Consider the following 63292-nt stretch of genomic DNA (forward strand, 5'->3'; position numbering starts at 1 on the left):
AACGGCCCCCAAAGGTTGGGGAATTTGGGTTCTACCAAAATGATCAAAACACCTCTATTTTAAAGATAATTTTTTTTTGAAGGAAAACTAAGCAAGCTGCGGCGTCTATCAGAAAACAGATCTAAAATCTAATATAGATATCAAATCCTAGCCCTAAAATCTAATATACATATCAGATCAATTTTTTGATGGCTGGCTAATCACCTTTCATCAGCTGGAATTTCCTCCAATGTTGTATTGTATTGGCTAGGTGGAAAGAGTCCCTTCAACGTTACGTAGCGACTGGTGAGAGATTTAGGGTGGTGACATTTAGACCATGTCCGGCTGCAAGGAATTTTTTTTTCATGATAAATGAGTGTCTCCAGAGATGAAAGAGGGGTCGACGGTGGGAGAAAGAGAAAGATTTGAGAGGACCAATTGAGATGAGGGAGAAAAGTTGCTAAAATCAGGAAAAAGTCGATTAGATTTTGAGTATAGTTTTTTTTACTGAATTTTAGCCCCTTCTCACTACTTGGAGACGCTAGTTTCTTGTATTTTTTTTCATTTCACCCACCCAACTCCTCTCTCACCACTTGGAGGCACCCGTTTATCATGAAAAGAAATTCATGGTAGCCAAACGTGCCCTTATTTGAAAAATTTTCACCCTTGGTAATGGGTATTATTAGTCATTTACTCTTTCAGTTAAAGTAAATGCAAGAGAGTATCCCCATTTCGAGTTAAACCATTTCATAGGAAAAATGCTTCCTCTGCATTGCTCCAATGAATAGGGTAAACTAAGAGGGATATTTGAATTCCAGTGTTACAATGACCATATGTTTTAGGGGTAAATGCACTTTACATCAAGTAGATCAGTGGGCTAGGATAATTTTCTTGAGAAGATTTTTTGGCCACTGTCTATCTACGTTGAGGCCCACTAAATGAATAGTTTAGATCATAAAAATAAGGAAGCACCATTACATGATCCATTGCTAAGCACAATATTGAGAGAGAGAGAGAGAGAGAGAGAGAGAGAGAGCCACTTACCTCATTTCCAATCTCCATCTCCAATGTGTGTTTGGTTGCACTAAAGCCAGGATAGTTTAGGGGGTTTGCTTTGCATTTGGGTGCCATGTCAGCACAATATCTTGTTTGGATGCCATTGTAGCATCAAAATCCCTAGAGACTGCCAAACAAGTTTAATAGGTAATTATAGCATATCTGGTGACGTGGCATCCATATCCTCTCCTTATACCTTCCAAGCCAAATTTCTCAAAAAAGGTTGAATTTAGCTTCGAGAATGATTTTTCTCCCTCCACCCCTCTCTCCCTCTCCTCTTTCTGTATTGGTAATGACACCCCTTCCCACTACTCTACGAGGTTGGCAACCAAACACTATTTTTTACTGTCTTTTTTGGAAGGTTACTACTACTAATCACTGTTCTACTAGGTAAATTTTGGTAAATCAAATGTTTGTGTCCTCCCTACTGACTGCGTATACCACTAATCTAAAAGGTAACTACGTGCCAACAGCCAAACAGAGCCAGGTAAATGGATAAGCTGCGTACGTTGTCATGAGGGGAATAAATAAATATTTAACAGACCCATAGCGTGAATTTGGATTGCTAGGATCAGAATCATAATCCGATTCTGATTCTCATGTAAATGGAATGGAAAAAATAAAAAAATAATTCAAAAAATTTCAATGAAAATTCATTCCAGCAGAAAACCATCTACTGAGATGGATAGGGGTGCAACTTGGTTGGGGCTCAACACGATTTTGGCTTGGATTGGGTTGGCATTTTCTCAGGCTGGGTTGGGTTGGGAAAAGCCAACCGATATAATTTTAGGTTGGGTTAGGGTTGAGGCCTTGGCAACTAAACTTGACCCCGTCCTCTTATTTTACTATGATTTTCTCAGGATTATGTTTTTTCTTGTTTTTTTCTATTTGGCCCTAGGTGAATCAGAATCCAAACCCAAACTGACCTGATATGGAAAAAAAAAAACAAGTTAGATGGGCTGGATTACGGTTGCTGATTGGGTTAGGGTTGACCGTCCTCGACCCAAGGCTCGAGTTGGGTCTGGCTATGGTTGAGGGAATGCTATCTCGGGTTTAGTACTAATGTCAATTCCGCACCACGATTAGGAACCGAAAGCTAGAATCAGCGGAATCGGAATAAGATGCCGATTCCAACACAGAGTACCACATCTTGTCGATTATGAGCTAATGATTTTCGCAGTATATAAACTCCCGTTAAAAAAACCCTAACCCTAGAAACGTTCTTTCCTCGCTTTTCATTGCATCGAGAAGTAGCAGAATCTTTAACATCAGCCATGGGTAATCTATTCCTCTCATCCTTCACCTGCAAAAAAAAATCTTCTCCTTTTAATCCCTCTCTCTCCATTTCTACTCTTCTTTCCCTATCTACGATTTACTTAGACATCTTTCTTCTCATCTCGATTTCGTTTCGAATCTGAGTTTTTTTTTATTTTGTGTATTCTTTGTATGGATTTGCAGGAAAGGTGCACGGATCTCTGGCACGTGCGGGGAAGGTGAGAGGACAGACTCCTAAGGTGGCAAAGCAAGACAAAAAGAAGAAGCCTAGGGGAAGGGCTCATAAGAGGATGCAATACAACAGGCGATTCGTCACAGCTGGTAACTCTTTTTTTCTTTTTTTTTCAGTCTTTTTGTTCTTTGAATTCCATCTATATGCTTTGATTTCCTAGTTCAAGTTGAGCTTCATTTTCTAGGTTTTAAATTTCAGTTTCGGTGGAAATTTCGGCTAAAATCTTGTCAAATTTGGTGAAATTTTTCGATGGAAATCTTGTCGAAATTGTGGAATGGGATTTTAACATAAATTTTTGGCTCAATTTTGTAAAAAATTGATTCATTGTGGATTTCATTTCAGTAGAAGACAAGCATTGGTAAATCAAATGTTTGTGTCCTACCTATTGACTACTTATACCACTTGGAGACGCTAGTTTCTTGTATTTTGTCAAACAATCTGTCCTCTCAAAAACTACGGACTTCCCACTTGTGATCAACAACCTTTCTATGAAATCTATAGAGATCAGCTTAGACTCGAGTCGGAATTGGCAGGTCTTGTAAAAGTTTAGTTGGTAACAGTGACACATTCTCCCCTTTTTGACATTGGTAGGTGTCACACTCACGAACATGCTCTTTTACCACTTCCATCATCTCTGGCCAATAGGAAGAGTTCTTGAGTCGGTGGACGGATTTTCTAACCCAGAATATCTAGCTGTGTGGTTGTCGTGGAATTCCTTTAGGAGAACTTCTCATAGAGAAGACGCAGGTCATACTAGAATTCGTCATTTGTAGAAGAAAATCCCTTAGTTTAGTGTATATGTTACTCTCATTTTTCACTTATCTGCAGTAGATAAGGATTAGAAGTGGCCATAATTTTCACCTTCTTCATCCATGTTGGCACCGGTTTAGAGATCACCAAGATGCAACTTTCTTGATGCAACTTTCTTCATCACCTCGCCTAGATCGTCCATTCGGCTTGATTATCTTTTAGTTTTTTGTTACTCCACCCAATAGTTGAAACTGAGCAACTGAGTGAGCCACTTACATCATGCCAAAGTGGTGATGGGGTGGTTCATGACGTGTTTATGACTCCACTGGTCCACATGGATGACAAATTGCCAACCCACTAGGTACCGTCTCCACTTCTGAGTTGCCAATAAAAACACAAGCATCTCCTGACAAGTCTAGACTTCTTCCTGATGTTGGACCGTAAAGGAAAGTAGCAGAAAGGGGAGAAAAAGAGTAGACGAAGAGAAGAAGAAAAATATGAGAAGTGAAGAATTAGAAGTAGAAGAAAAGAGATAAGGGAGAAGTAGAAGATGAAGAATAGAAGAGAAATGACGAATAATTACCCCCAACTCAATAAGTTGGACAACTTTGGGGTCAAACAACCTAAGTCTATGAGGATAGTAACTGGCCAATGACGAATTCATCCAATCATCCTCATTGTTTGTGGTGTTCTGGAACCAATAATGGCTTGCGAGGATCTCTTCGGTCGATCCATCTCTGTGCTTCCCCGATTTCATTTAGCTCATCTACCACCTTAGCAAGTGAAGCTTCCTCTTCCAGCCAAGGGTTGTCCAAGAGAAATAAGCATTGCGTTTTATACTGGTGCCTAGAATGGGACTTCTCATCGCAGTTGTAGCAGATACCCTTCTTCTGCCTCTCTTTTGCTTGGGACGTGTCCTTGCATAGGAGGGAGCATTGGTCCCACAGGGTTTGGTGATAGCCTAAGAACTGCTCGGCTTTGTAAACCCTGACAGAGTGATTGTCCCTGTCAAAAGAAAACCTAATCTAATCGCCCTCCCCTCTATAGTGTTTACACCATTATTCAAGCTTGTATTTTTCGGTCGTAGCCGTTAAGTGTTCTCCGACTTCTCTTCATAGCTGATTACAAAAGTGATTGTACTTGGTGCTCAATTTAGCCAACTGCTGCCTAAGCTCAAGTAGATCTCTCTCCTATATCTCTGTGGCAGCCCTCATCCTCTTGAGCTCAGCTTCATGGTCCTGGGTTCCAAAGTGTTACGACCCACTCTTGTGGATCTCTCCCAACCCAACGAATTTTGACACATCAAGGGAAAACCTTTGGAAAGAGACAAGGCTGGTTCAGTTTGAGGAGAACTAAGACCTAGAACATGATTGTTTGGATAACGTGAAACTTGCCTTCATTATTTCACCACAACTTCAGATAGCCGAACAACTTTTTTAACCGACTACTCTGTTAACATAACATCTAATAGCCCATCCAACTTTTCTAAACACACTCCAACATATCCTACTCTCCAACGACCCCTACTAACAATTATCTATTCAAACTAAGACATAACTTTTGAATAAAAAAAAAAAACTAAGACGTAACTTCAATACATTTGTGGCATGAACTTCAATACCTACGTGGCATGCAACCCATGCAATCACATGCACGGACCCCATCCCAAGCACCAGTGCACCACATCCTATATCAGTTGGCAGAAGGGTTTGAAAACCTTATTTATTTATTTTTATTTTTGGTTACAATCAGTGCTATTTAAGAACCAGAAGCTGCCCGAGTACGTTAGCAGTTATCAAGGGGCTGTGGTTGAAGGCTACTTTCTTTAATTTATTCGGTCTTTAATAAAAAAAATGCATGGTTATAGGGTTCGCAGCATGGCATTAGTCAGGTATCTACCAATCCTGGAAAAAGAAAGGAAACATAATCTGTCTGTTTGCATCTCCCATTTCTGAAACATTTGATTTATTTTCATGTTTTAATTTGTCAAGTTCAAATTGGTTTTGCTTGAGGAATTGATTTGCAAACTTGGTTTTTTTTATTAATCTCCAAAATCTAATATGTCACTTTTGTTTTGTCTCCAGTTGTTGGGTTTGGAAAGAAAAGGGGCCCCAATTCGTCGGAGAAGTAGAAATGGAAGGAGTTTTGTAGGATGTAGGATGGTTTTCTTTTCTGCAATGATATTCTCAGCCTTGTTTCGGACACTTGAATTTGCCATGGCCACTGTTATGCTGTGGCCGAGCTTTGTTGAACTTACCATGCAGTTGCAATATTAGTACAAAAGACTTATCTCAATGTGTGTTTATTTGAGATGTGTTTTGGTTTTGGATGTGCAAATTATGTTTAATCAGACCGTTTAATATTATTCTTGTTTTGATTTATACTTGATTTTATGGTTTCTTATGGAATTGCATTTGCGAACTGCAACTAGTTATTGGGGAAAGGTATTGGCATCTATTAAATGTTTGACTAAATGACCTTATTGAGTTCCAGTTCTGTTATGGAAAGATCAAAGACAGAGACCAACTCATATGAATCTCTCCGAAGAGATGCACTAGCTTTTCTTATGATGTTTGTAGTCTTGTGGTGGTGGGTGTGTTGGGACTGTCCAATTTTTGCAGATAGAAGATATGGTATGTCACTGCAGGTTTTAAAATGGAAAACAAGAGCAAGAGAGAAATTGCAGGTTTTCATTGAATCTCTAGACCAAGGTTTTAAATTTCGACCGAAACCGAAATTGAGCAAACTCGAAACGTGGACGAAATTTCGTTTTCCCCAAAATTCTGGTTCAAAATTTACAGAAAAGATCTGTTGAAAAGTGAGCCTATGTGGCTGCTCTCTCGTGCAACAGCCGGTCCACGAAATGCCTTCTGCGATATAGTACCTAGCCAATCCCAAATAATAATGTCAAGAAACAAAAGTTAAAACTACTCCGGGACAATATACAAAAATAAAAAATAAAAAATAAAAAATCCGGGACAAGCTATCCATGACAACATGCAGTTTGTGATATGGTCTTATTCAAGGTTTATATATCGTGCAATCGAACTGACCTGTTGTTGATCTTGATAGTCCATACGGCGTGCTCTAAGTGGCATCACTTTTATCCCAAATTTGTTCAATTGGACGCTAACAAGGAAATTATAAGCAGAATTTCGACTGTTGAATGAAACTTTTTCTTTACAATCTTCCAATTCTAGGTTCTTAGCTACGAGGATATGAGCTTCCCCTGATTTTATATTTGTATTAGCGGCTTTTACTAGTTTTTTCTTGTGATTCTAAAATCAAATGTCGCCACACCTTGTCTTTTAAAATGTGGGTTATTATTGGGTTAGGCCTAATCTTGCCTGACTCGATTACCTTATACCTTCTCCGAACTTTCTTCTAAGATATGCCTTGTCTAATTAATGAAAACTCCTTTGACTCGCCCAAGTTACTGAAAACTCCATTGACTCGCCTGAGCTGACTCTCTTTTACTGTCACCTTGTTCTCACCGGAGCCCGAATTTTCAAATACTAGATTACACATGGTACTTTTAATTTTAGTGGAAGTGTGAATGGAAATTTATTTGGATTTTTGTGTTTAGAATTATTGACCAAGAATTCGGGACTAGAAGAAACAAGGTGCAAAAAGTTCATCACAAATTTCCAACACCTGCCCAGCGAAGCAATTCAATTTTTTTTGGAAGAAAAAGCATGTCGTTTGTCATGACTATTGTTGACTCTACCACCCAGTTTGGATTGCAAGAAGAACATTTTCTTTCTTTCCACAACTTAGAGGGACATAATATGATTATATTTAATTTAGGGAAATATCATTATAAATTGGTCTTTCTATTTTCTAAATAAAAATTGAATAAGGTGGGTTCAAGTTATCTTCTTTCCTATGTTAAAAAAGAAATAAGAAATTTTAGAAATATTTTCCTTTCCAAAAAGCTCCAGCAATCCAGACATGGCCACATGATTTGATTGCTGGCCCTGTTTGTTTTGGATATTGAGAATCGATTGTGAGCCCAACATCTGACTATTTGTCTCAAAATTAAATGTAAATTTGAGACCAATAATCAGTTTTGGACTCACAAATGGTTCCCAAAATCCTCTTACAAACGGGGGCTTAAAAAAGAATTTTGGATTAAAGCTATATGTCATGTACTATGTACAATGTCAAAACTCCCATGATTTTACGATCTTAATTAAAATTTGAGCTATAGATATACTATTCAATTTCTTCATGAAAATTTTCTAAAGGATTCACTAGCCGACCCCACCCAACTAGTTTGGGACAAAGGCCTGGTTGAGTTGAGTTGATATATACGATTCAATATATATCTATCTATATGTATACATATATGTCATATTCTATGTACAATGTCAAAGCTTCAATGATTTATGATTTTTATTAACATCTAAACTTCTTTTGATATTAGAAGCCCTCTCTTATTTGAACTTTTTGTGAATGGTTATTGATTTTTATTAACATCTAAACTTCTTTTGATATTAGAAGCCCTCTCTTATTTGAACTTTTTGTGAATGGTTATTGATGCTTGGTGGGGAATTGGATGTGAATCGTTAATAATTCTTAGCTGGTGTATCGGGGGAATCAGAAATCCATATTGGTCTCACATTACAATTCTAGTGGTTGTGTAAGCATTGGCATTTAGGTCACGTTTGGATACCAACAAGATTAAAATTTGGATTTAGTTGATATTTTGAACTGGATCAGATCCTTAGGTTTCCAAATCAGCTACAACAGTGCAAAAAATTCCGAATATGCTCTGCGAGACATTATTTGGAAATCAATATTTGTGGCAACTTCCTTCACCATCGCTGCTCCTCAACGTTGCTCTGGCAACAGCGAGACAGCCCTCTCTCTCTTAAAACATGATTATGAAGATAGTTGATGTGTTTTGTATCCAAATTAAAATACAAATGCATGCATGAGGTATCCAAACGGGCCTTTATTGATTCCAATTCTAGTGTTTGTGTAAGCATTGACATTTATTTAGGAATAATCGTGATTCCGATTTTAGCGTTTGATACTGAATGTAATCAAATTTTCAATAAATATTTCATAATATCTTAATCAATCAAATAAGACTTTTTCTTGCTAAAGTCTAAAACTTACTAAGACATTATAAGAAAGGCATTAATGCAATATGGAATTCCCATGTGGTTAAACAACCTCCCGGAAAACACACTTTCCCACCCCTTTTAATGGTGAAGTCTAAATTCCTTGTAGTTGGACCAAAGCTATTTAAAATCAAACTCATACATATATACCCACGAGGAATACTATACAATCTCTGCTAGATTTCTCCACCTACTTTGTTCAGTTAACAAATCCTATTCAACTCACCCCTGAAAACCCTTCCCATTCTCTTGGGCTCTCATCTTTCCACCTTCCTCTCCACTCAAAAATAAAAACTAAAAATAGAAATCCTCTACAAGATCCTAAATCCCATTAAATCCCTCTTCTTAATTAGTTTTTACTTGCACCCAAAGAAGAAATCCTCTGGATTTGAATACCTAGATGCTAAAAAACCAACACTTACTCCTGTTCCTATTTTAAGATGCAATTTATAATTCGTCTATCTGAGGAAAGTGAATCGACCCAAATAAGAAATCATAGATTTCCTGACAAATTTTCGATACAAAATAGCTTATCATCTTATAAAACCCTAGAAAACAGACATACTAGTAGGTAGAAGGCCAATCAATTCTCCCTCTTTAAGATGCAGTCTAGGGTTTCTTCACTAGAAGAAGGCAAGGATGCAACTGCCAGATCTCAATCTAGGGTTTTCCCCTTGACTCTACTCAAGTTCTTTGCCCTATTTCTCTTTCTAGGTTTAGGGTTTTCAGTCATTAGCATGTACATGACTAGGTATTTCACAGTTCACAATGTAGTACCCACTACTCGTACTAGTTTCGAACCGTGCGTACACGAATTGAATAACTTGGATCGATGGATCAAGCCTCCATCTAGTTTGATTCACACGATGAATGACGAAGAGCTATTATGGCGGGCGTCTTTTGTTCCTCGCGTGAAGAACTATCCTTTTAGAAGGGTCCCTAAGGTTGCATTCATGTTCTTGAGCAAAGGACCTTTGCCTTTGTATCCTCTTTGGGAGAGGTTTTTTGAAGGGCATGAAGGCCTTTACTCAATCTACGTTCACTCGTTGCCGTCTTATCGCCCCACGTTTATGCCAACATCGATTTTCTATCAAAGACAGATCCCTAGCCAGGTACCTTTCCTTGTTTATTTGATTGATTTTCATAATTCCTCATGAAAAATGGTAGTTTTCTTTTTTCTTTTTTGTTTGTTTGAGTTAATTACGTAGTCATTTGATTGTTTCACATGTTGGTTATCTAGGTTACTCTGTATGTATGTTTGCATTATCTAGATGTGCTTCTGTGTTTTTTTTTTTTTTTTTTTCAATTGTGCATAAGGGCATTAGTTGTTACTTGTTAGCTATGTTGCATCAGTATGGATACGACTGTCGGAATCCGACATGGGTATTGAGTGTTGGATTCGGCAAACCTCAAAAAGCAAGATTTGTGGATTCGCCTAAATATTTTAATTAATTCTAAAATTCTTTTTTTTTTACATAATAATATGGTTATAAGTTATAACAAGTAATATATTGAATATTTTAATTGGTTACGTAGATATAATATTTTAGCTCCATTTAAGAAACTTAATATTAGGATGGGTAAAACTGAAAACATATGGTAATTGTAAAGTTGTGGCAGTAGTATTAAAAAAAAATGGATAAAAGAGATCCAGAAGTGTCTCGGAGAATCTTCAAGTGATGGAATCCGAGATGTGTCGACACGGATTCTTAGTCCGTTTAGAAGAATCCATGTAACAGTGGTTGTTAGTGTTGCCAATTTAACATTCTTTATTATACGGAAAAGGCTTAGAGATCGTTATTTGTCTACAAATCGAACAATTCTCTCAAGGGATGTTCTTTCCTACTTGCACATACTGAACCATGTAATTACACAAGCTGAGGAAAAAGCATGATTTTCATGTTTATCGGATATGCTATTGCTTTCTTCATCTTTTAGACCAATTTACTGTAAAACTCAAAAAGGTGCATCCCCTCCTATCATAGCCTTAACTAGATCAGTGCCAGCGGGGACCTTGTTCTTGATTAAACTATTGATTTCCATTTTGTTATGTATCAGATGACTCTTTCACTAGTGTTTTCCTGAGAGCCATCACATAATTGGCGGGACAATAACTTGGGAAATATATTCATGTTAATCTCCAATGTCACAATGAGTTCTAAGTTTCTTAAATAAACTTTAGGAGGCTGCCTTGATGCTATTGGCAAGCACATGTTTATGTGTTTAGTCCAAGCTTTTATTTTATTCTATTTTTTTTTTTTTGAATGATTCCAAGCTTTTTTTTATGCTACACCAAAATTGTTCAGATCATCTGAGATTAATGTAAAAATTGCATGACCAAGCTTTGGAGTGAATAATCCTTTTCAGTTTGTCATTTCTCTTTTCTTCTTGTTCCTCTTCTTCTTCTTTTTGATCCAATTATGTAGTTACTAGTTTTCATTTTAGTAATATTCTGGGAAGTGAAAAAAAGAAGCAAATTTTCTGTGGCATTCTTGATTATTTTGTTATTTTTCTTCGGAAGATCTGCATTATAAAATGCCCATTGAACTATATGAACTTACATTTTAAATTTGTCCACCTTTTGTTGTCTATTCTTTTATCTCTGGGAGAAAGTTCACTGGAAATAAAAATAGCGAGAAGTCAACCAAGATATCTAAAGCAAACTGAGCTGCTTCGGTGCTCTACCTATATGGCCTGCTTTTTATTTTCTCTATAGTCGTTCCTTCCATTAAGTGTTATTCTTAGCAGATCACCTCATCTTTTGCTGTAAGATACCAAACCCAAGGGCATATCGTATCATCTCTGTTTCAAGTTATGTGCTCTCCATCTTTGTGGCCCGTGATTGTTGGATCCTGCTTCTAGTAGTCTGTTGCTCACCATTTTTGTTTGATTTGAATGGTTGTAGTTCTCTAGAGATGAAGATAACTTGCTTCTAGAGATGAAGATTTCTCGCTTCAACCATAGGAACGGGGTTTTATTTCTTTGTTCTCAAGGCTTAGACTGATATAATTGTGGAGTGTTAGTGATGCCAAATACAAGATATAAAGAGGGTGGGCTTTTTGGACAATGACTATGAAAGTGGAGACTCGGATTTTGTGTTCAGCAGAGTTACGTCAAGAACTGGGATTTCTCCAAGTGTTTTTCTAATGATATCTCTAAGTGTTTTAAGACAATGAATGTGGTCACCATGGTTCTTCTTAATCATGTCCAGTTTAGGAAGTTTCTATCCATAGCATTCATAGCTTTGAATATCCAACTCGGGCTTCTTGGTGTAGGACAGGCCACAAATTGAGTAATCTTACAACTTTTGACAATAGGAACCTAAGCAGGATAGGTATCAACTATAGGTGGGACCCTAGGCGAATGTAGATGGCTGTAGTCTAAGAACTGTGGGCTCCTAAAGGACAACCAACAGGTGCAGCACTATGAATGTTGCATAAACAACATGCTGAGATCAAAATTAAACTATCATGCAAGCATTTGAATAAAGGGAAAACTACTGCAGTGATGAAGGTTCCTTGAGAGAGTGCAGTCTCCTTTTAGACGTTAAAACAAATTAGGCTTGCTTTCCACAACCTTGAATGAGGCTATGCAGAATTTGACCTTTCAAGGGCTAAATCTAAGAAAACACGTCAATATTTGAAAATTTTGGGGCTTTTGGACTTTAACATCCAATTGAATGTGCCAATAAGCTTGAAATGATGCCAATCATACAGTTCAAAGTTAATTTCAAAATTGGATGTCAATTTAGGATGAAATTGAAAATTTGGTACTGAGGGGTATTTTGGTCATTTTTGGTCGACTGGCTAAATTGGGCTGTTCAGGTAGGTACATGGGACCTGGGGTAGAAGTTTTAAGAAACGGACCAGTCAGCAGAGCAGGGTGGGCTCGCAACAGCCCACCTGAACTAGTTTGGGACAAAGGCTTAGTTGAGTTGAGTTGTGAATAGAGTATTGTAGGGTGCTAGTTAAGGAATTTATTAGAAACCATGAGACAGATGTAGTTATGCTACAGCCTACAAGAATCTTTGTTGAGAGTATAAATGAGGGTGTGTGAGTTTAGATAATTCCCTATGGGCTGGGCACCATTGTGGTTGGTTGTGCCCCTATGGAGGGGCTTGACGGTGGATACTCATTAATAGGTAGAAGTGTTTTCCATATGGAACAAGAAAGGAAGGGGCAGTTCCCTATACTAGTATATAGGCACTGGGCAGAAGACAATATGTGCTTACTGCTTATCATATGGTGGTTGTTGATGGAGGATGTATTGCTTTAAATGCTAGCTGACAAGGATGCGGGGCGTTATAACAAAATAGTCAGTTCTAGAAGATACGGAAGAAATGAAGGCGGCTGTGAGAGAAATAGTGGAAGAAGAAACAATGCATAGCATATTAAGACCGTTGAATCAGTAGAGCAGTGTACACATTGTGTGAGTGGTTTCATAGGGACATGTAGTCCTTGTTGGACACAAGAGGCAGCCACTTATGTAGGCCCCTCATTAGCTCCTTCACGACCACAAGTGTCCAAGGTAGCTCCATCGGTAGCAGCACATGCACATGAAACAGACAGAGGTGGGGTGAGGTTTGCTTTTCTAAATTTTATGAACAACCCACTATGTGTAAGGCCTTGGACTGCTTATACTCATGGTTTTAAATTTCGGCTGCAATATGGAAATTTCGGACTTCGGTTGGGACCAACACCGAAACCACCTAAATCCGAAATTTCGGCCAGAATCCGAAATTTTGGCACAATAATGAAATTTGCTTTTTTTTTTACCAAATTTTGGCTGAAATTTCGGTTTAGGCTATGTCCAAAAATCGAAACCAAAATTTTAACCCTTGCTTATACCTTCATGAGGAGTTGATGCAAAAGCATCATGACATGGGGGAATTGTTTTATAGACTGCTTGGAAAACTTTTTCCTTTTCTATTCTTGACTCCAATCTCGTGATAATCTCGACTATGTCCAGTATATATGGCACCGTGTGGTTCTTGGATTAGACTGTCCATGTGCATCTGAGGTCTGGGTATTAAATTCAGGTGAGTAAGTAGCTGATGCCAAAGTAAGTAGCTAATGCCAAGAGTCATATAAATGATATCAGGGAGATGCTAGATTAGGATGCATCTTTATGTTTCATGGATGAGAAGGAATAAATTAACTTGCATAACTGTCATCGGGGTCACGGGTTGCTCCATTGTGACCTGGTGGTCACGGGTTCGAGTCATGGAAACAGCCTTTCTGCAAAGCAGGGGTAGGGCTGCGTACATCTAGCCCTACCCATACCCCGCAATGGTGGGAGCTGCGTGCACTGGGCTGCCCTTTTTTTACTGTCGTCGATGAGTTATTCATCCCAAGTCTGTGGGTGGGATAGGAACCTTATGTGGCGGACAGTACAACTCCAAAGTTTCAACAACTTTTTTTTGCGTGGGTAGTTCGTAAGAAATTTATTGATGAAGATGGGACATTTTTTTTCTAAACCTATAAAAACCTGTGCAAGTTGTCTAACAAGGGCATAGAGAAAATAGGATATGAGCCTTCTATGGATTATCTACAACTCCAAAGTTGCAGGAAATTTGTTTGTTTTTTGGTAGATAGTTGGAAGAAATTTATTGATGAAGTGGGGGCTCTTGTTTGGACCCCCTGTAAGGACCATTATACGTGTCTGATGCTTGAAGATTTTATAAAAGTGAAAGATGTTTGTGACTAGGTGAAGGATAGATAAAAAAACGAAACTAACACAAATGACTATACAACTACTTGTCACTTCTCAGTTTGACAAGGCAAAATGAAGGGGCGAAGACATTTTTAAGCTAGTTATGTATTATTTTCTAGTATCTTTTATTTATTTATTTAGATCCCATCATGAATCTGAGGCTGGTTGGAAAAGAATGATGACTTACTCCAGAATGACGTCCCAAGCCTAAATAACGTATAAACAAAAAGACATTTCTTAAACTACCCTATCCCTTAACAAATATTATACAAGAATAGTCATCATTAACTAAAGATAGTGAATGCTTCATTAGTCACTCCACGCCGTAGCTATTTATGTTATGATACTTGTGGCTTCTCATTTATTATGCCATTTTGTATCTATTGATGTTGCGCGACCACAGAAATTTGTTGTAAGCTATTTCTTAAATCCAATTTTCAAAGACACTGAGAGCCTCTATAGTCTATAGCGACTAGGAGAAGATAGTGATGGTGTGTATTCGAGCGAATGCATGAACTGCAAGAGTCTACCTATAATATAGAGATGATGGATTTGAGTTAGTGAAATAATTATCATTTTATTTTCAGCATTATTTCAATAATTAAGAATTTTTTTGTTTATTGCCCTTTGTAAGATTGGGGAATTTAGAGATGCTGCTGAGAATTTCAGAGCATAAAGTAATTGTAGTCTGATTTGAACCAGTGATTCATTCCGTTCAGCAGAGTTGTAGACTGTCAATTGGTAATTTATTTATTTTTCAATATTATTTTAGGTTCTTAGAAATTCAAATAATGCAATGTGGTGTCACCTAACAAGAACAGTCTTATAGAGCAGAAAATTGATCATTGTAAATATAATGCATTCCGTTCAGCAGAGTTGTAGACTGTCAATTGGTAATTTTTTTTTTCTATATTATTTTAGTTTCTTAGAAATTCAAATAACGCAATGTGGTTTCACCTAACAAGAACAGTCTTATAGAGCAGAAAATTGACCATTGTAAATATATTGAGCTAGAAATGCTCATTGGTTAGATGTTGTTGAAACTTGAAACTAGATATGTTTGCAACTATCCTTGCGAAGAGCCTGAACTTGGCCCACATCATCAAAGTTTGAAAGCGCATGTCCACTATTTTTTATTGACATAAGGCAAATTTATTAATTAAAAAAGCGAGGGGAGGAGCATTTCCAAAAACAAAACATCAAAACAAGCTTAGAGCACAAACAAAAGTTGATATAGGGAATCAGGTAAGAGCTCGATGCAATTACGTTCACTCCATTTTTTTTAATGAAGGTCCACTCCATTCTCTCCATTTCTTTTGCAAGATCATCAGCGATACTATTTGCTCTACAGAATGGGGATAATGCTCAAATGCAGTCTAGATAGGACCACGGTTCTAAAAGTTGGACAAAGCCGACACGAAATGTCCAACCTGCTTCTGTTTCCATCCTTGCCGAAACCTCTTCAATTCTTTCTTACTCTGGACATGTTCCTGGCATGGGGAAAATTGGTAAGTCTCAGTCTTCAAGTATTTTCATTAGACTCTTTTAAATGAGAATATTCCATGAATGCCATTAGCTGGCTTAGAGGGTCGGCAGTTCCACCATGGAGATTTGCCCAGCTTTTTGACGATATCCAAGATCGGATTGGACAATCCTCAATCATTTTCAATCACGTAAGGCGATCGGCTAACTATGTGGTAGATAGTTTAGCTAGAGGTGGCATAGTTAAGCCGGGGTTGGAGATGTTTGACACCATACTCCCGTGATTGTAAATTGTTTCAATCACGATATCCAAGATCGGATTGGACAATCCTCAATCATTTTCAATCACGTTAGGCGATCGGCTAACAATGTGGTAGATAGTTTAGCTAGAGGTGGCATAGTTAAGCCGGGGTTGGAGATGTTTGACACCCTACTCCCGTGATTGTAAATTGTTTCTAGTTGTTTTCTTTCCCTTGTTTCAGTGGGTTCTTTGTGTCTTAGGGGCTGATTTTCTCGGTCTTGCCCCTTTCTTTTAATGAAATTGCAACTATTCAAAAAAAAAAAAAAAAAACTTTTAAATGAGCATCTTCTGTCTATCGCGTAGTTTCAAAATTTTACCCATCTTCATAATCTGCTCTATCTTGATTCTTTTGATGGATGCTGCTGTTGCCATCATATTTGCTGCTGCCTGCTTCCCTCTAAAGAAGTTGCAGAATATGGAACCAGCAGTTGCTCAAGGTGAAGTGAATCACCATCCACACTCCTACTGCCCGCACCTGCAATCTGCTCTTTCGATCTGGCTTAGCCAGACTTACACCTTTCTAAAATCGATTCTGTAGTTCTTCCTCAGACATGATGCCACAGAATCACAAAAGCCAGAGAACAATGGATCCTTTCATCTACCATTCTTGAAACATTATCAATGGGTTCCCATGGGAAGGGATTTCCTTCTTCCAAGACCTTTCGCCTTTCCTTCGAACGGGACCTACTCTAATAGCCCATATATTGTGATTGAACGCAAGCAATTCTTGCCGTCAGATCCTTCGTCCACATATTAGAAATGGATGGATGCAGATCCTGATTTTTACTAGTTCCTTATTCCATTGTACTTTTACCATTCCTATCTCTCTTTTAGGAATTTTCTAATTCTTTCAATCTCTTCCACGGACTAAGAGGCAATTTCTCCGACATTTGGAGGTAAATGAGACTTTTTACATCGTTTTAGAGCTGTCGGGCATTAGCATCGACAACAGTCTATCATGCTTATCCATACCTCTTTTGTCAAGCTTCTCTCTTCGAGTCAACTCATACTGAGTTGAGGGGAAAGATTGCGTCTTGTCTCGAAAGATCTTTTAGGTGGTACATGGTGCTTTGTTCCTCCTCACAACAGATCCTAACCCAAAGAAGCAGTTTTTGACAATAATCATCTGATGAGAATACAGGAGAAACCTCTGGTTCTGATAAGAAGTTGAGCCTTCTCAAGATTGACAGTGGCGAAACCAAAACAATTGTCTTACACAATACCTTTGATGGATTTTTCGATCAGCCTGAAAGTGTCTTCCTCCCATGCAAGGAAACCGGTAAAGGAGCTGGAGTTCGAATCAAACACCATTTCTGAATCCAAATGAAAGGAGAGGGAAAGGGGTTAGATTGGAGAACCAGATTCGCATCTTCTGTCTGAATCCAAATGAAAGGAGGAGGGAAAAGGGTTAGATTTGAGAACCAGATTCACATCTTCTGTTTCTGGGGAAGGAAGCTGTAGAGGAATTTCTCTAAGTGCACGAATTGCCACTTTTCCCTTGACAAGTCATTGATGCTCAATAAATCTAGCCAGAGCATCAACAGAATCTAATCAATTGTTGATCCTTTTCCGTCACACATCTGGATAAGTTATCTATATGCCTCTCAATAACATGCTCTGACGATGTTAAAGAGTCGGAACTGTTAAGGTCTGGTGAGGGTGTCTCCTGAGTCGATAAAACCTCGCGAAATTGGTTTGTGTACCCTATATGGGGACGGTCCCAACTATGCTATCGCAACCCAAGAGGGGGGTGAATTGGGTTTATCAAAGTCAAATCCTTTGTGAAAACTCAAACCAATTTCAACCCAATTAAAGTAAGAAAATCAATTAACAATAAAGCCACAAAGATAAATCAAAGTGCAAGCACAAAGAAAAGAGATAAGTTAGAGAGAGTGCACCAAGAGATTTATAGTGGTTCGGTTCTCTATCCCAAGAGGCCTACTCCACTCCACCAACAAAATAGGTTGATGGCTTCAGATATTAACTTCGGCGAAGATCATGCCTCTTTACAATCCAGCTTTAAACTTGGTGGTGATCCTCACCACGGAGAGAGGGCTCTGCTTCTACGAACACTCGCCAATTACATTGAATGAAGAAAGAAAACAAAATCCCTTTGCAAGGGTTACAATCTTGTAGAAGAAGATTTATAATTGAAGCCTAGATCCAATCCTTTTATTTTGTAGTCAATTGAGGCACAAGTAAGCTAAATCCACTCTTTGGGTATTCAAATAAGTTTAGAGTGTGTTAAAGAGGTGTTCCAAAGGCTTGGGGACCTTTAAATGGGCAAAGGAACCAAAACTAGCAGTTACAATGGCATTTTGGTAAATTCTGCAAAGTCCCCAAGAACTAGTCGTTATAGCCTTAATGGCTAGTCTTTTACACAGGCTCGGTCGACCGGCCTATCCCAGTGTACGCTAGACCGTTTTTATTTCCACAGCTTTCATCTCACGGTCGACTGGAGTGGGCTCGGTCGACCGGCATTGCCAAATTTTCACCACTTTATCCAATCTTTGTGGTGTTTGGTCCACTACATGTCCCTTATAATTTATCATGTTTTGCGACTCTATTTGATGTTTAACCATGCCTTAAACAACCCTAAAAGCTAAGGATTGGATGTACATTCTAAATGACTTGACATTCACTTGATTCTTCTTTTGAACTTCAACACTTCAAGTCATCTTTGCATCTCGGATCATCTAAGGCCTTTTCACTCCAATGATACTCCAATTTGGCTCCTCCATCATGCGCTTTCTTGATTCCTTGAACAAATGGATTGTAAAAATCAATCTACAACTTACATGGGCAAAGCACATCAGTAACACCAAATCACTTGTGTTGGGAATCATCAAAACAAGATGGGAATTGGCGAAGGTAGAAGCAATGGGCTTACAGTTTGGAACTCAAAAGGACATCATTTGTACTCTGAATAAAGAAAATGAGAATTTTCTTTTGCAAAAACGCCTTTGAAGTTCAACTTCAAACCCCTAGAGCTAGCACGTAGTTACACAATTCCTCTATTGCAAAAAGAATGAAAGACGCATTGAGCTTTTACTGTTTTATTTAAGGAGGAGACCTCATACTACTTATTTTGGGGGATGAGAAAGCATCCATTGAAAAACTTTAGTTGTAAATACCCTTAAAATCTTATTTGAAAAAGCTCCCTTATTGTGTTGTCGTTATCTGACCTGCTAGTTCCAACTAAACCTGATGCACCTGCGAGCTCATTTGTTTGAAATGCTGTTCATAGGTATTTTACCATGTTTCGTCCAGTACAGTTACTGGTCGAGTTCAAACCTGGTCCAAACAGCTGGATCTGTCTGGTTTTATAACGATGTAACAATAGCAAAACCTCAATATATGTTAACAAAAATAAATAAATCGGGCGAGTTTATGTCTTAAACTTTAAATGTGTTTGTAAGGTTTAATTAATATGACCTATCAATTAAAAGATGAAAAATAGAGAAAATCTCTCCTATAGCCTTCTAATTAGGGGGACAATATCAATGATACCCTCCATGTGAAGGATACCTCACTTGAATGCTCTTCTCTCAAGAGTGGTAAGTTTTGACTTTACAAAATTACCACTAGGATAAAATACTCACTGTTTCTCTCTCTCCCTTCTAAGTTAGGAGAGGCATGAGAAGGGGGAATGATGGGAAAATATAAGAGTATTTTATTTCTATGGGTAATTTTGTAAGTAAAAAAATATTACTCTTGAGAGATGGGGGCATCATGGAGGGTATCCTTTACATGGAGGGCATCATTGATGATACTCCCTAAGTAGAAGGCTATAGGAGATAATTTCCCTAAAAATAACAATAATAATCTGAAACACAGGGTATAAATTGGCATTTAATATTGAAGTCCAAACTGCTTGTCAATTTTGTAGGGTTTGGATTCAAACACAAATTAGACAGATAATAGGAAAATAATAGAAGCTCAGGATCATAACCTTTTACCTTGATCACTTGAAACCAAATGCTAATTGCTAAATAGGAAAATAATATAAGAAAGATATCTCACATATATTTGTAATAACATCAAATGGTGGATTGCAGTACTGTTTTTTTTTCCATGTGGCAAGAGAATGGAGCTGACAAAACAATAATTTGAAGGCCTATAAGCTAAAATTTTCAAGGTCTGAAATGTATTAGTTAGCAAATGGAAAGGGGAAGGATATTTTTCTTGGGTCCTCTATCCAAAATGGTGTGCTAATCTAAATATGTATTCAATTTTTATAAAGGTATACTGTATGCAATATATCTAGACACTATTAAATCAACTACCAAATTCTAGAGTCTTCACCATACTGAAAATTTATTTTAATGTGCATTTACTATAAGCCTTTATATGGCCATTTTCCTATACCCTGTAATTCTTAGTTTGCCACTCTACGGCTGTTGTATCTGGGCCATACCCCATGGCTGTACACATAACCTACCAGCATAATTTGAACATCTATATATTTTTACACTGGATAATGTCCTGAAATTCTAATATTTTAGACATGACCTGCAGGTGTCGGAGTGGGGCAGGATGAGTATGTGTGAAGCCGAGAGACGACTCCTTGCAAACGCTTTGCTTGATATCTCAAATGAATGGTTCGTACTCCTGTCCGAGTCCTGCATTCCTCTCTACAACTTCACCATCATATACACGTATTTGATGAAATCCCGCTATAGCTTTGTTGGTGCATTCGATGATCCTGGACCTTACGGAAGAGGCCGATATAATGAAAACATGGCACCCGAGGTCAACATCACGCAGTGGCGTAAAGGGTCTCAGTGGTTTGCTTCAAACAGAAAGGTTGCAGTCAATATAGTTGAAGATGTCAAATACTACCCAAAATTCTTTGAATTTTGCCAACCTCATTGCTATGTGGATGAGCATTATTTTCCTACCATGCTAAGTATTGAAGTACCTCATCTCTTAGCAAACAGAAGCATTACTTGGGTAGACTGGTCGAGAGGTGGGGCCCACCCAGCAACATTTGGGGAGGCTGATATTACAGAGGCTTTTCTAAAAAAGATTCTTGAGGATGGTAGTGACTGTCTGTACAATGACCAGCCCTCTTCCCTCTGTTTTGTTTTTGCTAGAAAGTTCGCTCCTAGTGCTCTGGAGCCTTTATTAGAGTTTGCACCTAAGCTTCTTGGGTTTGGCTGAGGACACCCTTGATGATGGGGGGGAAAATGGCAGTGGAAGAAGTCATGAGAGATTGGGCCTTCCACAGAAAATTTTTGAGATTGTGATTTCTCACAAATAGAAGGGCCTTCTATGGAACGCTCAGTATTTATTTGGTTGAGATCATTTCTGAAACCCACCCTTTTTAGTTGATATAATCACACTGGTATGAGTTTACAAGCCTTGAGAGCATTAATGGGTTTCATCCACAGCATTTTCAGTTGCATACAAAAACTACTGCTCACCTTCCTTTATTGTCAACCCCATTTCTTATATCACAATTATGAATTTTTCAAAGGAAAAATATTTTATGGTTACTAACATGCCCATGCCCTTGTTTGGCAACCATCAAAAATTAATTCCATAGGATAATCCCATGTATAGTCAAATGATAGTCAATTTTTACTAGGGCTGCAACTCGGGTCGGGCGGGTCGGGTTGTGGAGAACCCAACCCTACCCGAGAAATATCTCGGGTCGGGTCGGGTTTTTTTTCGGAAAACCCACGATTCCCAAACCCGGCCCTACCCATGATAAATCTCGGGTCGGGACGGGTTTTTTCACGTTGACGCAAATTTTTAAGGAAAATTCTTGTTTGGCAAGGCAACTCAACTCATAGAAGTAGAAATTACACTCACATTACACTTGAATCAAACAATGATGTAATTACACTTACATCACACTTGAATCAAACAATGCTGTAATCAAACAATGTTGTAATTACAATCAAACAATGCTGAATCAAACACTTGAATCAACTCAACTCATAAAAGCAGAAATTACACTCACATACAGTGGGTTTTCACTTTTAACTTTGGGATAATTACATTTACACCCCCTCTAGTTTTTGACACATCCACTTCTACCCCTATAGTTTAAAACGTGACAAATACACCCCTGTAGTTTCAATTTGTTTAAGGTTTGCCCCTCAACTGAAGGTTTGTCCATAGATTGAAGGGTTAGGATGATCCGATGGAGCTGATTTTTTGGGCACACCATATCTATGTCAGGACCCATCAAATGAACGCTTTGGATCATCCAAATAATGTGGGCCCCTACCCGAATCCAAACACTACCAAAAAATCATCCAAATAATGTGGGCCCACATTGTTTGGATGATCCAAAGCGTCCATTTGATGGGTCCTGACATAGATAGGGTGTGCCCAAAAAATCAGCTCCATCGGATCATCCTAACCCTTCAATGTATGGACGAACCTTCAGCTGAGGGGACCTACCTTAAACAAATTGAAACTACAAGGGTGTATTTGTCACGTTTTAAACTATAGAGGTGGAAGTGGATGTGTCAGAAACTAGAGGGGGTGTAAATGTAATTATCCCTTTAACTTTTAACTAACAATAGAAAAAAATGTACATACTATAACTTATGTAACTCGGGTCGGGTCGGGTCGGGCCCCTTCAAACCCGGCTCGACCCGAGATTCATGCGGGCTTTTGAATGCTGAACCCGGCTCGACCCGAAACCCATGAAACCTGAACCCGACCCAAGCTATTTTCGGGTCGGGTAAAACCCGGCTCGAGTTGCAGCCCTAATTTTTACATAGGATGTTCTCATGCATAGTCAATTTTTCCATAGCTCTCATGTCAATTGCGAAAGACCTTGTTTGTTACAACGCTTCCTAAAAGTTGAAAAAAAAATGCGCCTGTATGAATAGGTTGTGCCCCAAAAATTGTTTCTATAGGATGATTTCAATCCTCCTATCTATGTAGGTTTTCATGACATGCAGTTTCCCTATAGATTGGAGTGCTAGGATCATCATATGGAAATGATTTTTTGAGGCACTAACCATCTGAGTTGTGGCCCATCAAATGGACGGTTTGGATCATCATATAGTCTGGGTTGTACAGGTCCATTTTTAAAAATACTGGATTTGCACCTTATAAAATATCTTTTGTAGAAAAGAAAATAAAGAAATTAAAAACAAAAGAAAAGAAACTAAGGGTAAACACATCTTATGAACTAAATGTTCTAAAAGAAGAAATTGAAGAGATAAAATTAGAAAAAGAAAAACTTTTGGAACATAAGAAATGTACACAAGAAGAAGAAGAAAAAAGAATTAAAGTTTCCTCATCTCTTGAATTAAATAACCTTAAAATGGAAATTAATAATTTACAAATCAAGAATGAGAAACTTATGTTGGAAAATCACAATCTACATGAAAATTCAAAACATACTTGTCATCATATGCGGTCTTGTAGATCATCATGTTCATCCGGTCCATCTACCTATTCATATGCTTCTTTTAATTATTGTGGTAAGATTGGACATTACAAATCTAAATGCCAATTTAGATTTGTAAATAGTTCTAAGTTTGTGTCGGTTAGAAAAGACTCATTACATCACACAAACTTAGCTGGACCCAAGATGGTTTGGGTTCTAAAACCCCCTACTTGAGGCATTTTATATGCTTAGTAGATTTAGGGGTATGTGCTAAATTTTGAATATCATTTGATAATTTTGGTTGTATAGATACCATGTGCTTATTTTTGTTTTGATTCCATGTATTTATACATGCTTGTGCTTAAATGATAAATCTCTTTTTAGAATTCAAAGTCTATGTGCTTAAACTTATTTACAATAAGACTTTGACATGTTATACTTAATTGTAATATCTATTGAAAAAGGTTCCTTAGATTTTTCATTTTGATATCTAGTTTATGTTTGTATTTCAATGTGAAAATCATTTCAAAATATGTTTGCTAGATACTTTGGACTTAGTTTTGATTAAAAACACCATATCTAGCTATTTATGCTAAAGTGTCAAATCTTTTGAAAAATATACTTCTAGATACAATGTATACATCATAATCTATGTTTGTATCTAGTTTGTGCTTCATGATCATATCTTTTTAAAGAAATAATTTATAGATACAATAGGCTTGTATTGTTTGATTCTTATGTATCTATATGTACTACTCTAAGTGCACACATTATGACTTGTATCACTTTGCACTTAGTAGTCATCTACAACTGATAGCCATATAGAAAACTTAAATGTGAAAACCGTAATCGATCTTTCATGAAAATCCACCACACCATGGCCCATGAGTTCAAGTTAAACTAATAAGTGCATATCTTTTAAAATTTGAACTCTTGATTGGACAAATTTGGCATTTGCTAGATTGTTAAGTACTTGAATTGCTATATATGGCATCTCGAGCAAAACTAAGTAGCTAAATGCCATGTCTAAGAAAATTTAATCTATTCTTAGACTTTTTTATATGCTCTAGGAGAGTAAGCATAGTTACATATTGCCTCGCACCTAGTTGTCCTTCATACCCTCTCTCTCCAGACTTTCCTATTATACACTAAATGATTATCATTAAATGTGAAGTCTACGATGGGTTATATGTATGTGTGTTCCAAAGGCCTTAATTGGATATCTTCTCATGACTAAGTTGAACGTTGAATATAATAGGTAATATTATATGTATTTCATTCAAAGAGTCATGAAATTTTCTACATTGGAATACATGTGTCCATGGTGGTTTGTATTACTTGATATTGATATTGATATATATATATATATATATATATATATATATTCTAAAATCCTTAGATCTCTCCCTCAATACATAAAAGAGTATATTATGTAGGGAAGTTAAAAATTTTGTCTAGGTTCAACGTATGAATCAAATTGAAAATATCTTTTGAATCTAAAATCATATTTGGGCATTTATTCACAACATATACATACTTTGTGATGGGAACACTTGTCTCCCACACACTTTGGTTTTCTATGGGCTGATGCACCTTGTGCTTATGCCTTATCTATGTATATGTGGTTTGTGGATATAAGAAATAGATGTTTGGACCATGGACCTTATGTGTCATGTTCGTTTTGTCCAAACATTGTTGACTATCCATGGGAGCTTTGATATTGATCATATATTCCTCATGATTACCCATAGTGGCATATTCTCACTCATGAACCATGGATGTCTCTCTTAAACATGGTACTTTACTGTCCATTCTTCTATGTCTTAGTCCTATGGAATTGATCTTAAATTGGTTTATATGTATACATATATATATATATATATATATATAATATTATATATATATATATATATATATATATATATATATTCGATAGTTATCACCCTTATTTGACTAATATTTACATGTATGAGATGTCAAACCTAAATTGTAAAAGCTATTCAATCGGTATTTATGCCCTCTTGAGGGAACAGTCCTATCATTTTAATTAAAACACTTAATCATATGACCCTAGGCCAACATCTCAAACATGAATAGGTAAATTTGTATGTGTGATCTTCTTACCTAGCTTATATGATAAATACTTAAGGGAAGCAAAATTTGAAATGGTTGAAATTGGTATCACATTTAGGGGGAGCATGAACTTAAATTGTAATTCTTTTATGCTAAGATTGTTTATCATGATGAGCTAGACTATGGCTATATTCTTATGATGATAAACTGACACTTAAAGTGTAAGTGTCATAGTAGCCCAAGGGTTTAGTCTTATTTGGTATCAATAGGAAAATATCCAAAATCCCTTGGAGTCTATGCGTTGACAACCCTTTGAATTCATGCATTGCATGATCCTTTTTCAAAGGGTGAGTTTTAAAGTTAATCTTGTCCTTTATGTCGTATCATATAATTCGAAATGTGTATATCATTCCTCATATGATAAGTACACTCATTTGGAGCGCGGTTGTTCCATATATGTTGTTTTGGGCTTGTCTTGTGTTCTTATTTTGGTATCATTTCCTTTTTGTATAGACAAAAAACCCATATCCTAGACCTTAGTGGTATATCCTTTAGGCCTTTGACTTATCTGGGATGATCATACATGTTATCATATATTCCAAGCATAAGTGTTCCCATTCTAGAGCTCTATGTTGCATAGTCTCTAGAATTTCTTTCAGAGGACCTCTCTTATAGATGATTATCCTATTTCCTATGAAAATATCTCCTTATCATGTGCTTATAATGTGAGTCATTCTATATATCCATGATAAGTTTTATTGGCCATCTATTCACTTTCACATCTTTGGCCTATTGTGTCTGAAATACAAGGTGACAATCCAAGAGAGGGGGGGAGGTGAATTGGCTAATTACAAAATTTAGGGCTTAATTAAGTGGATTATTAAAATCAATTTACCCATTAAGCCTTAACAAGTCTAACCCTTTATCAATCAATAAATATATTGTAGGATAGGGATTAGATATGACTTTATGCTTATATACTCTAACCCTTGTTCAATGAAACATAAACACAAGTAAATGGTAGAGATTACCAACCACCAAAGTGCAAAGAGAAGGACATAACAAAGCATCTACAAGGCATAAGTTTTATAGTGGTTCATTCACAACTTGACCTACTCCACTCTTCGAAGTTTTCCTCCTTGGGATCTCCACTAAACCATTTTCAAAGATTTATTTAGGTTAATTTTGGAGAACAAAAGCAGCGGTTGTACTTTTACCGCTGTTGTACATGATTGTTGCTTCGGTGAAGGAGGTGAATTTATCCTAGAAGATGGTGATTGATAGGAGCCAGAATTAGGGAGGTGATATATTAGCTCGTTATTTTTTTACTTGGGACAACCCCTATAGCCTATAGTATATTTATGACTACTCTTTTACATGGAGGGGCTGTCCCAAGCTAAAAAAAATGGGACGAATATATCATTTCCCCATGATTATTGTGCCATGCAATTTCCACTCATGGGGGTGTAGACACCCCATTTTGACTAAGCCCTAAACCTTCCCGGCTCGTGCCAAATCCATCCGAATCTCAGTATTAGGGTCCCAAACTTCGCCCTAGGCTGGATTAGGGTCTCTTCTAACCCCCTGCAAAATTTCATCGAGATCAGAGCTCGTTTGCCTGGTAAATGGACCGAAATAGTGTGTGTAGTGCAAATGAGGGGAAGGCCCACTAGATTTTCATTTTACCCTAAAAAAACTTGTATTTTAGGGAAAATTCAAGTTATCCAAAGGCCCTAAGTACCCATGAATACATTTTTAAAAGCCTTAAAACCTCAGAAATGTCTTGGCAAAATTTCAGAAAAATCCGACGAAAAAATTCGGAAAAGACAAGCAGAGTTTGTGCAGTTATCAAGCGTGGGGGTGCATTATCCAAATGGGGTCGCACATTTGTGCGCTTATCAATTTTAGTGCAAATATCAAATCTCAATTTTTCCTATAAATACCAACTAAGGCCTCATTTTTTAGGGGAGGAGAAAAATCAAGATTTTCTAATCTTTTCTAGAGAGAGAGGGAGAGAAAAGGGAGAGGGAAAGTAGATCTCGTACAAATTTCTTCTTCATCTTCTCCGACCAATCCAACCGGATTCCGGCCTAACTCCGGTCAGTTTTCAGCCGATTTTATTGTCAATCATATTGCTTTGCTTCCTCTATTCTTCTTCTTAACATTGAAGCCTTAGATTTATCCTCTTAGAAACCCTAACTCCTCTAGCTAAGCTTCATTTTCTTTGGCCAAATCTGGCAAGATTCCTGCTAACTCACCTTATCTCCGATCATTCCTCCATTTCCATTACCTTCAACTCATGTCCCTTGCTGCTTTGTTTTGAGATTAAAGCCCTGAAATTGCTATAGAAAATCCTAGGATCTTCATTTTCTTAGCTAGAATCCTAGATCCGACTTTACAAGATGCAGATCCCATCAATTACTCTCAAAGTTCACCTTTTTTACCTTTAATTAGATCAAATTTACTAGTTTCCATCGGAATCAGGCATGATTTGTTGAAATCTGTTCCCTAATTTTTGCTATAAAATTTCAAATTTCTCATTAGTTCTCTAGATCTAGCATGTTCTCTTGAAATCTGTAATTTACATTTCTGTTTAAAAAAAAAAAGGGTGTGAGTACTTTGATTTAACATTCAAGGAAAATTGCAAGAAATAAATACATCAAAAGCTCAAAGAGGTAAGAGCTCTGTACGGCACTTTTTCTGTAATTATGCTATAATTCTGAGATTTTTCGTTTAGGTTTTGTTGATATCTTTAAATTCTCTGTTTGCATGAATTTGCTAGCCTGAGAAGTGTTTGAGTATTCCTTCATATTTCACAGTTGATTTGGAAGAAAAATGGTAAATGATGTGCTATAATTAAATACTCATTACAAAATGCGCATACTCAGAAAATTGATTCTGAAGCTTTGTTTTATCAATCGGTATCTTATTCTTTTGGTGTATAGATCTCTTGTAATGAAAATGTCACGATAAGAGAAAGTATCAGTTGTTTTGGAAAGCATTTATTCAGGCATATGACCATAACCTTTTTTTTATTTTTACAGATGCTGTCTCATTTTCTTATTGCAACTTCGTTTAGTCATTTTCTTTGAACCACTCGATCATAATCAGTCCTCTTATAGCTTTGTTTTGGCAGACCTCACATTGTTGATTCTTTTAACCCTTATACCCTTATGATATTGGCAGTCCTTCTTTGCATATTTCTTATATATTTCTACTATTATTCCGTTCTCTTTCTAATTGATAATAACAGCTCTGTTTTATTATTTTATTATTTTTTATTTGTCTAAATAAGAGAAACGTATTTGTAGCAATGACTTTCTCAAAAACACTATTGTTTGATGTGAGAAAGTCAATATAAATGGCTGATTCTTGAAATACTAGTTGCACTCTCTACATATGTCAAAAGATATGGTTGTTTTTTTTTTTTCTTGCCTTGTTGGTGGAAAATGACTTCCCCAAAATAAAACAAATGGGAGCAATTAAGAGGGGCAGCATGCGAGCATATGGGGAGTATGAAAAATCTGTATTTTGAGTAAATGGGCTAGGGAAAGAAGAAATGTTTTTTCTTTTTTATCAAAATTCAAAAAAAGAGAAGAAGAGAGAGAATGCTTCCCTACTTATGCATGATTATGTGAAAAGAGTTTTACCAAAACTTGTGTTTTTTTTTTTATCTTAGAAAAATTATGATCTGTTTTGATGTCTGCAATATATATATATATTTCTTTGGTTCAGTGATGGTAAATGTGAGTCATTTTGCAGTAGTTAAAGTGAAAATTTTATCATTCTTGGCTTTATTTAAGCTTTGCAAAATTAGGTGATTTTTGGTCTTGATAGTGAAGACGTTTTGGAATTATACCATGGAAAGATTTTGGTAGAATAACGAGCTAAAGCCATGAAGATTTGACTAACTGAAGCTTTGAGATTTTTTTTTTTTTAGTTTCTTCATTAAAGTTATACAATATATATATATATATATATATATATATATATATATATATATATATATATATATGTATGTGTATATGTATTAGTAAGAATGGTGGCTATCTCCATAGGTTATTTCAGGTTTTAAGTTTATTTATGAGGTTTTGCTCATTCAGAGAAATTATATTGGGCTTGCCCTTTCATATGATTTTCCTTACAATTTTTATAGTGCTACTGGGCAAATTTTGAGTTTATCAAATGACTGTGATTGAAAACTCTAGACTGATTTATTTAGAAAATTTTCATTTCGATTATTTATTGAATAATTTTCAATGAACTCTTCATGAGGTTGTTTAGTATCTTTGTACTGTAACTACTTAATAAATGTTAAAACTGATAGAGATTCAAAGGATAGTGGTAAGGGGTTTTTGTTGAGAACATTAGTTTTACATAATGAAAGATTCCTGTTGTGTTATTAATTCCATGTTTTGAACATATAACTTTGAACAAGTTGATAAACCTGAATTTTAGAATTGAATGAGAGAATGGTAAGTGTAGTTAGTAATAGAAGTCTTATGAGTTAAGATATGTTTTCAGTTCCAAATACATTTTAGCTACTCTCTTTCATTTTTTCATTTTTTTTAGATAGTTTAGAGGTTCTATTAGTTTCACTATGTGTTGATGATTACATTTAATCATTTTCATGGTGGCAGTTGCTTTGTTTTGGCTCAGTTATTAGTTTCCTTTTTATGTGGAGTAGTTAAAGACCTTGGTTAACTTGGCTTGTTAATAATCGGACATAATGATTTTGTTTTTAGATATTCATTGCAAAGGGCAATGAAAGAGATATCCGGAGCCCCTCTTTTGGAGACCTGCTTAGTTTCATTGACACCCATCCTTATCTCCCCTCTTATTTTAAATGTACTCAGTGTTTAGAACCCCCTCTCATACCAGGGTGATGAAGGCGATAGCCTAAGCCCACCCTTAGAGGGATTTATTGGATTATGATAATACCCTCTCCCCTCTTCTTTCCTCTTATTTAATTTTGTGTTAGATTCTGAAGATAAATGGATTGTTCAGGTGAGATTATATCAAAGTTCATTATACTCATTTCTTTTTATTTAAATAAATTGTTAATAGGAAGAAGGAGATCAGATGACTACTCTATTCGATATTATCGACATGAGTACTGTCTGATCTCAAGGCGGGATTAGAAATATTATCATGTGTATTTGATATCAGATGATTACTTTGGCATCATCTGATTTCATTGGAGTCCCCGTATTGGGGTTTGTGGTTGGTTTAGAAGTGTTTGATATTGTTTTATTTTATTTTACTTTATTAGGCTATCCAGCGGCTGGTCTGGACTAATTAATGATGTTTATCATTTTATGATTGCTTTAGATTGTGTATTGTTTTCTTATTGAAAATTCTTCTCTGCTTAGCACTTGATTTATTTTTATAAAAATAGAGTGAAATTTGCAATTATCTGGCAGCTTTTTCTTCTCTCTTTGATAGACTAACACAGTCTTATAGATTGCTGTTAATTTTCTTTAGATATTAGAATCCCCTTTTATTGTAGGGCGATGAAGGCGATAGCCCAAGCCCATCCTTAGGAGACTTGCTCAGTCCAAGTTGCATACCTCTCCTTTGTATATAGGAGACTTGCCTAGTCTCATTCTCTTACTAACCCTCCTCTTTGTGCGTCGTTTGGTTTTGGGAGAACACCCTACTCGGCTTGGCTTCATACCCCTATCCTATATGGGTATCTGGTTGCACATTTGTTGCACCCTAGGGCTAGGTAGCTGTCCGGCCCGGCTGGGTGTTTTACCTTTGTCAAATATGCACAAGGTCTCTTTTTCCTTGTTAGTATTTTCTCTATCCTACCTCTGTGTCTAAGAGACTTACCTAGTCTCATTTTCTTGCTAAACCTCCTCTTTGTGTATCATTTGGTTTTGGGAGAACACCCTACTCGGCTTGGCTTCATACCCCTATCCTATATGGGTATCTGGTTGCACATTTGTTGCACCCTAGGGCTAGGTAGCTGTCCGGCCCGGCTGGGTGTTTTACCTTTGTCAAATATGCACAAGGTCTCTTTTTCCTTGTTAGTATTTTCTCTATCCTACCTCTGTGTCTAAGAGACTTACCTAGTCTCATTTTCTTGCTAAACCTTCTCTTTGTGTATCATTTGGTTTTGGGAGAACACCCTACTCGGCTTGGCTTCATACCCCTATCCTATATGGGTATTGGGTTGCACATTTGTTGCACCCTAGGGCTAGGTAGCTGTCCGGCCCGGCTGGATGTTTTACCTTTGCTAAATATGCGCAAGGTCTCTTTTTCCTTGTTACTTGTGAGTTTTATCTTAGCTTGATAGTCTCACTAGCACCCTTCTTTATCTCTTTTTCTTTTAGGAGACAGGCTTTGTCTCATTAGCACCTCCTTCTTAAGAATCCTATTTTCAGAGTCAGTCCTTAGCCTAGGAGTCTGTCCTTAGCTAGAGAGTCTGTTTTTCTTTCAGGAGTCAGTCCTATCATCATAGGGGTTAGGATTTTATCCAACCTCTCATCAAATCTTGTGTTTTTTCTATCCGCTCTTGTAAGGTATAGGATGCTGTCCAACCCTTGCAGAGTTGTGTTTCTGTTCTTTTCCCCCGCAAAGCATAGGATGCTGTCCAACCTTTGCGGGATATCAGGAGTCTGTCCTCCCCTTATGATGATAGGATTTGTCCCCCTTTGAGTCAAAAATACTTAAAAACAACAAAAACATCTAAAAAAACCAAAAATCTCAAAAATCTTGAGTCATTAGGAGTAGTTAGGAAATCTGTTCCGAACTACGTTGGCTTGATCCTCTTCCACGAGGTACGTAGTGCAGCTTAGGATCCACATCCCAAGTCCAGCCAAACCTTTAAAAATAAGCATTTTAAATCTTTCAAAAATTACAAAAATCTTTCAAAATATTGTTTTCTTCGAAAAGATCTTCCTCTAGAGTTAGGAGCTTGTCATAGTTAGAGAGTTTTTGAGTCGGGAGTTGCTCCCTCGTTCGTTGTTTGTTTGTTGTGTGTTTTATTTGTTTGTGTTAGAGTTAGGAGTGAGTCCTAGCTAGGAGTTTTACGCCTCCGTCCGGTCAGTTGGCGATCCACATTGCCAATTGATGACTAGGTCTAAGATGCGATAGATCCTACTGTTTCCCTTAGGGCGTACAGCTTAGCTACACATAGATTATAGGAACCACCTGCATTAGCTTAGGGCTAACCTGCATTTAGTTAAGGCATATAGGGTGTCCTAAAATCTACAATCCATTGGAATTTAAACAATCACATAAGAAGCTTTAAGAACTAGTCCGGTCTTTTAGATCGAGTCTAGGATAGAAGTCTAGATGTCTTAGGCATCATAGCTTAGAATAGGTGCGAAGAACTACGTTGCCTTGATTCTCGTGGAGGCGGGGATACGTAGGCTTCTTTGGATGAACATCAGATCATCTAAAGACTCGGGCCTAGGTATAGATTAGAGTCTTAGGGTTGTATGGTATCGAGTCATTTTTCTATGTTTTGCAGTGTTTTCTTACTTTATTGCGCAGACCTTATACTTTTTTGGTGTGTCGTGCATATGTTTGTTCATCAGAACTTAGACACCCATTAGGCATGTCACTTATAACCTAGTTTTTCTCAGGTGACACTTTTATTTCTTTTATGTGTGTTTATTATTCCTCCGAGACATGCATGATTAGATAGACGTCTTCTCGGAGATTTGTGTTCCCATTTCATATGATTCTCGTCCAAAACTCTTCAAAATTATTAAGTAAATGGCATAAGAGACCAGGTGTTTGCACTTGGGCGGATGAGGTGCTCTTTAGACCTTCCGAATTCGTAACCAGGCACGAACCCTCTTTTATATCTCTGGTTATCCGTTGCGACAGAGCATAGTATGGGATCCTTGGACCCTTTTCCTTGGATGGCGACTCTTCTTTGTTTAAGGTATGCCTCGAATCTGGGATAGTCCCCGAATCGAGAGGTATCTCCCTTTTTATCGCCACTCATGCTGTGAGAGGCACATTCTTTCGAGAGTTCCTTGGTAGAGCTCTCCATTCACTTGGATGATCCATAGAGACAGTTAGCGTGTGGAATTCGTCCCTCACCGCCGCTCTCTCTCGGATCGGGGTCCACAGGCTGGCGACTCTGCTGGGGAAACCTCTCGATGGATCATATCCGCCCAAGTGCAAACACCTGGTCTCTTATGCCATTTACTTAATAATTTTGAAGAGTTTTGGACGAGAATCATATGAAATGGGAACACAAACGCTTAGAATCCAGGGGCACCAGATAGGTGTTTAAAACAAGGGATTCACACATTGCACAGCATACATCATTTTGTTCTTTATTTTCTTTTATTGATTTTCTTATTATTGGCTCCACGGGATAGATATAATGCGTGCCTCATGGGATATCACTATCCAGATGGTGCTGTTGTATCTATTACCAAGCTATGCGCCAGTGCTGCAGTCGTAAACACTCGGTGTACTTGTGTTTACAGCAGCCAGTGAGCAATGAAGCATACTGTATATAACACTCGGTGTACTTGTGTTATATACTTAAAGTATGGATCATATGCATAGTACCTGATTGAGTCCGGAGCTCTACTTTCATTTTACATATATTATGTACATGGATATATATGCTGATTTAGTAAAACCCAATTAGGATCTGCATGTGCTTATATATATATTGCATTCATATAAGGACGAACATGTGTTGCTCACACATGTTGGAGCTTAGATTTAGGAGCCATGTCCTATTTCTTAGATTATTGTAGCTCACCTTATGTGACTACATCGCAGTCCTAATACACTCACATGTCTGTCTTGAGTCAAGCTTCTTGACTCTATGGAATCATATTTAGGGCTGGTGCCCCTGGTTAGGATATATATGTATATATCTATATTTTGATTATCAGATTAGAGCCTACTCATTAGTGAGGCTTCCTTATCTAATCAAATTAGTCATATCAGTCCGTTCTTCTGATCTAGACCCGACCAGTGGCTTTTACTTGCCCTCTCATGGTCGTGGCCTATCTTTTGCTCTATTCATTGAGATTTTTGTCCATATATCTTTTGATTATAAGATCAGGACCTACTTTCTAGTAGAGATTCCTGGGCTTTAATCAATCAATCGTGTATATTCATTTTTCAGATCTAAACCTAGCTAGTGGCTTCTACCTGTCACACTCATAGCTATGGTTTATTCCTCGACCCAGTAATGATAAATATTACCTGTTTTCATCCTTCAAATGCAAACCTCATTTATCCATTCTTTTGTTGTATTACTCAGATTATTGTTCGTCCTGTCTTAGATATGGTCGATAGCCTGTCTGCTGTCTCTATGACCATAGTCTATCATTTTTTGATCTTCTTGATCGTACATTTTTGTCGTCCACCTTTCAGATTTAGATCCGGTCTATGATCTACTTTTGTCATTTTATGACCGTGGTCTCTTCCCTGAGTTTCTGATCATCTTTGATCATCAATGGAACATTTGATGTCGCCAATTATATCCTTCTTGTGATTATTGGTTAAGTCCATCTTTATTCTTTGTTTATTCCAAGTTATCATCCATTCCCTAATTATCCCATCCTATTCTTTGTGTTTAGGTTAAATCATGGCGAATAATTTGTTGAAAGGCTGGATAAGCGAGACTATTGGGGCTCTTCCGCTAGAATCCTCGGATAGGAGTATGGCTGATCGGTTCATCTGTGCCTTCAGTCATTTGAGTGTTTCCGATATAAATTGGAAGTTTCTCCAGGCAGCCACTAGATTCTGGGATCCTAATCTTCATGTTTTTCGATTTGGATCATTCGAGCTTTGTCCTATATTCGAAGATTGGTGTGCTTTATTAGAGCTCCCAACAGATGGACTTTGGATACAATCTTCGAACATAGATTCCTCTCATTCCATTTTTTGCAAGCTATTCAAAAATCAAACCGTTGATGCACTTTCATGCTTAACGGATACGTGTGTACAAGTTCAAAACCTCATCACCCTTTTTTCTGAAAACGTCGATCCTACTAACTCTCGTTTTCAGAGTTGTCGACGCAATGCTTTGATTTTTAGTGTCTTTGCGCGATATGTCATTCGGAAAAACCCTCGTGTTGCTCCGTTAACCTTGTTAACTGTGGTAGACCAAATTAACAAAGGGAGGAATCCCATTCCTACCATGTTAGCAGAGACCTTTTTGGGACTAGATCTTATTGCTTCCCAAAATATCAAAGACAATTTCTGTGGGTGTGTGAAGTTGTTGTATGTCTGGCTTGGTGAAAAATTTCAAATTCTTCAGCGACAAAAACAAAATCCGTATACCCTGAAGAATTTCCATACATGGAAACCAATAGTCAACCAACCTCAGTCCATTGATGAATGGCACAATTGGTTACAACATGTAGAGGAGAGCCAGTTTCGCTGGGTAAGTCATTCATGTTTTCATGTTTTTACTAGCACTTACCCACATTCATTTGTTTACCTCATGGGTATCGAGAAATCTTCTTTTTATGCACCCATTCGAATTCTCCATCAGATTACGGGAATTCCATGTCCTCCCGGAATCATAGTCCCTCCTCTTTGTGAAGATCTTACTCCTGATCTCGTCCGATCCATTGTGGCTGCTTGGGGAAACAAAAATATAGAAAGGAGGTTAGGTCTATCTCGCAAATTCCGACGTGGAGAAATATCGGAAGAGCCCGCAAGCCGGCGAGCTCGGATTGAAGAACCTTGAAGATCCATATCATGTTTTGTTATTCCGATTTCTGCATTTCCCATTCTTGTCAGTCTGTTTATCCAACTGTGATCAGAGATTATTTTTTTCATCCGTTGTAATCACAATTTGGATTTTATTAATGAAAGTGTGTTTTTGTTTCTTTTGTCATTGTTTGATCAAGATAGTTTATCTCGATTATCAAAATTTTAATCTAGTGATTATACTTCCATTTCAGGATTCTTGATTGAGCAGCCATTGCTCCTAAGAAAATCCTCGTTTCAAAACCAACCTGGTCCCGTCAGACATCTGATTCCAGGCTGAGCCGGCAATCCTTGTCACCTTTTTCTTTTACTTCTCCTTTATCGCCTTCCTTGAATTTTCAAGAAATACTTTCACCAGTCCAACCAACCCCTGAAATGATGGCAGAGAATGGGCAAAATAGTATGGACACCAATGAGATGATGAAAGCTATAATGTTACAATTGAGTACCATTAATGAAGAAATAGCCCGATTAAAGAATGACAGAGAATCTACTACCAAGAATCCTGCACCTCAGCAAACCCCAATCATGCCTCGCCCACCTCCTATGATGGCTCAACCTCCTGTGTTGCCAGTCTTTGACCATTCTGATGACGAGCAGTATGAAGAAGAGAACTGTCTCCCCCATCTGGATAAAGGCAAGGGGATAGTCGATAGGTTGGATAAGATGGCCCAGGAGATGGAGAGCATGAAAATGCAGGGTCCGAAAAAATTAAACATGGCCGAGTATATGATAATACCGGGGGTTGTGCTACCTCCTAATTTCAAGATGCCGGATCATGATAAGTATGATGGGACAGGATGTCCCAAGAGTCATCTGAAAGCCCTTATTCCTCTCTTACAGCAGCATGGGCTTACTCCAGAGCAGATTGCTCTTCTTTTCCCTAGATCTCTTACTGGAACAGCAAAGAAATGGTTTTTAAGCTTGAAAACCGAAGAGATCAGAACCCTGGAGGATATTGCCAATAGATTTGTTGAGCAATTCTCCATGGAGGAGGGAATAGATGTGACAAAAAGAGATCTGAAGGCGCTGAAACAAGGGCACAATGAAACCTTCACTTCTTTCATTCGCCGATGGAGGCGAAAGGCAGCACAGATGACTCACCGTTTGCCTGACTCAGAGCAGATCAAGATTGTTGTGAAAAACTTATCATCTCAATACTATCACCACATGGCAATCCAGTACTTCATTGATTTTGATTTTCTAATCAAAACCGGAACTCAAATCGAAGATGCTTTGTCCAAGGGGCTGAGATCAAGACCTTCGTCTGATGTGAGAGAAGGAAAAAGACCTATTGTGGCACCGAAGGAGGTGCACAGTGTTAACTATACCGGGCCTCCCAGTTATGCCAGACCACCAAGTTATGACCGACCACCATCCAGAACGGTGACCGAGGTCAGGAGGCCGATGGAAAAGAAGGTCTTTCGTCAGTTCGACCCTCTCCCTTATTCCTTATCAGTGGCTTTGAAGAAGTTACTGAGAGATAAAAAAATCACTTTGTTGGAACCTAGAGAGCTTCCTAACCCTTTGCCCAAGTATTGGAGGAAGGACCAGTACTGTGATTACCATCAGAATTCAGGGCATTTGACTGACAAATGCATGGCTTTAAGACACAAGATCCAAGACATGATAGAAGCAAAGGATCTTGCCGTTGAAGCACCGAACGTCACTCGAAACCCATTGCCTACACATGCAATGCCTCCCCCAAACGTGTATGCCATTTTCACTGAAGAAATTCTCTTAGATCACTCCCGTATTTGTGCGGTTATTTCTGATAGACCGTATGTTCTGAGATGGGATGATGAAGATGAAGCGATCGAAAACAAGAAACCTTATATACTATCCCCTCTAGATGAAGGATTAACAGGATCCTCTGAGTGTTCTTGTTCTTATGTCCTCAAGAGTGAGGAGGAGGAAGAGATGAAAGAAAAGATCCCTTATGTTTTAAGATTGGAAGAAGAAGACTTGTTGCTTCTGGAAGATCAGTGTGACGAACTCCGCCATGTCACACGAGGTGGTCGTGTCTTCAAACCTGCAGAACTCAGAGCAGAAAATCCTGCCGAAGTTGTAAGAGCTGCAGAGAATCTGAAACAGAAGCAGACTGTGGATGAAGAGGAAGAAAATTTGTTAAAACAACTGAAGAAGACACAAGCTAACGTGTCCATCTGGGGTTTACTAATGGCATCACCGAAACACAGACAGGTTGTGCTTCGAGAATTAAATGCCTCTCAAGTATCAGTTGAAATTACCCCCGATGAGTTGGTCAATCTCGTCGCAATGGCCAGGGTTTCTAGAACATTGTCATTTACTGATGAGGATCTGCCTCAAGAAGGAAGAGATCACACAAGACCTCTCCGTATCACCATACTGTGTAACAAGAAGAGAGTCCCCGAGGTATTAGTGGATAATGGGTCGGCTTTAAATGTATGTCCTTTAAGCACCGCCACTACCCTGGGATTCGGGCCAGCCGATTTTATCCCGTCGGAACAGGGGATATTGGCATATGACGGAACCAGAAGAGATGTCATCGGGACACTCGCCACAGAAGTCGAAATAGGAGGTGAAACTTTCGAGATAGAGTTTCAGGTTCTTGACATCAAAACATCTTTCTTTCTCCTGCTTGGCCGGCCGTGGCTTCATAAAGTTGGAGTCGTTCCTTCCACACTTCACCAGAAATTGAAATTTGTCCGAAACAATCGGGTGATCACAGTGCGAGGCGACCCTGAGCCGGAAATTGGTCAAATAACATCTGAATTGATCACTGAAAAATCAAGAGATGTTAGTTTAACCGGCTTTTCTTTAGAAGTCTCTACTATTTCCTTTGGGGAAGCAATGAATGAAGAAATAATGTTTCTCTCAAGCACAAACGCCCAAGTAGTAAAGATAATGAGAAAATATGGTTATGTCCCAGGAGCTGGCCTGGGAAGAAATCTACAGGGCCCTACTGAGTGGCCAGAGTTGAAAGCAGTCGGCGGATTATTCGGGTTAGGGTACGAGCCAACTCCGAAAGAGGTTCAAGAAATGAAGCGTTATATGATGAAGTGGGCTGAATGCCGTCGTCGGGGTACAGAATTTCCGACAGGACCGTACAGCATGATTATGAACGGCCGATTCAGAAAAGAAGGGGCAGACTGTCCGTTCTATGGTTTTCCTGAGACCTGGGGCGATAAGACTGGGAAGAGGCTTCCAGGGTTAGAGATCTTCTTCACAGATGAGTTGTCAGAAGATTTCTATAGTGAGCAGTTTGCCTTGGCATCGATAGCAGAAAAACCAGCGGCAGATTGGGCAGAAAATATTGAGCCGCATCTCCTAGACTCCCTATATCAGGTTGAGGCCCCAATCGTCGCTATGATTGGAGAAGATGTGCCCTTCATGAGCCCAAGGGATTGCATTACTCCAGCCACTGGACCTTTAGACAATTGGACCGCACAGGTTATACCCCAAGTAGTCCTCCAGTATAGTCCAGTCCTTTCAAAAGAGTCAGTCATTTCAAAAAATGTGTCAGTTTCTGAGTTCAACCCAGAGTCTGTCATTTCTAACTTTTCTTTTGATGCAGGTACCATAGAGGTCGGAGTAGTTCTCGGAGGTGGTGAAGAGTCGGTCCCTGTCGAGTCTCAGTCAGAAGATGTTTTCACTGATTCTTCATTTGTACATAGTCCTGTCTATGTTGATACTGATGTCAACATGTCATTTCATTTGAATTCAGAGTCTGTAACGCCCGATGTGGGTGAATCATTCGATGTAGTCATCAATTCTGCAAAAGAAATAAAAGATTCATTTGTGTACGATCCTGTCTTTATTTCTAATTCTGTTTCTGATTCTGCTTCAAAGCCTGATCAAATAACTAATAATAATAATAATCAAGACTCCCCCTCAAACGAGGAAGCCGACGAAACTCCTCTTGAAATCAAATACATGATTCAACAAGAGGAGATTCGCCGAGCCAAACCACTCGAAGAAGAAATTGAAACCGTAAATATAGGTGATGAAACTTTAATTCGGGAGATTCGGATTGGCAAAACTTTATCTCCTGAGGAGCGCGAAGAATTAATCACTTTGCTAAAAGAGTTTAAGGAGGTTTTTGCTTGGTCTTACGATGACATGCCGGGATTGAGTGAGGACATTGTGCAACACAAATTACCTCTAATTCCGGGCATCAAGCCGAAGAAGCAAAAACTCCGAAAACTCAAGACAGAATGGGAGTTAAAGGTTCATGATGAGGTTAAGAAGCTACTTGAAGTAAAATTCATTGAAGTAGTGGAATATCCCGAATGGCTTGCAAATATAGTTCCTGTGCCTAAGAAAGATGGAAAAGTCAGGATGTGCGTTGATTTCAGAGATCTGAATAAGGCGAGCCCAAAAGATGACTTTCCTCTTCCGAACATCGATATTCTGGTAGACAACACTGCTGGACATGCTCTGTTATCTTTCATGGATGGGTTTTCAGGCTACAATCAGATCAAGATGGCGCCTGAGGATATGATGAAGACGGCATTTATTACTCAATGGGGTACATACTGTTACCGAGTAATGCCGTTTGGTCTCAAAAATGCTGGAGCTACCTATCAGAGAGCTGCGACTACTCTTCTTCATGACATGATTCATAAGGAGGTCGAGGTCTATGTCGATGACATGATTGTCAAAGGCAGGACTCGGCCAGAGCATACAGTCGCTTTGAGAAAGTTCTTTGAGCGAATCCGAAAGTTTCAACTTCGCTTGAACCCAAATAAATGTGTATTTGGGGTCACGTCAGGGAAGTTGCTGGGATTCATGGTCAGTGAAAGAGGAATCGAAGTGGACCCTCAGAAAATCAAGGCTATCCAAGAAATGCAACCACCAAAGACGGAAAAGCAAATTCGTGGATTCCTTGGCAAAGTGCAATACTTGAGGAGATTCATATCTCATTTAACTATGACATGTGAACCCATCTTCAAATTATTGAAAAAGAATTCCTCCAAGAAATGGAATGAAGAATGTCAGGAAGCCTTTGAAAAGGTCAAGCAGTGTTTGTCTTTGCCTCCTGTCTTATCCCCAGTCATTCCTGGTCAACCATTGTTGATGTATTTGTCCATCACAGATACAGCAATGGGTTGTATGCTTGCTCAGCAAGATGTAGGATCTAAGAAGGAGAAGCCTATCTACTACATCAGTAAGAAAATGCTAGAGTACGAGATAAAGTACACTATCTTGGAAAAGACTTGTCTAGCATTAGTCTGGGCGACTCAAAGACTTAGACATTATCTCTTGTCGAATAAGGTATTTCTGCTGTCACGGATGGATCCGTTGAAGTACTTATTCGAGAAGCCCGCCCTTACAGGAAGAACTGCAAGGTGGTTGCTATTGTTATCTGAGTTTGACATCACATACGTCACTCAGAAATCTGTCAAAGGACGGGTTATTGCTGAGCAGCTAGCTGATGCTCCTGTTGAGGAGAATGCTTTTCTGAAGGCTGAATTTCCTGATGAAGAGATCATGGAACTTGAAGAAGAAATTCCAAATACCAGATGGACAATGTACTTTGATGGAGCTGTAAACAATCGAGGACAAGGAATAGGAGCAGTGCTTGTATCTCCCAAGAAAGAATACATCCCGATATCCATCAAGTTACAATTCGAATGTACAAATAACATGGCAGAGTACGAAGCTTGTATCGCAGGACTTGAGGCAGCTTTAATTTTGAAAGTCCAAGAGATTGATGTATTTGGAGATTCAATTCTGATAATTTGTCAAACCAACGGCAATTGGAAGACAAGAGAATCAAAATTGATCCCGTATAATTTCTATCTCGAATCTCTGGCCAAGAAATTCAAGAATATCACATTTACCCATCTGTCAAGAACCAAGAATCATTTTGCAGACGCCTTGGCTACCTTAGCCTCGATGTTGGATATTTCTGAGACAATGGAGGTCCAGCCTTTAGCTGTGAGGTCGCAATGGGCTCCAGCGCATGTAAATGCCATTGAGATATCAGCGCGATGTCCAGATGGAAAACCGTGGTATACTGATATCCGAAATCTCATTTCAGGCAACGGCCATCCCCCTGAAGCTTCCAGCAAAGAGAGAAAAACTCTTCAGAGATTCGCCGCTAACTTCATCATTTGTGGTGAAGAATTGTACAGAAGATCCTTTGACGGTATTCAGCTTCTGTGTGTTGATGAAGATCAGGCTGCGGAGCTCATTGAACAAACACATGAAGGTGTTTGTGGTCCTCACATGAATGGTAAAATGCTATCAAGGAAGATCCTTAGACTCGGTTTCTATTGGCCCTCAATGGAAACAGATTGTTTCGCATTTGTGAAGAAATGTCATAAATGCCAAGTCTATGCGAATCTTATTCATGTGCCTCCGTCAGAGCTGCATTCTATGACCTCGCCATGGCCATTTTCAGTATGGGGGATTGATATCATTGGCAAAGTCTATCCTAAGTCGTCAAGTGGGCACGAGTACATCTTGGTGGCCATTGACTATTTCACGAAGTGGATAGAAGCTGCTTCATATGCTTCCATAACTTCCAATACAGTTGCGAAGTTCATCCGTGCAAACATCATTTGCAGATATGGAGTACCTCATGAGTTGATTTCTGACAATGGATCTCACTTCAAGAAAGAGGTAGTGCACCTGTGCGAAGAATTTAAAATCAAGCATCACAAGTCATCTCCTTACAGACCGCAGACAAATGGTGCTGTAGAGGCAGCTAATAAGAACATCAAGGTTATTATTAGCAAAATGACAGAAACTTATAAGGATTGGTCGAATAAACTCCCGTATGCTTTGTGGGCTTACAGGACGTCGATCAGATCCTCTACAGGTGTAACTCCGTACTCTCTAGTTTACGGAATGGAAGCAGTCCTCCCTGTTGAAGTGAGAATCCCGTCTTTAAGGGTTATGATGGAAGCGAATCTGCCAGAGTCTGAGTGGGCCAAAGCCAGACATGATGAATTGCAGATGATTGATGAAAAGAGGCTCAGAGCCTTATACCACATCCAAGGTTATCAGAGAAGAATCGAAAGGGCATTCAATAAGAAAGTCAAGGTTCGAGACCTGAAACCAGGAGATCTCGTCTTGAAGTCTTATCGAGCACCGGTGTTCGATCCCAGAGGAAAATTCAGGCCAAACTGGTCTGGTCCTTACATTGTTGATGAAGTCCTGCCTGGAAAAGCCGTAAGACTCCTCAATGAAAATGGAGAAAAATTAACAGAACCTACAAACCTCGACCAACTAAAGAAGTACTATGCTTAAATACACCAGGAGGCCATCCTTGATCGATCAGAGCCAAAAGCTAACAACCCAAAAGTCAAAATACCGTTTGCAAACCCTTTGGGCCTATAAAAAAAAAAAAAATCCCTTTTTCTTGACAAACACAAATCAGGGGCATCTTTTATGACTTGCGTCATAAAAGATAGTAAGCTTGAACTACGTTCTGACCTGATTCCTTTTTACAGGATACGTAGGCCACCTGATTAATTCGGGTTCGGTTAAATTCTTCAAATCCTTCGAATCTTTCAAATCCTTGAAAATATGAAAGAAAGAACAAAACAAAAAATCCTTGAAACCCCAAAAATGGGCGAACTACGCGGACCTGATTCCCATTTTCTTTGGGGATACGTAGGCAGTCTGGAGGGCCAGATTCGGTTAAATACATAAAACAAACCAAAATTTTAACCTGTTTGAACCCAAGCCTACCTAAAAGTCCTTCTGGTGTATTTTAGGTCAAGGTTTGTAGAGAAACAGAAAGAAAGAAAAAGTGATGGAGTCTTAGACCCGCTAGACTGAAAACCCGAAAGGACGGTCTAGGCAAAAATTAGGGTCATTCACCTGCTAAGTTGAAAACCCGAAAGGGCGGCTTAGGCAAAAATCAAGGTGCAGAGCCTGCTGGATGGAAAATCTGTAAGGGCAGACAGTCCAGGCAAAATATAAGGCATGCAGTCCGCCAAATCAAAAACCTGAAAAGGCGATTTGGTCATGGCAGTGACTTCAAAAGGACAAAATCTCTGAATGCCAGCAAGATTTTCATTTCTTCTGAGGCATTACTCTGAAGTCTGAGTAAGCGCCAGTAGAGATTCTTCTGACACTCTATAAGCTAAGGAGTTAAGACTAAGCAAACCAAAGGGATAATAACCATGACGGAAAACCTGAAAAGAGGAATGAAATACCTTTAAATACGGTTTTCGAAAGATTCTAAGAAGTGGTAGACTGTACCATTTTAAAATAATTATCAGGCTGAAAAGCAGATTCAGTTTCTCTTAGAACCCAAGTCATGTCATGGTCAAAGCCTTCCTTTGTTGTTAGCCACAGTTCATTCCTTATCAAGTCAAGGTTAAACTCCAAAATCTTGTGTGGGGAATCCTGTGTGGTCAATGTCTCTCCAAGGTTGGAGTGATGGAAAAATGATGAAGTTGTGGATCCTTGAAAATTGTACAGAGCAGAACAGAATTCAGAAGGATAGTACTCAGACCATTCGAAGTATTGGCAGCGGACAGAAAGAGAAGAAGATTATCAGATTCAGTCTGTTGTATTTGAAAAGATTTGTAACTTCAAAAACTAAGGAAATGAAAGCCTTTGCTACAATGTTCCCTATGTTTGTTCTCCTATGAATTTGTCATGGAAGTAAATTCGTACTAGGGGCATCTTTTATAACCTGTTCAGGTCATAAAAGATATCAAGTGAACTCTGATAATTGAGATAGTTATTTTCATTAAATGAAGATAAGGAGAGCTTCAGTAGAGCTTTAGTCAAACTCCTCTGAGAGTCTTTCTTATCATCTTATTGAAAACCTATCTTATAATCCCCAGTGGAGTTTCTATCCGCAAAATATAAATAAATCAAGCATTCAAATTAAATCATCTGCATCTGTGCATAAACCGTCTAGCCTCCGAGCTAAAAAAAAAAAAAAAAAATCAAGCTTTTAAGCATAAACCCTGCCTCTGAGCATAAAACCTGCCTCCGAGCATAAAACCTTGCCTCCGAGCATAAACCCTGCCTCCGAGCACAAATCCTTGCCTCCGAGCATAAATTCCCTGCCTCCGAGCATAAAACCTTGCCTCCGAGCATAAACCCTGCCTCTGAGCATAAATTCTTGCCTCTGAGCATAAAACCTTGCTTCTGAGCATAAACCCTGCCTCCGAGCATAAGCCCTGCCTCCGAGCATAAAACCTTGCCTCCGAGCATAAACCCTACCTCCGAACACAAATCCTTGCCTCCGAGCATAAAATCCTGCCTCTGAGCATAAATTCCTTGCCTCCGAGCATAAAACCCTGCCTCCGAGTATAAAATCCTTGCCTCCGAGCATAAGTCCTTGCCTCTGAGCATAAAACCTTGCTTCCAAGCATAAATCCTCGCCTCTGTGCAAAAAAACTCAGGCCTACGAGCTAAAATTCCCTAGCATCTAAGCTAAAACCTTTCAACCTCCGTGCATAAACCATTTGCCTCTGAGCATAAAACCATCCGCCTCTGAGCAGAAAACCAACATTCCTAACAAACCATCCCTCTTATAATCCAACCTTCACCAAGTCATTTTCTCCATCCCATTCTCTAAATCAATTTTGGGGCTAGTCAAAATGTGACGTCTGTTCAGCTTTGACATTCGCGCGACAAGCACGCTCTGCCAAAGAGGGGCATCTGTAGACACCCCATTTTGACTAAGCCCTAAACCTTCCCGGCTCGTGCCAAATCCATCCGAATCTCAGTATTAGGGTCCCAAACTTCGCCCTAGGCTGGATTAGGGTCTCTTCTAACCCCCTGCAAAATTTCATCGAGATCAGAGCTCGTTTGCCTGGTAAATGGACCGAAATAGTGTGTGTAGTGCAAATGAGGGGAAGGCCCACTAGATTTTCATTTTACCCTAAAAAAACTTGTATTTTAGGGAAAATTCAAGTTATCCAAAGGCCCTAAGTACCCATGAATACATTTTTAAAAGCCTTAAAACCTCAGAAATGTCTTGGCAAAATTTCAGAAAAATCCGACGAAAAAATTCGGAAAAGACAAGCAGAGTTTGTGCAGTTATCAAGCGTGGGGGTGCATTATCCAAATGGGGTCGCACATTTGTGCGCTTATCAATTTTAGTGCAAATATCAAATCTCAATTTTTCCTATAAATACCAACTAAGGCCTCATTTTTTAGGGGAGGAGAAAAATCAAGATTTTCTAATCTTTTCTAGAGAGAGAGGGAGAGAAAAGGGAGAGGGAAAGTAGATCTCGTACAAATTTCTTCTTCATCTTCTCCGACCAATCCAACCGGATTCCGGCCTAACTCCGGTCAGTTTTCAGCCGATTTTATTGTCAATCATATTGCTTTGCTTCCTCTATTCTTCTTCTTAACATTGAAGCCTTAGATTTATCCTCTTAGAAACCCTAACTCCTCTAGCTAAGCTTCATTTTCTTTGGCCAAATCTGGCAAGATTCCTGCTAACTCACCTTATCTCCGATCATTCCTCCATTTCCATTACCTTCAACTCATGTCCCTTGCTGCTTTGTTTTGAGATTAAAGCCCTGAAATTGCTATAGAAAATCCTAGGATCTTCATTTTCTTAGCTAGAATCCTAGATCCGACTTTACAAGATGCAGATCCCATCAATTACTCTCAAAGTTCACCTTTTTTACCTTTAATTAGATCAAATTTACTAGTTTCCATCGGAATCAGGCATGATTTGTTGAAATCTGTTCCCTAATTTTTTCTATAAAATTTCAAATTTCTCATTAGTTCTCTAGATCTAGCATGTTCTCTTGAAATCTGTAATTTACATTTCTGTTTAAAAAAAAAAAGGGTGTGAGTACTTTGATTTAACATTCAAGGAAAATTGCAAGAAATAAATACATCAAAAGCTCAAAGAGGTAAGAGCTCTGTACGGCACTTTTTCTGTAATTATGCTATAATTCTGAGATTTTTCGTTTAGGTTTTGTTGATATCTTTAAATTCTCTGTTTGCATGAATTTGCTAGCCTGAGAAGTGTTTGAGTATTCCTTCATATTTCACAGTTGATTTGGAAGAAAAATGGTAAATGATGTGCTATAATTAAATACTCATTACAAAATGCGCATACTCAGAAAATTGATTCTGAAGCTTTGTTTTATCAATCGGTATCTTATTCTTTTGGTGTATAGATCTCTTGTAATGAAAATGTCACGATAAGAGAAAGTATCAGTTGTTTTGGAAAGCATTTATTCAGGCATATGACCATAACCTTTTTTTTATTTTTACAGATGCTGTCTCATTTTCTTATTGCAACTTCGTTTAGTCATTTTCTTTGAACCACTCGATCATAATCAGTCCTCTTATAGCTTTGTTTTGGCAGACCTCACATTGTTGATTCTTTTAACCCTTATACCCTTATGATATTGGCAGTCCTTCTTTGCATATTTCTTATATATTTCTACTATTATTCCGTTCTCTTTCTAATTGATAATAACAGCTCTGTTTTATTATTTTATTATTTTTTATTTGTCTAAATAAGAGAAACGTATTTGTAGCAATGACTTTCTCAAAAACACTATTGTTTGATGTGAGAAAGTCAATATAAATGGCTGATTCTTGAAATACTAGTTGCACTCTCTACATATGTCAAAAGATATGGTTGTTTTTTTTTTTCTTGCCTTGTTGGTGGAAAATGACTTCCCCAAAATAAAACAAATGGGAGCAATTAAGAGGGGCAGCATGCGAGCATATGGGGAGTATGAAAAATCTGTATTTTGAGTAAATGGGCTAGGGAAAGAAGAAATGTTTTTTCTTTTTTATCAAAATTCAAAAAAAGAGAAGAAGAGAGAGAATGCTTCCCTACTTATGCATGATTATGTGAAAAGAGTTTTACCAAAACTTGTGTTTTTTTTTTTATCTTAGAAAAATTATGATCTGTTTTGATGTCTGCAATATATATATATATTTCTTTGGTTCAGTGATGGTAAATGTGAGTCATTTTGCAGTAGTTAAAGTGAAAATTTTATCATTCTTGGCTTTATTTAAGCTTTGCAAAATTAGGTGATTTTTGGTCTTGATAGTGAAGACGTTTTGGAATTATACCATGGAAAGATTTTGGTAGAATAACGAGCTAAAGCCATGAAGATTTGACTAACTGAAGCTTTGAGATTTTTTTTTTTTTTAGTTTCTTCATTAAAGTTATACAATATATATATATATATATATATATATATATATATATATATATATATATATATGTATGTGTATATGTATTAGTAAGAATGGTGGCTATCTCCATAGGTTATTTCAGGTTTTAAGTTTATTTATGAGGTTTTGCTCATTCAGAGAAATTATATTGGGCTTGCCCTTTCATATGATTTTCCTTACAATTTTTATAGTGCTACTGGGCAAATTTTGAGTTTATCAAATGACTGTGATTGAAAACTCTAGACTGATTTATTTAGAAAATTTTCATTTCGATTATTTATTGAATAATTTTCAATGAACTCTTCATGAGGTTGTTTAGTATCTTTGTACTGTAACTACTTAATAAATGTTAAAACTGATAGAGATTCAAAGGATAGTGGTAAGGGGTTTTTGTTGAGAACATTAGTTTTACATAATGAAAGATTCCTGTTGTGTTATTAATTCCATGTTTTGAACATATAACTTTGAACAAGTTGATAAACCTGAATTTTAGAATTGAATGAGAGAATGGTAAGTGTAGTTAGTAATAGAAGTCTTATGAGTTAAGATATGTTTTCAGTTCCAAATACATTTTAGCTACTCTCTTTCATTTTTTCATTTTTTTTAGATAGTTTAGAGGTTCTATTAGTTTCACTATGTGTTGATGATTACATTTAATCATTTTCATGGTGGCAGTTGCTTTGTTTTGGCTCAGTTATTAGTTTCCTTTTTATGTGGAGTAGTTAAAGACCTTGGTTAACTTGGCTTGTTAATAATCGGACATAATGATTTTGTTTTTAGATATTCATTGCAAAGGGCAATGAAAGAGATATCCGGAGCCCCTCTTTTGGAGACCTGCTTAGTTTCATTGACACCCATCCTTATCTCCCCTCTTATTTTAAATGTACTCAGTGTTTAGAACCCCCTCTCATACCAGGGTGATGAAGGCGATAGCCTAAGCCCACCCTTAGAGGGATTTATTGGATTATGATAATACCCTCTCCCCTCTTCTTTCCTCTTATTTAATTTTGTGTTAGATTCTGAAGATAAATGGATTGTTCAGGTGAGATTATATCAAAGTTCATTATACTCATTTCTTTTTATTTAAATAAATTGTTAATAGGAAGAAGGAGATCAGATGACTACTCTATTCGATATTATCGACATGAGTACTGTCTGATCTCAAGGCGGGATTAGAAATATTATCATGTGTATTTGATATCAGATGATTACTTTGGCATCATCTGATTTCATTGGAGTCCCCGTATTGGGGTTTGTGGTTGGTTTAGAAGTGTTTGATATTGTTTTATTTTATTTTACTTTATTAGGCTATCCAGCGGCTGGTCTGGACTAATTAATGATGTTTATCATTTTATGATTGCTTTAGATTGTGTATTGTTTTCTTATTGAAAATTCTTCTCTGCTTAGCACTTGATTTATTTTTATAAAAATAGAGTGAAATTTGCAATTATCTGGCAGCTTTTTCTTCTCTCTTTGATAGACTAACACAGTCTTATAGATTGCTGTTAATTTTCTTTAGATATTAGAATCCCCTTTTATTGTAGGGCGATGAAGGCGATAGCCCAAGCCCATCCTTAGGAGACTTGCTCAGTCCAAGTTGCATACCTCTCCTTTGTATATAGGAGACTTGCCTAGTCTCATTCTCTTACTAACCCTCCTCTTTGTGCGTCGTTTGGTTTTGGGAGAACACCCTACTCGGCTTGGCTTCATACCCCTATCCTATATGGGTATCTGGTTGCACATTTGTTGCACCCTAGGGCTAGGTAGCTGTCCGGCCCGGCTGGGTGTTTTACCTTTGTCAAATATGCACAAGGTCTCTTTTTCCTTGTTAGTATTTTCTCTATCCTACCTCTGTGTCTAAGAGACTTACCTAGTCTCATTTTCTTGCTAAACCTCCTCTTTGTGTATCATTTGGTTTTGGGAGAACACCCTACTCGGCTTGGCTTCATACCCCTATCCTATATGGGTATCTGGTTGCACATTTGTTGCACCCTAGGGCTAGGTAGCTGTCCGGCCCGGCTGGGTGTTTTACCTTTGTCAAATATGCACAAGGTCTCTTTTTCCTTGTTAGTATTTTCTCTATCCTACCTCTGTGTCTAAGAGACTTACCTAGTCTCATTTTCTTGCTAAACCTTCTCTTTGTGTATCATTTGGTTTTGGGAGAACACCCTACTCGGCTTGGCTTCATACCCCTATCCTATATGGGTATTGGGTTGCACATTTGTTGCACCCTAGGGCTAGGTAGCTGTCCGGCCCGGCTGGATGTTTTACCTTTGCTAAATATGCGCAAGGTCTCTTTTTCCTTGTTACTTGTGAGTTTTATCTTAGCTTGATAGTCTCACTAGCACCCTTCTTTATCTCTTTTTCTTTTAGGAGACAGGCTTTGTCTCATTAGCACCTCCTTCTTAAGAATCCTATTTTCAGAGTCAGTCCTTAGCCTAGGAGTCTGTCCTTAGCTAGAGAGTCTGTTTTTCTTTCAGGAGTCAGTCCTATCATCATAGGGGTTAGGATTTTATCCAACCTCTCATCAAATCTTGTGTTTTTTCTATCCGCTCTTGTAAGGTATAGGATGCTGTCCAACCCTTGCAGAGTTGTGTTTCTGTTCTTTTCCCCCGCAAAGCATAGGATGCTGTCCAACCTTTGCGGGATATCAGGAGTCTGTCCTCCCCTTATGATGATAGGATTTGTCCCCCTTTGAGTCAAAAATACTTAAAAACAACAAAAACATCTAAAAAAACCAAAAATCTCAAAAATCTTGAGTCATTAGGAGTAGTTAGGAAATCTGTTCCGAACTACGTTGGCTTGATCCTCTTCCACGAGGTACGTAGTGCAGCTTAGGATCCACATCCCAAGTCCAGCCAAACCTTTAAAAATAAGCATTTTAAATCTTTCAAAAATTACAAAAATCTTTCAAAATATTGTTTTCTTCGAAAAGATCTTCCTCTAGAGTTAGGAGCTTGTCATAGTTAGAGAGTTTTTGAGTCGGGAGTTGCTCCCTCGTTCGTTGTTTGTTTGTTGTGTGTTTTATTTGTTTGTGTTAGAGTTAGGAGTGAGTCCTAGCTAGGAGTTTTACGCCTCCGTCCGGTCAGTTGGCGATCCACATTGCCAATTGATGACTAGGTCTAAGATGCGATAGATCCTACTGTTTCCCTTAGGGCGTACAGCTTAGCTACACATAGATTATAGGAACCACCTGCATTAGCTTAGGGCTAACCTGCATTTAGTTAAGGCATATAGGGTGTCCTAAAATCTACAATCCATTGGAATTTAAACAATCACATAAGAAGCTTTAAGAACTAGTCCGGTCTTTTAGATCGAGTCTAGGATAGAAGTCTAGATGTCTTAGGCATCATAGCTTAGAATAGGTGCGAAGAACTACGTTGCCTTGATTCTCGTGGAGGCGGGGATACGTAGGCTTCTTTGGATGAACATCAGATCATCTAAAGACTCGGGCCTAGGTATAGATTAGAGTCTTAGGGTTGTATGGTATCGAGTCATTTTTCTATGTTTTGCAGTGTTTTCTTACTTTATTGCGCAGACCTTATACTTTTTTGGTGTGTCGTGCATATGTTTGTTCATCAGAACTTAGACACCCATTAGGCATGTCACTTATAACCTAGTTTTTCTCAGGTGACACTTTTATTTCTTTTATGTGTGTTTATTATTCCTCCGAGACATGCATGATTAGATAGACGTCTTCTCGGAGATTTGTGTTCCCATTTCATATGATTCTCGTCCAAAACTCTTCAAAATTATTAAGTAAATGGCATAAGAGACCAGGTGTTTGCACTTGGGCGGATGAGGTGCTCTTTAGACCTTCCGAATTCGTAACCAGGCACGAACCCTCTTTTATATCTCTGGTTATCCGTTGCGACAGAGCATAGTATGGGATCCTTGGACCCTTTTCCTTGGATGGCGACTCTTCTTTGTTTAAGGTATGCCTCGAATCTGGGATAGTCCCCGAATCGAGAGGTATCTCCCTTTTTATCGCCACTCATGCTGTGAGAGGCACATTCTTTCGAGAGTTCCTTGGTAGAGCTCTCCATTCACTTGGATGATCCATAGAGACAGTTAGCGTGTGGAATTCGTCCCTCACCGCCGCTCTCTCTCGGATCGGGGTCCACAGGCTGGCGACTCTGCTGTCTCGATGGGGTCCACAGGCTGTCCCAAGCTAAAAAAAATGGGACGAATATATCATTTCCCCATGATTATTGTGCCATGCAATTTCCACTCATGGGGGGCCCACTGCATGAGTCACAATCATGTGTATGGTATTTTGTAGATTAAGATAGGTGGGCCTCAATGGGCCCACCTAGGAAAAAGAAGTGATAAACTAATTAATAAAAAAAGGAAGTGAGATATTCGCCCCTGTTATTCCCTTGTCCACACCTATATTGTATTTATGAGCAAGGTTTTAAATTTTGGTTTAGGAGGTAATTTCGGGCCTATCCGAAACTGAAATTTTAGCCGAAATCCCAAAATTACGGCTGAAATTCAGTAACAGGGGCTCGAAATGTCGTTTTTTGTCCGAAATTTTGGTAATTTTGGCTGAAATTCTGTAAACGAATAAAAAATTAATATTTTATCTTAAATTTCACCTAAATTTCTGAGATTTCGACTGAAAATTCCAAAATTTGGTACGTTTCGGGAATTTTGGTTTTGGAACGTTTCGTTTTTGGTTTCAGTCGAAATTTAAAACCTTGTTTATGACTACTATTTTACACTAAAGGGGTGGCCTGTTGAAGAAAAGTATGTGAATTTATCATTTTCCTAATAAAAATCGAGGGGAACAATGTATTTATCCTTTTATCTTTTTTAGTATTTTTCCTTTTTCATATGAGAGTGATTACAATAGGAAAAACAATTTTAGGATCAATGGTAACGGCAATTTTAGGGTCCCGTAGGGATTGAAATCAAGACAGTTGATCTTGTAGAAATCATGACATAAATCATTAATTCCTTGTAAAACTCTTGAAAATATGCCTCACTATGAAGGGCATTCTGGTCATTCAAAACTTCAAGAGAAAAAAAATATTCAGTTTGAGTTTGTCTTCTGATAAATTTAGAGAATTTTTCACTAAACTTCGATACAATACAATTAGCCATAATGAGTGATTATATAGAACACTCAAAAGGGTTAAACATAGAAAGAGATAAACATAACAAGGCAAGAGATAATTCAAGAAAACCTACCTACTAAGATTAGCCTAATTGCTAATTAATGCTAGCTACCTATTCTAGTTAGGTTACTCTATTCAACCCACTTCTCTAATCTAGCCCCATGATGAACGAGACCGTCCGCCCGGTCTCGTACAATCTCATTGATTTTTCTTTAACTTTAATTCAACCATTGCTTTATTTCTTTATTTTATCCTGCACCCAAAACACCATCAGCCCTTGTTGACCTCAACAATTCTTCTTTGAATCCCAAACCCAGAAGACCATGCTCACCTATTCTCTGTCTTAGAGGGCCAAGTGTTGCAAAAAAAAAGAAAAAAGGAAAATAATTGATAGGACTGCCTCTCATGGCATGATCTCTTCCTTCAAGTCCATCTTTCCCCGCCACCATCGTTGCAAACCCTCAATTTTATTTTATTTTGAGAAATGATGATATGAGGCATGTGAAAAGAGAAGGGGATGGAAATCATTTAGATGCTAAAAAAAATAAAATCTGCAACTTCCCACATAAATGAGTGTGTTTGACGGCTGGTATTTTCACTCACAGCTTTTATGCAATAAACCTTGATTTGGTGATGGCACCCCCTTCCCTTATCATTTACCTTTTTCCAGTCCATATGATTTTGATGGTGGCACCTATTCCAATTCCTTTTCTTTTTCTACTTCCCTCTTACCTTATCATATGCGAAAAATGCATACCCCCCATATTTGATATGCACACATCCTCTTGATAAAAATAAAAAAAAAATTCCTTCCAATGTCCCAATTTTTCTTTTGCAAAGTTCCGTATTTGCCGCAAGCCATTACTTGCCTAATCTAGCCCCATGATGATCCAATGGTGTGAATTCAACACAATCTGACTATGAGATCACACATATTCTAACATGCCCCCTCAAACGTATGTGGATTGGAAATCAACATACGTTTGATTACAATGAAATTCCCCAATAAGAAAATAAAATTTTCTCCCCATAAGAAAATAAAATCTTTTGACTGGAACCGCACTGCTGAAGTTTGATGATGAATATACCTTGATGTTGTTGCCGAATGTATATTGCCGAAGAAGACGCCGCTTGTTGATTTGCCGTGAAGAGATGGATGAGAACAAATCATAGCCTCAATGGGCTAGACAAGAATCAAGCCTCGATGGGCGAGTAGTAATGGGTCACTATGGACCAATGCCGGAATGGGCAAGAAATTGTTCACTATGGACCAATGCCGGAATGGGCAACAAAAGGGTCATTGTAGACCAATGCCGGAATGGGCAACAAAAGGGTCATTATGGACCTATGCCGAAATGGGCAAGAAAATGGTCACTATGGACCAATGCCCGAATGGGCAACAAAAGGGTCCCTATGGACCAATGCCGGAATGAGCAAGAAATCAGCAATGATGGACCAATGCCGGAATGGGCAACAAAGATGAGAAAAAAAAAACGAAGAGATGGGTGACAATTAGCGACTATATTGAAAAGGGCGTGACAATATTAGGACTTGTGAGTTTTTATTCAGAGGTGAGAATATCAAATTTGGGGACAATATGAAAGGGTGCAAAGGAGATTCTAAAACGTGAGAACTCTTAAAATGGAAATGGTGCCATCATCTTGGAATTTCAAAACAATGGAAAGATAGGAGTGCACTTATCAACTCTTGGACATGAGTATTTAGAAAAGATGAAGAGAGGGTGCCTCAACAACTATTTATCACTGCTGCTTTTTTTCCCTTTTATACTCAAATGGATAAACAAGATGACAATGAATAAAAGGCAGATAACATCAAAGGCAATGAATAAAACTCACATTGGATTGGATAGCAAAGAACATCAATTGGATGCACATGATGACATGGAAAATCACATGAGATGAAACAAATTACGGTTACCGAGTAGTTCAATAGAAAATCACATGGAAAATCCCTCCTGCTTCATTGATGACAGTGGATTCAAGATCTAGAAAAAAAATAGCACGAGGGAGATGCTCGTTGACAAGTTTTAGGTTTGGATTTGTAGTAGTGAGATCAATGAGGACTGAGCAGATCTGGTAGGAAACAGTGAGCGAGGCAACAATGGTCAATGGTTGAGAATGAATAAAATTGCTATGCTCATATAAAAAAAAAAAAAACTAGGATTACTTGCCGGGCGGACAGCCTTGGTTAGATCGGCTGTCCGCCGGAGAACGAGATCTCCGGTGTTGTGGTCAGTCTAAGGTTCGATTGGTTCGATTGACAAGCTCTGATACCATGATAACTTTAGAGAATATTTCACTAAACTTCGATACAATACAATTAGCCCTAATGAGTGATTATATAGAACACTCAAGAGGGTTAAACATAGAAAGAGATAAACATAACAAGGGAAGAGATAATTCAAGAAAACCTACCTACTAAGATTAGCCTAATTGCTAATTTATGCTAGCTACCTATTCTAGTTAGGTTACTCTATTCTACCCATTTGCCTAATCTAGCCCCATGATGATCCAATGGTGTGAATTCAACACAATCTGACTATGAGATCCCACATATTCTAACATCTTCTCCAGCTGGTTCATGCCCAGAAACCTTGCATGTATGCTTCAGACTTGAAACCCCATAAAATAAACTTAGATCAAATCCACCTTGAAAATTGACCACCAGCTCCTTTCTAACTTTGCCCAAGATTCCTCTCCAACCTATTAGCATCCACAGCCTTTACAGACTCCAAATTCCATTACCTTGGATCCTAGTAACCACCAACCCTCCAAATTCCATTCCTCTCCAACCTATTAACATCCTAATATTTTCGGTTAGAAATGTTTTTTCTTGCAATCCAAATATGGCCTTATGAATCATTTCTCTCTCTCTCTCTCTCTCTCTCTCTCTCTCTCTCTCTCTCTCTCTCTCTCTCTCATTTACGATTATGAATGGAACTGGTATTCCTAGCCCACAGTTTGTGTGGGTGTAAAATGGTGGGCTAACACCATCAAAGCATGAGGTGTAGATGGTGGGCCTCACCCTTCTAAAACAGGTTGTAAAATGAAAAACCCGACCTCATAAAATAAAACTTTTGGCACCATCCCATCAATAATATGAGGTGTAAAATTGTGGACCCCACACTAATGAATGGGACTGGTGGAGATGTTAGTGGATCCCAGTGGTGTAAATGGATATTCGGAAATTCGATTACCGTCCGCATCCGAATCCGTTTAAAGCGAATATTATCCGAATCCGTTTCAAGCGGATATTATCCGAATCCGTTTATGAGATATCCGGCTCTTAGCGGATGCAAATCTGGTAAATTGTACATCTGATCCGTTTAACATCCGAATCCGAGAAGTAAATCCTTTTTATTTATTATTAATAATATCATTAATATTTATTTTTAGTAATGACACACTATCTTTTGTTTCTAAAAGAAAAGTAAATTTTCTTTTTAGAAAAAAAAACAAAAACAAAAATGACCCAAACCCATTCCATCATATATAAAAAGAAAAGGAAAAACCCAAAAACCACTATCAACACTATCATCCATCCCCACCGCCTCCCTCTCTCTCTCTGCCTTTGTTTTAAAAGGAAGAAGAGGATCTCATATATTTTAGGGTTTGAGAGTTAATTTTGTGAAGAGAATGTAGAGGTCTAGTTTTAGGGTTTGAAAAATTCATTCGAGTAAGAAGGAGAAAAAAGATAAAGTGCCGCAATAAAATGTTCAAATTTACCGAATAAACTGATACGGATAATATCCGAATTCGAACAATATCCGGCGGATACGAATTCGGTAATAGATATTAAATATCCGTCGAATCCGAATCCGAATCCGAATTCGGATAGTGTATACTGTAATCGAATTCGGATATAGCCATATCCGCTCCGAATTCGATCTGTTTACACCCCTAGATCCCACCCATGCTATGCTTTAGTAATGGACCCCACCAGCATGAGTTTGGATAGAGATAGTGGGCTGGAACATTAAGTACAAAATGAGGGTCCACACCCATGCCATTCTTGGGTATTAAATGTTGGGCCCCACCTAACAAAACAAAACAAAACATAAGGTAAAATAAATGGTTTTCCAATAAATAATTTTGTTAGATTTTTTTTGCTTTCCTCTGCTTTTTATGTACTTATTGGGTCTGCTTCAGCCGCATTTAGACTATCGAGTCCATTAATCCCAACGGCAACTAAAAGGCCAGACAAATGCCTTTGAGAACACGTTGATTGGATGATCCAGGCTCTTGTTAAATCAAGCCTTGATCAAGATAAATGCTTACATGAGAAGAAAAACCGTTGTTTTTTGACATCCTTTACCATAAGCACGGGATGTCTGAAAGGATGGGAATAAGATAATGTGGGATGTCTCATGATGTTCTTAGAGATCTACATGCCCTCCTTGTAGGACCCAAAAATTGCCTTCTATTGATTATAAAAGTGACTTTATGCTGAGTCATTCTCATATTATGGAAGATGCTTAAAGGGAAGTCACTTTTAAGCTCCTAGATTACACTTATTGGGCCCTTCTTATATGTAGAGTGAGTTGGACAACATGAGTGTAACTCCAACTCCAACACAAGTTAAAAGCTATTTTATCTGTCTCACATCAAATCTGTGTTTCATTACCATTCTCACATGCAAGCTTAAGTCATGTTCGTTTAAGATTATGACAAGCTATTGATTGTATTGTAATTGAAATTAGACGTACTTTTGATTCCAACAATTGCTTTTGACCCACAATCGGGTGACATATATCATCACATCACCCCCCTGCATTACATGCACGCTCCCTTTTTAACCTGATTTGACGTGAAAAGTGGGCAACTTTATGTCAAATCATGTTATAAGGGGAGCGCGCAAGTAATGCAAGGGGGGTGAAAATATCATCACCCTAATCTTAAACGAACAGAGTACTCAGGAATGAGAATATGAACTTAAGTTGAATGAAACAAAGCAAATTTCCAAAACATCCAAACCAAATTAAGACATAGCAATCCAATTCACAATATCAAAGTCAATCCCCCCAAAAAAATCTATACCAAATCTTCTTGGTTTGGATTGGTAAAAAAAATAACTGAAAAAAATAGTAATAAAAAATTAGTAAATAAAACGGAGTCAGCCTCCTTAGGTTCTTTGACCTCTAGGGCTGAAACTCTCCCAGCAATGTAATTCCTTGAATTAGGTTATGCAAATAGGGTGTTGTGAATTGATGTTAGGATCAATAAAAAAATTGCAAAAAAAAAATCTGTCTTCAATATAAAGAAACAACCAACCGTGAAAATGAGGATTACTAATTACGACTCACTGGTCTATTAACATTTCCAACCACAATATGAATTAGACCATTAATATTAGCAAATCAAGAACCAAGAAAAGACAATGCATGATACAGTGATGATTGATGGCCACATTCTTCATTAAAAACACAATACTTACAGCTCTTGCGATTTTTTATCGTTGGTTTCATCTTCGAATCTCGTACAAAATATTAGAGACTGTAGTGTTGAGACGGGTGTAAACCTCGGTTCCGATCTCTATCCTCTTGCCTCGGCTGCCGATTTGGCTTGTTTGGATTTTTTACCTCTACTCTCTGTTTTTTTGCAGGCTTTTGGTGATCTCTAGCCCTGTCTATGATAGCGACTATTCAGCATGAACAAATCTCGGCTATCTCAGCTCTTATCATGAGATATTGGAGAGTACAAGGAGGCTCGACGTGGAAGGTGAGTTTCATATGTCTGTTAAGAATGTCCACTTTTAGGGTCACTATGCACGGACTGGTTGCGGAGGGGGAGTAGCTAAACCAAGGTCAGCCAAATGTGAGCCACTCACACTGTGGGAATTCAATAGTAACTTACAAGCACTACAAATATCGCCCTCTGATCTTTCAATCCTCTCTGATTTTGGACTGTCCGCCTTCTCTAACTTAACCCTGTTATAAAACCCTTTCTTTTCTCCGCAACCTTATATTTTTCTCCGTTGAAGCCCTATCTCTCTCCCTCCTCTCCCTCTCTCTCAGCCATGTCTGTGGCTCCCATTTTCAAGCCCTTATCCATGGCAGATGGCTACCTAACATCAGTCCCAACACTCTTCACAACAAAAACCTCTCACCCCTTTCTTCCAATCCCTTCAAAACCCTTAAACCACCTTCATCTCTCATCCTCCTCATCTTATCCTTCATGCGTTTCTCTCAAAACCAAGTTTCCAATCTCAAGCAAAACCCTTCTCACTCTTGTGGCTAGAACCTCGGACTGGGCTCACTAAGATGAAGAAAAAAATGAAGTTGGTGAAGAGGGTTTTAAATGAATGCTTTGGATCCCCCAACCTATAGAATGATCCTATAGGGCTGATTTTTGGTACACACGCTATCCATGGAAGGTTCTTCCAAATGAATGCTTTGGATGCCCCAAAAATTGTGGGGCCACATGTGTTTTTGAGCTATAGCTTAGGAATACTTTCCTCATATATAAATATAGGCACCCACGCTATTTATATAGATAAGCTATCTGAGCTTGAGGTCATATACCATTTATCTATATATGTATGCATGGTTTTAAATTTCGGGTGAAATTTTGGATTTCGGTGGAGACCGAAACCAAAATTTGGCAAAATCCGGAATTTCGGACTTCACCAAATTTCAACCGAAATTTCGAGAAAATATAATTTAATTATTTTTTAAAAATAAATGTTACAAAATTTCATCCGAAATTTTGAAATAAATTAAATAATCTTTTTTAATTTTTACCAAATTTTGGCCCGAAATTACGGATTTCGGTGGGATCCAAAATCGGTACCGAAACCGAAATTTAAAACCTCGGATGTATGTATGTATATAAGAAACAAATAAACTAGCTAAAATTGATTATACTAATGTCATGTAATCCACCTTAAATTTTAAATAATTTCTAAAATCAATTTTAAGATTTAAGAAAACTATTTGAAGAAAAAAAATTGAAAACAAAAAATACTAACCATTCAAAAATTAAGGTGGCTGCAAACTTTAGTTTCCTCCAATTTCTCACTTGCTAGGAATGGAGCTTTTCTGTCGTATAAGATATTCGATATTCATTTCATAAAAATCAAGTTTCCTCTGTTTTCTAACTTGCAGATACTTTGTCCATCACCAAAGAATAAAAAATAAACATCTTTCTAATCACATAACACCAAAGAAGATATGAAACCTGTTATTTATAGATGTTTTGACAAAACTAGCATGCATATAATAAGATGACCAATGAATGTGGAATGTATGGATGCGATTATCTTCATGTACAAAGAAGGAAATTGTTGTTTTCATGCTAATGTTATGATACTTTTTCAAGTGAAGCGTGGCTCACCATCTCATTACTAGACCACTAAATTAGAAGAGGACGAGGCACATTTCACTTAAGGTGCAGTCGGATTGCTAGAATAAGAGATGGAATCGTAGTGTTTGGTTCAAAAATATGAACGGAATGAAGGGGCGGAAAACACTAGGTGAAATTAAATGTGAAGAATGTTGGACTGTTTTCCTCCCCAATAGGTATTCTAATTCTAACCCGATTGGAATGAAATTTTTATTGGTTTTTTAAATAAATTTTTTATTTTATTTTATTTTCATTCTGTTTCCAAGGTAATAGGAATATGAATTGGAATAGAATACCGATTCCAAGTCCAGATTCAAGCAATCCAAAAACAGACTTAAAGAATAATGTACCATTGGAATAGATGCAACAATTTCATTCTCCAAGCAAAATAGAGGTGGCATCCACACATTACACATGAAGTGGAGAATATCACATTATTCGTAAACTAAGTTGGTGAAAATGACAATCAATGTTAGGTTTTATTTGTGCATTTGCTTAGAGAAGTTTTTGTTCCTCTTTCATTGTATCTAAAAGGCTGAATTGGGGGAAATTGAACCCTTTTTTCCCAAATTTTTTTTTTTTTGCCAAAACGGTTCAGTTTCCCCCGATACTTACCTTCAATTATTCAACCTTCCAAATCTTTTTTTTTTTTGCATTTTCATTGTAAACTCTTATATTTTGTTTTAACAATTTTCCTTTTTTAGAGTGACTTTCAGTAATAATCATAGGTAATAACTTATAGGGTTTAAATATAAAGCAAGTTTACACAAATTAGATGAATAATGATGCTATGCTTTTTACATATCTAATTGATTTAAGACAGGTTTTAAGGAAAATGCTAAAGCATTGATAATCATTAATTTCTTTTCTAAGGATCAAATTTTGGGCCCCTTGTGTGGCAGGTCGCATCATAAGCATTTGTAGTTAGATTAGTCCTTACTTGTTGGGGGGTTCCACGTGAAAGTGCAAAATAGTCCCACATTGGAAAAGTGTAACGATGTGGATGGGCTTATAAGGGAATGGGTTCCCTCTCCTTAATAGCTAGCTTTTGAGGGAATGGGTCCCAGCAAGTGGTATCAGAGCCGGGCATGTGGTAACCCCAATTTAGCCTCCAAGGGTGGAAATATCCCTCGGGGAAGATCTCGGTAACCCCGTTATACCTCCGAGGACGGAAAAATCCCTCGGGGAGGATCTCGTTATTCCCACGTTCCTGTCGCATGGAGGGGCGAGATTGTCCACGGTGCTTCCCCGTGAAAGCGCAAAATAGTCCCACATTGGAAAAGTGTAACGATGTGTTTGGGCTTATAGGGGAATGGGTTCCCTCTCCTTAACAGCTAGCTTTTAAGGGTGAGTTATACCCGGGTCCCAACATTACTCTGCATATTTCTCTTTTGCTTGTGTACCTTGATTCATTTGGCCATCTGCGGGTATAAAGGAATCAAATATTTATTTGTTCCTATTTCAAGCTCGGTCATTAGCTATCCACCTCAATTGATTTGACTAGTACCTAATAATATGTAATTTCCGTGTTTATGTGGCACATGTGGGGCCTCCTAATAATTTTGCTTAATTGTTGGTCTTATGTTTTCCATATGAAAGGCACCATAATTCTTTCAATGCATATATCAGTTGCTAAAAGTGGGAAAATAAGGAAGAAGGAATGAACAACTTCCAAAAAGGAAAGGAAAGGAAAGAAAAAAGATGACAAGGTATCATAACTAGGGCACTTTTAAAAAGAAAATCCCATATTCCCATATCCATGTTCACTTCAAAATCGTTAGTAAAGTTTGGTTGCTTCAAAAAAGAAAAATTAATCAAAGTAAAAGGATTTATTTTCTCTTCCTAACATGAGATTTGAATGGAAATTTCGCGGAAAGCCATTTCACGGCTGACTTTTGCACGATGGAAGAGAGCCATAGAGGCTAACTTTTCAGCAAGTTTTTTCTTATTTATTTATTTTACATGTGAGGTGGTTTTTCTCTCATGCCAAAGGCAGCCGCGAAATGGCTTTCTAGGAAATTGCCTAGCAAATCCCTCTTAGTATTGCTCGGTTGCCGTTTACTGTTCACATGATATTCTATGGCCAATGTAAATTTTTTCAAATACTATACATTTTTTAGTGCTTGACTTTTCCATCAAATCAATTGGAAAAGGAATCTATTTGTTAAATTTAAAATTTTTAAAGATATTTTAGTTTTAACTTATCATAATTTGTAGGAAAATTAGGTCCATGCTTGGGCCACTTTTGGCTGCCATGAAAACATTTTCATGGAATATTAGTTTATTTAGTGGTGAGAGGGGGGCCAAGGAGGGTTCAAGAGGAAGAAGGATGAGAAGAAGCAAGTGAGGAGAGAGTGACAAGCAGGGGAAATAAAAACAATACTCAAAATGGAGTTTTTTAAGGGAAATGATTTCAGCACAACAATGTTTTGTACAAGACCTCATGTATCTTGTCTAGCATTTAATTGTCAGTGAGTGCTTTTTGGGGACCATAAAAACCCTTTTACAGCTCTTTAAATATATAAGACAAGAAACATGAGCGTCTTGTATCAAAACATGTTTGTGTTGAAATCATTTCCCTTTTTTTATTTCCTATTTACCAGCCGAAGTCAGACCATCTCCTTACTCGTGACTTACC

General features: G+C 38.0%; 4 protein-coding genes across 4 annotated transcripts; all 4 read left to right on the forward strand.

The window, feature by feature from the left end:
* Positions 1–2161: 2161 nt before the first annotated feature.
* LOC143845509 (Ribosomal protein S30 family protein) lies at positions 2162–5673 on the forward strand. The gene is made up of 3 exons (XM_077353885.1): positions 2162–2313; positions 2494–2631; positions 5377–5673. Exons 1-3 carry the CDS (start codon positions 2310–2312, stop codon positions 5421–5423), a joined length of 189 nt encoding a protein of 62 aa, XP_077210000.1. The 5' UTR covers positions 2162–2309; the 3' UTR covers positions 5424–5673.
* Positions 5674–8492: 2819 nt separating this feature from the next.
* LOC143845508 (glycosyltransferase BC10-like) lies at positions 8493–21401 on the forward strand. Its single transcript, XM_077353884.1, has 2 exons — positions 8493–9533; positions 20435–21401. The coding sequence occupies exons 1-2, from the start codon at positions 9024–9026 to the stop codon at positions 21077–21079; spliced, it is 1155 nt and encodes a 384-aa protein (XP_077209999.1). The 5' UTR covers positions 8493–9023; the 3' UTR covers positions 21080–21401.
* Positions 21402–36434: 15033 nt separating this feature from the next.
* LOC143891837 (uncharacterized) lies at positions 36435–39621 on the forward strand. Its single transcript, XM_077396346.1, has 2 exons — positions 36435–39488; positions 39613–39621. The coding sequence occupies exons 1-2, from the start codon at positions 36435–36437 to the stop codon at positions 39619–39621; spliced, it is 3063 nt and encodes a 1020-aa protein (XP_077252461.1).
* A 1946-nt stretch (positions 39622–41567) lies between these two features.
* LOC143891838 (uncharacterized) lies at positions 41568–58964 on the forward strand. The gene is made up of 2 exons (XM_077396347.1): positions 41568–42052; positions 58916–58964. Exons 1-2 carry the CDS (start codon positions 41568–41570, stop codon positions 58962–58964), a joined length of 534 nt encoding a protein of 177 aa, XP_077252462.1.
* Positions 58965–63292: the final 4328 nt, after the last annotated feature.

Source organism: Tasmannia lanceolata, unplaced genomic scaffold (assembly GCF_043159265.1).
Source record: "Tasmannia lanceolata isolate RefF3 unplaced genomic scaffold, GAP_Taslan_0.1 ptg000015l, whole genome shotgun sequence".
NCBI lineage: Eukaryota > Viridiplantae > Streptophyta > Magnoliopsida > Canellales > Winteraceae > Tasmannia > Tasmannia lanceolata.

Coding starts and splice junctions, on each gene's coding strand:
- LOC143845509 (XM_077353885.1), top strand. Junction 2,632..5,376: donor CAGGCGATTCGTCACAGCTG/GTAACTCTTTTT, acceptor TTTTGTCTCCAG/TTGTTGGGTTTGGAAAGAAA.
- LOC143845508 (XM_077353884.1), top strand. CDS start 9,024: ATGCAGTCTAGGGTTTCTTCACTAGAAGAAGGCAAGGATGCAACTGCC. Junction 9,534..20,434: donor AAAGACAGATCCCTAGCCAG/GTACCTTTCCTT, acceptor CATGACCTGCAG/GTGTCGGAGTGGGGCAGGAT.
- LOC143891837 (XM_077396346.1), top strand. CDS start 36,435: ATGGCAGAGAATGGGCAAAATAGTATGGACACCAATGAGATGATGAAA.
- LOC143891838 (XM_077396347.1), top strand. CDS start 41,568: ATGTACTTTGATGGAGCTGTAAACAATCGAGGACAAGGAATAGGAGCA. Junction 42,053..58,915: donor TGTCCAGATGGAAAACCGTG/GTATACTGATAT, acceptor GTTTTTTTGCAG/GCTTTTGGTGATCTCTAGCC.